Source organism: Gambusia affinis, linkage group LG08, assembly GCF_019740435.1.
Source record: "Gambusia affinis linkage group LG08, SWU_Gaff_1.0, whole genome shotgun sequence".
NCBI lineage: Eukaryota > Metazoa > Chordata > Actinopteri > Cyprinodontiformes > Poeciliidae > Gambusia > Gambusia affinis.
The window spans coordinates 30,267,462-30,339,550 of record NC_057875.1 but is presented as its reverse complement, the minus strand read 5'-3'; the positions used below and the strand labels follow the sequence as shown (position 1 = coordinate 30,339,550).

Here is a 72,089-nt window from a genome sequence, read left to right as displayed (position 1 = left end):
TCAACAGCCATGACATCCTGGACATGAGGCACAAGTTCACCTGCCAGTGCTACCAGGGCTGGACTGGTGTTTACTGTGAGATCCCACAGACTCAGCCACCACCTCTATCCCCTCCTGTCCTAATTACACACCTCTGGGGCAAAAGCCTGGTGGCACATATTATGCTCCTCCTTTCTGTCCACTTCCCCTGTCTGTGCATGATCATGTTCTTGGGGCTCTGTCTGGTCATAAAAGGTCTTATTCTGTAGATGTTACATGCCTGCAGGCTGTTTGTTTCTCTTTCCCCTCCCCCTTTGTCTCTTCACAGGTATTAGGGAAAGCTGGTGTCAATCTCCCTTGATTGATCCTCATCAACCATGGGCCAATCAGCATCCAGGGAGGCCTTATTTAAGCAGCCCAGCTGGGGAGAGCTGGGGTCCAACTGGCTTTGTTACCTGACGCATGTCTTGTTGCTCTTTGTGTGAAGGTTTGTGGTGGGAGTTAGAGGGTGAGGTAAGTTTGGGGTACCCTGTACATTTCATCACGTAGGTGTTTTTTTTCTGTTAGATACACTAGGTAAGTAGGTGGGTGCCGCCCATGTAAAGTTTTGGTGGAAACTTTTGTTAGATCAGATAGGCAGGGTTTTTGTTTTCTTTTGTTTCTTTAGCACAGACTGTAGTTAGGCCCTGTTTTGTTTTATTATTTTCTTTGATTTGGCACCACCTAACCGCCCCTTTCTCCCCCACAGTTTGTGTGAGCCTTCTGGGATTTTTGTTATCAATAAATCCCTCCTTTTTACAACATTCACCTGGACTCTGTCAAATTGTTGTGGCTGTCGTGTTACTCCCCTCCTCACAAAAGGGGGGGGGTGGGGGGGGGGCGTAACGGTAGACATCAAAGATATCATAACTCCATGGTATCTTCAGTGTTCAGTTAAACTAGTTAAACTTGAGAGCAGCCCTCAGCAACTCTGAATACATTAACAGTCCAATGACAATAATTCCAGATTTGATTTCTGAATTGCATGTCTGTTCATATCATTGTACTGCTGCTGATTACAAGGTTTCAATGCATTGATTGGTTTTTGAATATGGACAATTCCAACACTGTGTCCAATGACAAGCTTGTTAGCATCATTCCAGGGAATCTATAGGGATTTCTCTGTGTCTTTGCTCTTTTTACAATTACTCAACAAAAACAATATACATATTACTGACAGAAATTCAAACAATATTTATATAATGACAATAAAAAACAGCTTTCTGTCTGGACTGAAAGCAGTCCAAGCAGTTTTACATTAGCTTGCATTTAAATTACAGATATATGTTGCCACGTCCCTCTTTACCTGTCCTTTCCTAAGAGAAATTAAAGCTGTGATATGTAACTTTTATTAAAAAAAATTTTTTTTGCACATTTTTTTTCCCTGCTATTTATTCATTCAATTGTGAAAGTATGGCATGAGAAATAATCTGTGAAAAATGTATTTCCTCTGCTATCTAGAAACAATCAACCGGAGGCGAGGTTTAACGCTGTCAATCACAATCTCATATGGCTGCTCATTTTCTCTGTCCCTCTCTCTGTGCTATGCTGCTGCTAGGATAGCCTGTTGTGAATGCTCTGTCTAGTTAAGCATAGCTACCAATGATGGCAGATTAATGGTTTTCCTGTAACTATAAGCTTTTTCTCTGCCATTAACACAGCAGTGAGTGAGTTGATTGACAGCATTAAGACACACCTCCTACTTCTGATTGGTTGTTTTGGTCGGAACGTTACAATACTTTAGCTAGCAATAGTAGTTCAGGGAAGAGATTGTTTTCACAGATTATCTGTCTCATAACAAACTGTCCGGTGACAACTTTAACAATTATGGAGAAAACATATTTTTTATTTAAGTTATATACTGCAGCTTGAATGAAATGCAACTACATAGAATTTTTTGAGAAGTCTGGATTGCTTCATGTATATTTTGCATGTTGCTTCTAACTGTTGCTCATGAGGAGACATTTCAGTAAGGTAAAACTCATTCTAAAAAATGGAAGTTGCAAACTGCTGCATGTAAAGTCCACTAGCGGTAAATATTGTGATAGCATCAAAGAAAGGCAGTTGCAAGCCTTTAAAATCTGATGCCTTTTATAGGTCAAACAGACTCTAGAAATTGTAACAATAGGTGGGGCCCAATAAATGTTTTTGTCATGGGGCCCAAGATTGCTGGTGGCACCCCTGACACCAGATAACAAAGTGTAGGTTGTGTGTCAGTTGTACCCTGCTGGGAGCCTGTGTGTTAATGTCCTCTTCTCACTGATGGGAATAAATGGTATATTAGAGAATGCTGTTGTCTTGCTTTCACACCCCACAGCCAAACAGCAGTCATGCAGACAGCCACAGGTGGTCAGTCCAAACTCTGATGTTTGACAGTCAATAAAATGTGACTCTCCTAAGTCACACTATGTGGAATCTTAATGAGACAATGTTTGTGATTTGCCAATAGATTGTATACCAATCCCTCATTTGGGAAAGGGAGTAATTTTGTGCCACTTTATATATGTTGTGAAACCCTGTAAATAAATGAGAAATTGTGCCTTTAGGCACAATTGTGTGATTTCATCTTTCATAAAAGTCACTAACTGTGTGACGGCTAATTTTACTGAGCAAATCAGTAAGTAGTGCAAGTCTTACTGTTTTGTTATTGTAACATGTAAGCTAAGCAACATGTATAAAATAATAATGCTGTAGAAAGAAGTCAAACTGTTTACCTACATACCATGTGATCTGACTTGGACAGTAGGATGCTTTCTAAACAAACAGGAGAAACTCAGACTCTGTGTGTTTTTTAAATAAACTGATGAATTAGTAAATTTTTTGTTTTGGTACCAGTGTTAAATCTAAAACACAGCCACTTAGTTGAGGCCTAATCTCTGGAGCAGGATTTGTGGTTTATGAAGCTAACTTCAGGTTCAATTTGAAATTTCTACTATTACAATGCTGTTTCATGTCATACTTGAATCTGTCACTAATGTAAGTTACATTGTAATATATAGTATGATGCTATGAGAGTGTCACTTCTGAACCAGTCAGAGCCCTGAGCAAATAAAAATAATGAAAAGAATGGCAGTGCGTGAACACACGTCTTCTTGGTTCTTTTTTCCCTCCTCAGTCACATGGTGAGGTCCGTTTACCAAAGACCCTTGGGATCTCACTGATTCTTATGTTCCTAAAACTGAGGCTAATGAGTAAAAATTGTTCTAAAAGTTGAAGATTAGAATCTAACTTTGTATGTTTGTATGTTAGAGGGTATCTTCCTTAAAAGATATCCTAATGACAAAATGAAGGATTGATGATTCAATAACATGATTTGTGATATAAGATGACAAACATCCTGTATTTTTATAGTGCTTTATCTAGTCTAGACTGTAGAGGACACCAAAGCAATTTACACTACAGTCAGTCAGATGGCGACTTGCGTATTAGAAAATGTAGTTTTCTGGTAATCACAGGTCATGCTGCTTTCTCACTCCACGACCAAATGGTCAAGTTTGATAACAAACATGACCATTTTTGTTATGGTCATGTTTGTCGTGGGGTTACACGATGGCAAAAACGTATTCACTAGCATGCAGCCAGCTCTGCAGAGCTCTGCTAATGAGCTGATATTGGAGCCAGGTGTGCTGAAGCAGAGACATCTAAAGGTTACAAGATTCTGTCCCTCAAGGAACACAATTTGAGAACCAAGACAAAAGAAAAATTGTATAACCACTAAATTTGGATGCTACTCCAATTTTCTTTACATTTTTTAATTAAGAAAGTTATGCTGAGTGTCTTCTTCAGGGTTTTACATGTCTTTTCCTTCAATAGTTCTTGAAGCAGCAGCCCACAGGTGAAGAGAAGAGGTTTCTCAAAGGGTTTGTTTGTTTGACTTGGTGCAGTGAGAATGTACGGAGCCCCCAAGTGGACATAAGGAAAAAACTTTCTTTTGCATTACCTCACAAAACTTTTGGTTTCTCTTTTAAGTTTTGTGTTCCCTCGCAATATGCTTAATGCAATATTTGCTGATCTATTATGTATGCAGTCACAAATGTCAATTTAAAATTTCAAATACATACACATTTAAAAAGCCTCGGTGAAATCATGTTTATTATTAACTCTTTGGTGCAAAAAAAACAGATTTATTCACTGCATGTTTGTCTGCTTGTGTAAAGTTGAGTTGGAACTGAACATGAAAACGTCCCTTTAAACCATTCAGACTACAAGCACAAGAGAGACACAATCAAAACTGTAAGATGACTTACCCCATGATAATAACTCAGAATTAGTCCAAATAGTTTGGATGCATGTTTTACTTCTTTCCTGCTTGTGGAAAGTTTTTGTTTATATCATAGGTTTGTGGTGCATTTCTAACCTAAAGAAAAATATATAAAACTTCAGATATTTCACAAGATAGTAACATACATATAAAAACCTTATACAGCCCAAGTGTCAAACTCCAGTCCTGAAGGGCCGCTGTCCTGCAGTCTTCAGATGAGCCACAGGTACAAAACACTGGAATGAAATGGTTTAATGACCTCCTCCTTGTGTAGATCAGTTCTCCAGAGCCTTAATGGTCTAATTATTCTGTTCAGGTGGTGCAGCAGAGGCACATCTAAAAGTTGCAGGGCAGTGGCCCTCCAGGACTGCAGTTTGAGACCCCTGTTATGCAGGATTTCTCCCAGTGTATTGTAAGCCTGGCGGCACAATGCTTACTGGACCCCGGCAGACTAAATGTTGCTTTATTTTATTTTTAGAAAAATTATCAATTTTTTTTGTGCTCTCCTTGTAGTCATGCATCACGCTGGTTTTATATTATTTTGTCATTATTTTTAGTATATTTTTTGGGGTTACACGATGCATCAAACCGTATCAAATGCTTTGTCCTCTTAGTCAGAGTTAATGTGTGCAGTGATCAGAGAAACTCCTCCCACAAATTAGACCAAAGAAAATAATTTCTGTGGCCCTAATCAAAGACTCTGCAGACACGAAATGGAAGAACTACTAAAGCCACATTAGCACCATTAAATTAAAGCTCCTGTTTGTTGGGCATCTCTGCGCAGTGCAGCGGATTTAAATCTCATGCAGAACATTTGTTTTATATATATATATATATATATATATATATATAGTAGGCTTTCCTGTCACCCTACTGTGGTATAAGGGACACTAGAGCCCACAAAAAAGACCCCCTGGTGGGGAAAAATAAATAAATAAAAAATTCCAGGGCTTTCTTAGCAATAACTGGGTACTTTTCCTTTTGTGGACACCAAAATGTTGAGTGTTGATGTTCTGAAGAGCTGCAGTTGAACCTGGCTCTGCTGAATTTCAATGATTTCGTCGAGGTATTAATTATTGACATCCGCTGTCTCAAACGTAAACATCTCACCCATGATGGATATGACTCCTGTAGGGAAATATCCGTTGAGAGACTTTGCAAGCCAATCAATCAATCAATCAAATTTTATTTGTATAGCACATTTCAGCAGCAAGCCATTTCAAAGTGCTTTACATCAAATCAAACACAAAAACACAATGCAACATAGAATCAACAATCAAAACAGAACATTAAGTCAGATTCAGTCATTAAATTTGTAATTGATTATGTTTCAAATAAAATCCTAACCAGGTGGGTTTTTAGTTGAGATTTAAAGGAAGTCAGTGTTTCAGCTGTTTTACAGTTTTCTGGAAGTTTGTTCCAGATTTTTGGTGCATAGATGCTGAATGCTGCTTCTCCTCGTTTGGTTCTGGTTCTGGGGATGCAGAGCAGAACCAGAACCAGAACCTGAGAGTTCTGGAAGGTTGATACAACAGCAGCAGATCTTTAATGTATTGTGGTGCTAAACCATTCAGTGATTTATAAACTAACAACAGTATTTTAAAGTCTATTCTTTGAGCTACAGGGAGCCAGTGGAGAGACTTTAAAACTGGTGTTATGTGCTCTATCTTCCTGGTTTTAGTGAGAACTCCAGCAGCAGCATTCTGGATCAGCTGCAGCTGTTTGATTGATTTGTTGGACAAACCTGTGAAGACGCTGTTGCAATAATCAATCTGATTGAAGATAAAGGCATGGATGAGTTTCTCTAGATCTGGCTGAGACATTAGTCCTTTAATCCTGGAAATGTTCTTCAGGTGATCCTTCTAAAATCTTTCAGAAAATTATGAAAGTGCATCATATTATATTGTTTTTGATGCACATTGTATTGTGATCAGAATATTGTATTGTATCGTCAGATTATTGTATCGCTACACCCCTAAGTGAAACAATATTTAAACCCACAACTAGTCTTAAAATTGACAAATCAAAAAATACAATTAAATGAAAATCAATTATTTGCACTTCAAAATTAAGCCAGAGGCTCCATCAGGGCCCCAGGGCTTCAGGGGCCCCATAAATGTTAACATTTTTAAACAGATAACACATAAATGTACCATTTGTTTATTGGAATTATCAATGCTGCCAAATTTGATTTAATGGTTTCAGCGTACATCAATTAAAAGATTTTAAATTATTCTTAGGTCCATCTACCTGAGCATTCTCAAACTGTAAAAGAAGAGAGAGACAAGTGAGTTTTAGATTTACTTGCAAGGAGAATGGACAGGAGCGTGCTTTAGTTACAGTCTCCTGCCCACTCTAAAACAGGTCCTGTCAGACCCTTTTTATTTCCTAACGGCGGTCCTAGTTACACAGCCGATTTGGTTATCTTGAGTTAATCATATTGCATAGCCACTTCTTCTGTTCTCTTGAGTCGCAGGTGTGTTACACCTACAAGCTGCTGTAATGTAGAGTACACAGTTCAGAATTCTTGTTTACTTCATTCTGTAGAAATGATGCAGGAACTGATGAACCCACAGAACAATGAGGTGTCTTGTGTATCCGTGGTCTCATGTTCAGTTCCTCTGTCTCTGGTTCATAAACTTTGACCCTTAATCATCCATTGTTTATTCTGCCACGTCAGTTATCTCTCTTGCTGCAGATCATCCTGTAAAGCTCCCAATATGACATGCCAAAATGTCTTCCTGCAAGCATCTCTCACAAGGCACACATTCCAGAAGCAAACAGATGTAGAGTATTTATATTTGTAATTAATTTAAATGTATCAATTATTAATAAGTAATTGCTGTGGTAAGAGGAGAAAACTATAAATATATCACTGCACTTGACTTTACTGTATGGCTAGCTTCATGGTTAGCTCACTGCTACTGTCTATTACTCTGCAGTTGTGGAGTCCCAATGTCTGGGATCATGAGCGCCCCCTGCCTGAGGCCAGAGAACTGCCTGCCTCACCTCGAGTCTGTTCTCTGGTTTCTGATCGCTCCTCAGCACACGAAACACGTTAATCACACAGTTGGTGACAAAAAGCACTGCAGATTATTATACATAAGCTAAATTATGAAAAATCAGTTCATATATTAAATTGGAGGAACATGCTCCCATAGAATGGCAGCCAGTGCAGTTAGAGAGAGGTTGATCAATCCCAGGTGAGGCTCAACTCGCTGCTGCCTCACCGGCTTCGCTTCTGAGCATTTGAATGGGAAATTAAGAAAATTCAGCGATTTTGAAGAAAAAAATAATCAGAATTGGTTAAGGTAAATGAAAAATAGGTACTTTATAGTACAAACCACAAGATGAAAAGAGCAATATAAATTATTTTATCATTATATATTATCTTTCCATGATGACTCCCATGACTGCATGTCACTGCTAATAACACTGGCACATTATTTCAGACAATTCCTACTTAGAAATAGATAAGTTTGAAGATATTGCATATTTTGTCTAATCAAACTTTTCTGCCTGCTTGTTTATGATAACGGATTACAAATGGTATGCCGCTATTCAGAAAGGAAAAACTTACACAAAAAACGATAGGGTTTGCATTACTGGCAGATGATGGAGTGAGTTGGTGAGGCAGCAAGCAATAGATCAAGGGTGAGAGGAATAAATGTGATTTTAATGATGAGCAATCCAAAGCAAACAGTCCAAAACGCCAGGCAGCACTGCTGAACGAAAGCCAGGGCTCAACAGAGGTAGCAACTGGATCATAGACGACTGACTGAAGCACACATACAACAGACATCAAAATGAGACAAGGACCCGACGAGGAACAAAGAACACAGGTGAGGTTACATACACTGAGGGTGATCACAGAAACAAGACACACCTAGGAACAATCAAGGGGAGACAGGACAACACGGAGAAATACACAGATCCTGACAGCAGAATGTTAGCTTCAAATACAAAACAAAGTCAGCGTATAAGGCTTTCCGTCTGAAAGTATCATGATCAAATTAATTACATACCACTATGTTTACAAAAACGGGTTTTTAAATAGTGTGAGAGGCAGAGAGAACTTCTGGGTCAGACCACTTGTCAAAAATGAAATCATGAAAATTGAAACGGAGCGCTTGTTATCCGTTTTCTTCCTTTCCATTTTGTGCACTAAGTGGGAAATTGGATAACGAGCTGAGCCGTTTTCCGATTTTGGTCTAATAAACAAAACAATGAGTCTATTTTTTTTTTTTTTTTTACTTCAAACGAAAAAACTCACTGCTTGAAAATACACGGACCCAGAATGTAATCCGTTCAATCATTCTTATTATTAGCCAGACTAATTTATTTTGCCAAATTGTTATTTTTATCTAAATTCTATTGTTGAGGAACACAAACAGGCCTCCTGATACACAGAGAGAAAAAAAAACTCAAACAGGGGCTCTTTGTAACGTGAGAAGATGAAAAAGTTGAAAGAAAAAGTTCTAAAAACTTTTGCATGGCATCATTAATAAAGCTTGTATTCCAGCTTTAAAATATTGTTTTTGTATCACGTCTGTAATTGTTAAAGCTTTGCTTTAAGACCTAATGCAAGAGGCACATAATGGCCTAGAAGTAAATCTTACTGGTGCAGAAGAGAAGCTGATTCAGTTAACTTATTCTGGCATCTTCTCTGACAGGATTATTATCGGATTAGGATGGCTGGCAGCATGGAAAACAGGCTCATATGCAGCTCTCACTCTTTGCTGTTTCTTAGCAAGTTCTCTTCTGTCTGGTTTTCTTAATGCAAGTCTGACAGACAGTGATGGAAAATCAACTGTACAAATTAGCAATAAGATGCTTTAAAACCTCCTTTCACATTTTGCATCTTTTACCCAACCACATATAAAGAATTTGTTGTCTTAGACCACATATCTGATAAGAACTTAAGAAAATAACCTCCTGAGGTTCATTTTTCAGAGAGCACACAAACACCACATAGCTGTAATTTAAAAACCTCAGGCTTCAGTTAGCTTATGTGCTCCAGCTAATAACCATAATCTGCTTTCGCCCAGTGTCAGCAGTCATGTGAAGGTTCAGTTTGTCAGCAAGTTAAGTTGGTGGAGACTAAACATGAGCTTCCTTTGGAAACTGATAGTGTCAAAAACTATTTTAAGTGTACAATACAATAAAACCTGTCGAACTTCAAGAGTTCAGCTTTGCTTCAAAGTAGGATTATACTTGGAGGTTGACACCAGTCAACAACTTAGCTGCATAAGAGGATTCTTACAGCACTATAATTTAGTCATAGCATTTTATGAAAGTGTTGGCATTTGTGAAATAGTTGTACTTAAAGTAAGCTTTAAGTATAAAGTCTATTTATCCTTGATTGTTGGAAAAGAGTTGGCAAATTCTGCATTCACAGAAACTTTTTAACCCAAGTTTATTTGTACAAAACCTTTTTAGCAACATACCAGTTCAAAGGGCTTTGTAAGAAAAAGCAACAGAGAATAAACAAAACTGTCAGGACTCTGGGTTTTTGGGTTGGTTTTGCTTTTCATTTTATTTAGCTTCATGTTTTAATTCATTTTTAGGTTAGCCCTTCATGGTCCTTTTGATATTATTTGAGTTATTTAGTGAAATTAGAATTCTCTTATTGCTTTCCTTATTTTCAGTCCTTTATAGTGTTTCTAGGTTTATTCTTTAGTTACCTTAAGTTCTGTCCTTGTTTGTCTGAGTCCATGTCAAGCTTTCATTAATGACTATAGTTTAATTCTATTTTATCCATCTAGTTATTTCTTATTTCAGCCTCCCTGCAGTGTTTCTAGTAATGTTTATTGTTTTAACTTCATCACCTTAGGTTCAGTATTATTCCATCTCCGAGTCTATATATATATCTATTTAGATAGATCTATATCTATCTAAATAGATATAGATCTCTCTATATATAGATACAGATATCTTCCTTTAGCAATTCTAGTTAGTTTATTTCTTAAGTCTTTCTTTATCAAATGACACATAATGACAACATAAACATTCACGGTCACTCTTTAATGTCTAATGACAACATGACATGGCTTTATGACAGCTCGACATTAACCAAGAAATTGTGAATTGTCATAAATTTACTATAAAAGGTATTACTGATCAAACTTTAAAAAGGATCCCGCTTTATGTTGTTAATATTACATTGATCTGTCCTTTTGAAACATACAGCGAGATGTCTACAAAATACTTATGAACTGTGCATTAAACAATATTTAAGGATGTTTTAAGTAGTGCAGTATGTCATCTCCACCAGTGAGTGGCAACAGTCCATCAACAGGTTTGCAGTGCGTTAGTGAAGAAGAAGTCTTCCATCTATTGGGGCCTACCTGGTCAGCTCGGTGGTTTCATATTTAGTGCCGGTGGCAGTATATCTCTGTTGGCATTTCGAAGAGCTTCCAGCTCTGCTTGTCTCAGCACAGCATTTATTTTTAACTTACAAAGGTCATGATAACCTCGTTGAGCCTCTGTCAGTTTTTCTCATACAAATGACTCAAAGTCTTCTGGAGAGAAATGTTGAGGACACAAATGAAGGTCCTTCGGAAGTTGTGCTCAGCTCGGGCTCTCTCCCACTGTGCTCTTCTGTTTTTTGTATGGGAAATGATCCAGATTCATCTAACTGTTTTTTGTTTATAAAAAAAAAATAATAAAAAAATAAATAAATTACAGTCGATAGTGACACAGTGTAGCATTATCTAAAATTACACCAGTCAAACACAATATAATAAACAACAACTCAAGTAAAGTTAGCCTTCCTGTGTTTACTCTGAAGATTCCATTACAGAACGGTGGAAAAAGCATCATCAATCCAGCAGGTTTAAAATGGTAACCTCCATGGGAGTAAAGTATAACAAATTGTATACATTTTCAAAGTAATTATGAGTTTTGGCGTATCACAAGCAGCAATTTTTAGTTAAGAAAATTACAATATATTTAGGCCAACATGTTCAACTAATCCTGGATCCCTTTAAAACAACAGGAAAGGTCCAGATGACCTCAGAGCTATCTGGTACTAGTTCCTACTTTCTGGTTTAGAGGATGATGTCATCATGATGTTTTTTACAACACATAACCCACCATCTACCGGTTCTTGTTATAACAAAAATGACAACTGCATTATAGATTTTCTTTCATAAACAAGAAACAACACATTTCTAGGCTCCATTTTGCATGAAGTCAGCTCGTACAAACTGACGAATAACTAAACATGCTCTGAATTCAGTTGGAGTCTCCAATTGGCAGTTCATCAGCTCTTTATTCTCTTTTTCCAAACTCCTCACAAGTTTCTTCTGCTGCTGCTGATTACAGACCAAAGTGGCTAAACATTTCTGCCCTTGATACACAAACAGTTAGCGAGGTTTAAACATTTACAACTGATGATTCACATGAATTGCTCTTCACAGGTCACAGTCAAAGCCTGTCATTAAATCTCTTGGAGGAACACGAGTTTGTTCTCTGAAAACGAAAGTAAACAGAGGAGTGATGGACCTAGCATCTGTTGGATCTAATTTTTCATAACTGTGGGTTTGAATTTTGTCCTAGCAAAAAACACTGAAGTGGGACTGACATTTAAAGGCAGAAACACAATGTGTGTAAAGATGGGAGAAACTGCTTTGCTACTTTTCTCCATAGGACGCTGAGCAGAGGAAGGCAAGTTGAAAATATTAAGTTTGAACACATAAGTTTTGACTGTCCCATTATTAATCCACAAGGTTTGTCATGCGATAGAGCTGGGCCATATCATATAATTCAAAATAATACCAGTAGAAAAAACTTTGGCTGGGAAAATAAACTTCATCACTATGTGGTGGATGCTCCTCCCACCACCACATCGTGTTAGTATTTTTCTTTATATTATATTTTAGTTTACGTGTTTAAGTTAGTTATTTCATTTAGATATACATTTTCTAATGGGTGCACACTTTAGTTAATGTCTGTCTGAATGGTTTACTTACATTTGTGTTTCGTTTGAGGTGCTGCTGATTCAAAACAGCTGGAGGAGGAAACTTGGAGCGTACCATTTGTCTTGAAAGACTGAAGGAGGAGACTTGTTTCAAGTAGTTTTAATTAGTTAATCTTGTCACTTAAACATTCACTTATTATTGTTTCTGTTAAGTAAAAGTTAGTTTTGCTTTATTTGTTTCATAGAATGCTTTAGTTAATTTTGTATTTATTTGTTCTTTTGCTATGTCATGCCTCCCTCAAGTGATAGATTTAGGTTACTCCACCCCTATTTAAGCAGCCTTTTGTTCTTTGTTAGGAAGGTCAGTTTTGTTTGTGTTCAGTTAGAGTTCAGTTGACCTCAGTTAAATTGGGCCCAAGATTGTTATTTATTCTTTGATTTATTTTTGCATTGAATTTTTATGTTTTGTTTGCTATTTTGGAAAAATTAAATTGAAATTTTTTCTAATTTGAACTCTTTTTGTCCTCGTTTGAGTCGGGTCCATCACACACTAATTTCAAGGTGTAAATAAGTCACCCGATCATCCATGCAGCGATACTGAAGTTGAAAAGGTGAAAGCAAACATGGCTGAACTACCATAAAAACAAAGAAGAAGGTGGTTAGCTATTACCAGTTATAGTCTGGACTGGATTGAAATTCACAAATTTAGCTGCTATATGTGATAAGAAGAGTACTCACTGTAGCTTCTGGCCACTGCAGCTCCTCTAGCTGCTGTTATTGGTTACACAGAGCTCAGCTCTACGTCTGCTTGTCTCTCGTCTCCACACAGAAAGAATGAACTGATTAGGCCAGTGTTTCCCAATTCCAGTCCTCAGGCCCCCCTGCCTGCATGTTTTAGGTGTTTTCCTTCTGCCACACACCTGGATTGAATCTTTGGGTGATTAACAGGCTCCTGCAGTACTTGGTGGCTGCAGAAGACGTCATGCAATCATTTGAATCAGCTGTTCTGCTATAGAGGCACATCTAAAACATGCAGAGCAGGGGGGCCCTGAGGACCGGAATTGGGAAACAGTGGATTAGACAAGCCAAACTTTCTAAAACACAGATGGCTTCCCAAAAAATACATAACTCAAAGCTTAGCTTCAGGGCCACAGACATATGTGAAACAGGAGAACTTTTCCTGAATGTTTTGTCACCTGGTTGACTGGAGGCACATGGATACAAGCCTAATCAGAAACAGAGCAAACTAGCTAGCAGCAGCACCTGAGGCAAGCTGACACCACACCCACATGAAAAATTCTAACAAATAGCCTGAGTGGTAAGCGCTCCGTTAATGCAGGTTTGTGCCAAAAAAAAATTCTGAGCTGCTTTGGTTTCTAAGATAGTACAAACTATTTTTAGGTCATCCAGAAGTCATAATCTCCCCATCAAACCAAGGTGGGCTACTGTTTTTGTGCTCTGTTTAACATATAAAACATATTGTGTGATTTTGTCTATGTTGAATATTTTTTTTATGTAGAAACTTTATGTAGCAAGTAAAAATACAAACAATATTATAATTGCACTTTGTTATAATTCCAATAATAACAATAACAGAGTTGACTTGTTGCAGGGTAACACTCCCTTGTGGTGCCATGATGGAATTCACTAAGCTGCTGAGCAAAACAAATATTTGTAAGAGCAGAGTAACAACTAGATTTAATGCTCCTGTCGCCAAGGAAACAAACACCTGGACTGAGTCATTTAGAGCTGATAACTCAATGCTTTTTGCAAACTACTTTATGTAATATAAGTAGAATATGTTTTAATGAAGTTTTAAACAGATCCAGGACTAGTTGAACATGTTGGCCTAAACATGTTGCAGTTTCCTATTACCTAAAGAATTGCTGTTTGTAATACACCGAAACTCATAATCATTTCAAAAATGGGCATCTTGTCATGATTTGGTGGTGAGGCAGAGGCAGCAGACCCAGGTAGAGATGAATAAAATGGTTTAGGGAAAATCTAAATCCAAAAGACCAGGCAACACAAAGGAATGCAGGGCAAATGCTCACACTGGTGACAACAGGCAGACTAGACAGACACTATGAATATAGAACACAGGTGGGGTTAAATACACAGAGGGTAATTAAGGAAATGAGACACACCTGGGAACAATCAAGGGGAGACAGGACAACACAGAGACACAGAAACTCAAAATGATGACCTTGGAGTGCTCGCGGACTGGCTGGAGCAGAGGAGAGCAGCAGCAGAGTCAAGGCATCCAGGCAAAAGCAGCTGTTAGCTTGGATTTAAATCAGAACATGGCAATGGTGGATTTAGAAAGGAGTGACTGGAAAAGTATGGATTGTAGCGAAGAGGAAGAGATGGGTGATCAAAATGAAGGGAAAGAGTGGGAAAAGGTGGGGAAGGGTGGTAAGAAACAGCGAGCCGCTGAAAGAAAGAGGAAAAAGCGAAATGAAGAAAGTACAGAAGGTACTGATAGTGAAGACATTGAGGGAAAAACAGAAGAATTAAAAAATCCAACTATGAATATTATAGTAAGATTTGATGAAGATGAAGGGATTAAGAAGATTAACAAAAGCACTTAAAGCGGAGGTGGGAGAAATAAAACATGCTAAAATACTGAGAGATGGAAATCTCCTGATAGGATGTAATTCAGAAGATCAGGTGGAAAAGGCGAACACACCTGGGTGGGTGTGTAAAGTCAAAGTTAGAACAGTTGTTAGAGTGGGTGAAAAAAGAAATAATGAAAGTAAAGGAATTATCACAGGAATGCCTCTAAGTGTAAATATGAAAGATTTAGTTGGGAATTTAAAAGAAAGAAATAGGGAAGTAAAAAACGCAAGAAGGATGACAAAGGATCCAGAGAAAGTTGAGACAGAAACTGTGTTGGTGGAGTTTGAATCAAAAGAAGTGCCAAAGGAGGTTTTCTTTGGTTTGATAAGATTTAGTGTCAGGGAATTTGTGCCTAAACCAGTAAGATGTTTCAACTGGGAATTTGGCCATGTTGCAAAAATGTGTAAAGGAATAAAGGAGATGTACCCGATGTTCTGGAGACCATGAATATGGAAAATGTGGAGTTGGAGTTAAACCAAAGTGTTGTAGTTGTGGAGGAGAGCATGTGAAGTGATGAAACGGCAAACAATTATACAGAAAACAAAAGTTATGCAGAAAGTTACATATGTAGAAGCATGTAAGATGGTTGGAAAAGAAAAACTAAATGGAAAATCTTTGACAGGAGAAAAACAAGTAATCCAAAAGGTTATGGAAATGGTTGGAAGGAAAATAGAAGAGAAAAAAAAGAAAATGGTGACTTTTATTGCATTTATTGCAGGAGTAATAAATGCAACCTCAGATGTGAAATCAAAGACGGAAAGGATTCAGATTATTGTCAAGGCAGCATGCCATAGCTTAGATTTGAAGAATATTCGATGGGAAGATATAAGGGGAGAACTGTGTAGTCAAGCAAACCAAGAAGGATAGTTTTAATCTTCCAATGAAATGCAAGGAGTCTTCTGTCAAATGGTCAAGACTTTAAACAGTTCATTTATGAGCAGGAAGCTAAACCTGAAATAATCTGTATAAAGGAAACTTGGCTGAAGCCTTTTTTAGACTTCAGAGTATCTGGATATATTTCAGTGAGATATGATAGAAAAGAAGGAAATGGGGGTGGATGTCTTTCTCTGATTAAGGAAGTTATTCCATATAAAATAATTTAAAGGAAAGGGGATTTGGATTATGTAGCAATTGATATATGGTTAGAAGAAAAGATAATATTGATTATAAATCTTTATAATCCTTGTAAGAAGCTTGAAATAAGTAAACATTACATTATAACCAGCAACATAAAGATGGGTCAGACACAGAGTCCTGAAGTGGTCGGAGGAAAGTGGATATTTGGAAAAGCAATTTGGAGTAAATTTAATAAATTATGTGTATGTAAGATTTTAAATGTTCAAAATGATTTGAGTATTGAAAATATGAATCAAGAGATCAGTCAGAGTATTTTAGCAGCTGCTGAGGAGTCCATTCCAAAGACATCAGGGAAAAATAGGAGAACGTTAGTTCCATGGTGGAATGATGAATGTAGAACAGCAGTCAGAGAAAGAAATAAAGCATTTAAATTGGTTAAAAGATCTCATAATTTTCAACATTTAATTGAATATAAAAAATCACAGGCAAACGTAAGAAGAATAATAAGAAGTGCAAAAAGAAAATATTGGAGAAATTTCTGCAACAAAATTGGCAGTAATACAAAGATAGGGGAAGTTTGGGGAATGATCAAAAAATGGGCGGGGTAGAAGAGAATGGAGTTATCAGATATTTAATAAAAACAATATAGTAGCAGTAACTGACAGGGAAAAGGCTGATTTATTAGTAAGTGCGTTTGTGGAGATACATAGTGGGAAAAATGTATCACTGAATGAGATACAGGGAAGAGAGAAAACTAAAAGAGAAAATAATGAAATTTTAAAAAGGAAAGAGTGTAATTCTGATGATCTAATGAATTATCCTTTCTCTATTGGAGAACTGAAAAGAGCTTTGGGTAGTACTAGGAATAGTGCTCCAGGTAAAGATGAAGTGTATTATATTATGCTAAGACATGTGAGTGATGATGATTTAAATAAATTACTAATTTTGTATAATAAGATTTGGAAAGAGGGTAGACTGCCTTGTAAATGGAAAGAAGCCATTGTTATATTGTTATTCCGATAAAGAAACCTGGGAAAGATCATAGTAATCCTGGAAACTACAGACCGATTGCTTTAACTTCTAATATTTATAAATTGATGGAAAGGATGGTAAATGAGCGATTAATACAATATTTGGAGTCAAGAAATATAATTTCTCCTTATCAAAGTGGCTTCCATAGAGGGAGCGGAGCTATAGATCCTGTTTTATGTTTAGAAGATGATATTAGAAAAGCTCAGATTAAAAAGGAAGTTGTTGTCGTTGTATTTTTTGATGTGGAAAAAGCATATGATATGTTATGGAGAGAAGGGTTAATGATTAAATTACATCAATAGGTATAGGAGGTAATATGTTTAATTGGTTATGGGATTTTTTATGTGATAGAACTATTCAAGTCAAAATAGGATCTCATGTTTCACAATCATGTAAAATAGAAAATGGAACTCCTCAAGGAAGTGTGGTGAGCCCAACATTATTCTCAATTATGATCAATGATATTTTTAAAGAATTATCAATTAGTTTTGGCAAGTCACTTTTTGCTGATGGTGGAGCTCTAAGGAAAAGGGAAAGAAATGTAGAACATCTTATTTTGAAAATTCAGGAAGTTTCAGGAAGCATGGATAAAGTGGGTAAGTGGGGGATAGAGCGGGGTTTTAAATTTTCAATCGAGAAGACAAAAGTAATGTTCTTTACTAATAAAAAAATTGGGCTTGATAAAAAGTTGTATTGGAAAGGGTTGATTGTTTTTGTTTTTTGGGAGTAATGTTTGATAAGAAATTAACTTGGGGAAATCATATAGAACATATTATGGAGAAAAGTAAAAAAGGTTCTTAACATTATGAGATGTTTAGCAGGATTGACATGGGGTGCAAATTTTGAATCACTTAAAAATGTTTATGTGTCATTAATTCGATCAAGAATAGATTATGGCTAGATTTTAGCCACTGAAAACTAGATTTCAGCGGCTAAAACTAGATTTAAAAAATGAGATGTTATTCAGACTAGAGCATTGAGAATTTGTTTAGGGGCAGTTCAATCAACTCCAGTATGTGCTTTACAAGTAGAATCAGGAGAAATGAAGCCTAGGCGTAAATTCAAGCTGGAAGACTCTTTAGCCCCAGCTGCATCATTCAACCGGCATTTCCTGCTAATCACCGCTGATCACCTGACGCCGATCCAAATCAAGACACGCCCAATCCCCGACCGAGTCCCAGCTGAAAAGGACCTCATTCACGGCGGCTCTCGCTTTCCAGCAGAGCTCAACAACCTGCTATCATGTCCGACTTCGAGTCTGATGCCCCACCGAACTCTCCGGTCGCCTCTTCGGAGGCCCCCGGCCCTTCCACTATGTTTCCGGCTCGCCGCAGCGTTCGCATCGCCTCTCGATCAATCCCTTCATCCCCAACCTCTATCCTTTGTTCGAGAGGCATTTCCCTTACCCCTGGCCTCCGGCCCTACCAGGTGGCTTCGCTCGCGGCTCTCCTGCCTCCCGGAGATTTTTCTCCTTCTCCTACTCCACCCACTTCCCCTCCGCTTCCCCCAACTAGCGGGAAAAGATCCTGCAAGTCATCCGCTCCCCCTGCTAAGCGTCGCAGAGGTCGCCCCCCCTCTTCTCAGCCAGCTCCACGGTCCCCGGAAAACCCCGAGCTTTCAGCTCCCGATCCTTCAACCCACTCTGCGGACCCAACTCCAGAAGCACCGGGGACATCTCCAGGACTCTACCATTCATCCTCCACACCCCCTGATCAGACGCACGTCCTCGCTTCTGCACTCGCTTCCTCCATGGATTCCCTTCAGCGCTCCATATCCTCGCTTTCAGCCCTGCTGCGCAGTGACACTCCGGATGTCTCCTTCCCGCCTACAACTCCCTCCACTTCCGCACTCGCTACTCCTCAGTCAGCCCTTCAGCCACTCTGCAGCGAGGGGGCTTTCACCCTCGCTTCCGCTCGTCCAATGCCCCCTTTCGGTAAGTCTTTCCTTTCTTTTTCTCCCTCCCTCTATTTTAGCTCATAGTCTCTCCACCCCCCCCTTTTTTGTTCCCCCTTTGTCGTCTTCAGGCACGCCATATACACCGCAATGCTCCCACATCTTCTCTAAGATTCTCCGAGGAGAATATGTCTAATCTTTTGCCCTCCCCAGAAGTCGACCAGCGTGTCGGCTCAGCAGAAAACTTCTCCGCCATTCTTAAAAATTCAGATCCCCGCCTCTCGAAGGATCTCTCTATCGGTCAATTTCTAGCCGCTTTTAGCGTGTACCGAGACGTCATCTGTTCACTCTACCCTGACCGCCGGGTGGAATTAGACACCTACTTGGCTTTAATTGCAGACCTCCACATGCGTTACGGCCAGTCTTTATTCTACCAGTACCATAAAGCTTTTGCCACCAAAGCTGCAGCTGTCCTCTCACGTTCCGGCCAGCGTCTTAATTGGTCCGTTTTGGATATGGAAATCCTCATCATGATTACGCAATCCACTTCATGTTTTCAGTGCGGCTCTACCGGCCACCAGAGCGCTTTTTGTCCTTCTCTCCCCTTCAAACCCAGTCCCTCCTCTGCTCCGCCTCCGCACTCCCTCTTGAATATTAGCCCGTTTGATAATGACAAGAGAAAAGCGCAGGTATATAATATGCCAGTTTGTAATAAATTTAATGAAAGTGTGTGCTCTTTCCCAAATTGTGCTTTTCTTCACATATGTAGTTTCTGCAGAGACGGACATCCAAAATCAGTCTGTCCTCGCTGTTCATTTCCCAGCAGAAGCCGGCGAGGTTCCAGGAACTAGTTTCCCATCACCTCTCCACTCCCATTTTTGTTTCCGAACTGGCTACTCTTTTGCTACGTCACCCCGATCGTACATTCGTTAATTTCCTTATCACCGGCCTCTCTCAGGGTTTCATGACAGGCGTCCCCTCATTTCTCGCTTCTCCCCTCGTCATCCCTAACCTCCAATCAGCTCTTCAGGAACCCTCCATAGTTTCTCAGCTGTTAGCGAAAGAGGTCTCCAAAAAGTATGTTATCGGCCCCATCGTGTCCCACCCTTTCCCCCTTTTTCGTGCTAATCCTCTTGGCATCGCAACCCGGAAATATTCCGGTAAAAAACGTCTAATTCTAGACCTCTCCGCGCCGCATTCCAGTCCTCACCCTAGCATCAATAGTCTCATCCCTAAACCTCCTTTTTCACTCTATTACGCCACGGTTGATCACGCCATCTCACTGATTAAATCCGCTGGGCATGGTGCATGGCTGGCCAAAGCCGACGTCACTGATGCTTTTAAGATCTTGCCAGTGCATCCATCCCAGTGGCACCTTTTAGGTGCTAAGTGGGACGCTAAATTTTACTTTTTCGTTCGCCTTACGTTTGGTTGCAGGAGCAGCCCATGTCTCTTTAACATGCTATCCGAGGCCCTTTGTTGGATACTGCTCAACATCGTCAAACTCCCCTCAGTGCTACACCTCCTCGACGACTTCCTTCTTATCGATCCCCCTCTCCAAACATCCCATTCCCTCCAGAAACTCAAGAATCTTTTTAATCGCGTCGGCGTCCCCATTTCCGAGGAGAAAACCGCCGGTCCGACAAAAAAGTTAGAATTTCTCGGTATCTCCCTAGACACCGAGAAGATGCAGGCCTCGCTACCGACTGATAAGCTAGTTCGCATCGGTGAAATTTCCCAGTCCCACCTTTTATCCTCCGTTCTTTCTAAACGCGAGCTTCTCTCTTTGCTCGGCCATCTCAACTTCGCCATGCGGATAATTCCCCAAGGGCGTTCCTTCATTTCCCGGCTCCTGGATTTAGCAAACTCTGTCCCTTCATTGATCGATCAAGTCTCGCTGGACGACGGGTGTCGCTCCGACCTCTCTTTTTGGTCCCGACTGCTCGACAGCTGGAATGGCATTTCGTTTTTCTATGACGATGCAACTCTCCCCGCCGATTCCATCCAATTCTATACTGATGCAGCCCCATCCGCAGGGTTCGGAGGATTTTTCCAGGGCAAATGGTTCGCAGAAATATGGCCCCCTTCTACTCCACGGCACGAGTCGTCAGCCTATTACGAAATTATCCCCATCGCAGTGGCTTGTCGTCTTTGGGGGAGCTTGTGGGAACGCAAGCGCATAGTGGCGTTCTGCGACAATGTCGCCGTGGTGCATGCCATTAATAAAGGTCGCTCCTCCTCCAGTTCCATCATGCCTTTCCTACGCCGCATCACCTGGCAATCCGTTACTAACAGTTTCATCCTATCAGCGCGCCACGTTCCAGGCCACTCTAATACTATCGCCGATGCTCTCTCTCGTCTTCATCTTCAGGTCTTCCGTCACCTCTGCCCGTCAGCCGACCTCCTCCCGACTCCCATTCCCTCCTTCGAAGACCTAGTCCTGAACTTAATTTTCCTTCTCTGCAATCTTTGCTCCGAACCGCTAAAGTGTATATAAAAAGCGGCTTAGCTCCTTCCATGCTCAAATCCTACTCATTCGCATGGAAAAAATGTAATAGGTTTTGTTTATCCCTCAGGATACCCATCTTTCCGGTCCGGATAAACACCGTTGTTGCCTTTTTGACCCACTGTTTCATGAATTCAGGTTGTAAGCACTCTTACATCCGCAGCCTCCTTGCCGGAATTAATTTCTTTAATCAACTCCATCAGCCTACTCCTTCGATTAGTCTTTTTTCCAATCCCGTAATTAAGCTCCTGTTGAAAGGATTCGCTTCCCAGCGTCCAGCATTCCCCGACGACCGCAAACCTATTACTCTCCCTATTTTAAGGGACTTGCTCGTCACGATTAGCTCCAGCTCCTACTCTCCCTACCTCAAGTCTCTCCTCTCAAGCTCCTTCCTTCTGGCTTTTTACGGACTCCTTCGTCTGGGGGAGTTTAATGGTATTTAATGGTTTAATGGTATTGGAAAAGAAATAGGATGTTCATTATTTGCAGATGATGGAGCGGTCTGGAAAAGAGGGAAAAATGTAGATCATATTGTAAAGAAAGTACAAAAAGTTATTATTGAAATAGAAAAATGGGCGTTGCAATGGGGATTTAAGTTTTCAGTTGAAAAAACAAAAGTAATGATATTCACAAAAAAAATAAACAAGGAAATAAAATTAAAATTATATAATCAAGAATTAGAACAAGTAAAGTGTATAAAATTTTTAGGAATATGGTTTGATGAAAAACTAAAATGGAACATACATATTCAAAAAGTGGTTGATAAGTGTAAGAAAATCTTAAATATTTTAAGATGTATGTGCTTTCCTGTAAGGCCACAAATCCCTCCTCCTCTCAGGTGTTATAAATGTCAGAGATATGGACACATCGCAGCAGCATGTAGGGGAAAACAAAGATGTCCAAAGTGTGGAGGAGAGCATAATTATGATGAATGTAAAAATGGGAAGGAAAGTTGTAATTGTGGAGGGCAGCACAGGGTGACCTATTGAGGATGTGAGGTCAGGAGAAAAGCAATGGAAATCGAACAAGTTAAAGTCAAATGTAATATAAGTTTTGCAGAAGCTGCTAAAAGAGTGAAGCCAAAAGATGTGATTGGAAAAGTTCACCCTAATCCAACACCAGAACAAAGACAGAGTGGAACTGAAACTGCTAACAGTTGAAAAGATTCTTTCGTTCATTGCATATGTAATTAATTGTACAGATCAAGTTAAGCAAAAAACAGAAAAAAATCAAAATAATTGGAGAGTTTTTGGGTATAAAGGATACATCTTGGGGGCACACAAATAAGAGACTAGAGGCAGAAGGAAAGGCTGAAGGACAGGAAGACAAAAACTGAGTTCATCTTGGAAGCTTTCATCTTACAATGGAACGCTAGAAGCTTTATTGCAAATGGACAAGAGTTTAAAGGATTTGTTAGAGAATTTAAAGAAGATCTTGATATTATATGAATTCAGGAAACTTGGCTTAAACCAAATCTTGATTTTGTTATAAAAGGATATGAAAGCATTAGAATCAAAAATCAAATCAAATTTTATTAGTATAGCACATTTCAGCAGCAAGGTATTTCAAAGTATTTACATCAAATCAAACACAAAAACACAATGCAACATAGAATCAGCAATAAAAACACAACATCAAGTCAGATTCCGTCAATAAATTTGCAATTGATTACGTTTCAAATACAACTCTAAACAAGTGGGTTTTTAGTTGAGATTTAAAGGAAGTCAGTGTTTCAGCTGTTTTACAATTTTCTGGAAGTTTGTTCCAGATTTTTGGTGCATAGATGAGACAGGGAGGGAGGATCTGGAGGAAGATGTATAATATTCATAAAACAGGGAATTAAATTTAGATTATTGGTTAAAGGAAGAGAGTTAGAATATATTATTGAAATTTGTACAGTAAATAGGCAATTTAAAATAATTAATTTCTATAATCCATGTAAAAGACTTTCAATAGATTTAATGAAGGAACTTGGGGAATATTTAGATGGTAAAGTTATATGGTGTGGGAACTTTAATGGGCAAAGCTCATTATGGAGTCATAATAATGATCAAAATGGGGATATCGTAGAAGAAATAATGGATGTTAAAAATTTGGTATGTCTAAATGATGGAAGTAGAACTAGAATGAATTTTAGAGATAATACAGAGTCAGTAATGGATTTAATATTAGTTTCAAATTCTATAGCAGGTGTTTGTTTATGGCAAGTAATCAATAAAACAACTATAGGAAGTGACCATTATCCTATTATGATTGAAATGAAGTTAAATATAGAGAGGTATTTCATAAAATGAATAAATAAATGGTGTTTTAGGTCTGCAGATTGGGAAACATTTTTGGAACAGTAGTGAAATAAAAATATTAAAAGTGGATATGAGTAGTAGTATTGTTGATTTGAATTTTTCTATATGTAATGCTGTATTAGAAGCAGCTAATCAGGCTACAAGGAAGAAAGGTGGGGGAAGAGAAAGAAGGTTGGTGCCCTGGTGGACATCAGAATGTACTGAGGTTCTCAAGAAACAAAATAAAGCTTTCAAATTCTTAAAAAGAAATCACAACTTTCAGAATCTGAATGAATACAAGAAATTACAAGCAAATGTACGAAGAATTGTTAAAAATGCAAAAAGAAATTATTGGAGGAGTTTTTGTAATTCAGTAGGGAGGGAGACGGATATTTCTAAGGTATGGACAACAATTAAAAGGATGAATGGGATTAAAAGAGTGAGTGGAAATCCAATATTAAATGATGGAGAAATAACAGCAACTACTGACAGAGAAAAGACAAAAATGTTGGTAAATACTTTTGTTAAAATTCATAGTTCTGAAAATATTAGTAAAGAAGGGAAAAAAGGAAGAGAAAAGACAATTTTAGAGAGGAAGAATTTATTACAGCAAATGGAAGATACGAATGATCCATTGAATATGTTGTTTACAATATACTGAGGTAACTTCAGAGATAAAGCAGCGCGGGAGGCAACACCAGGGTGATTGGACCGCTCCCAACTTTAAATGTATTATCTATAAACCTATAAATCTTTTAGAAATAAATCTGCTCCACAAGGGAACAAGACACTTGCAATCTGGCTTTAAGATAAAAATAAATAAATTAAATTAAGCGATTTTTTTTTTGTTTGTTTTTTTTTGTTTGTTTTTTTCCTCCAATTGTAATTGTTTCTAAAAATGAAATCAAGCAACGCTTAGCCAGGCAGGGGTCTAGTAAAGTATGGTGGGCATTGTAAGTTTGAGATGAAAAAAATACAACGTCCAGCCATCCTAGAGCTCTAAATTGTCTTTTTATATATAATTCTTTGGACATCTCTTTACAATCCACAGCCTCACAAACATTTCAGACAATAGGAGGGAGCCAACTCCCCTAATTCCATACACCTGGCTTTTAAAACAGTGCCTGAACTGATTAAGGGGCGGAGACAATTACCTTACCAGGTAGGAAAGAAAAAACCTTGGTGTTAAACAATATCCCGAAACAAATGCACACAAAATTACAACCAACAATTTAACAAAACAAAAACAAGCTGGGCCCAAACAAAAAATAAGACAAACGGTACAAAAAACAACACCACCTGTTAAGGAGGAATAAATCCCTCACACTTCCCTCCCCTTCAGGAGACTCGCTGTTCACAGCGAGACAAAAAGTCTGCAACTGTGCAACTCTTTTCCTGGAATGTAGCCTATCTTAAACCGATAAGGTTGGAGAGACAGGAACCATCGTGTTATGCGACTGTTCGTGTCTTTCATGGCTTCCAACCATTTCAGTGCCCGATGGTCAGTCTCAAGAGTGAACTCTCGCCCCAGAAGATAATATCTGAGAGAGTCAATTGTCCATTTGATAGCCAGACACTCCAATTCCACTGCCGAATATCTGGTCTCGCGGAAACAACTTCCTACTAATGTAGGCAACTGGTTTCTTCTCTTCTCCCTGCAAAAGAACCCCACCAATCCTCCTTGCAGAAGCATCAGTCTGAACAGTGAAGGGTAAAGTGAAGTTTGGTCTCTGGAGCACAGGTTCTTGACACAGTGCCTGCTTCAAATCCTGGAAGGCCTTCTCCTGTGCTTCTCCCACATAATTTTTATTTTTGATGTCCCAGTGAGGTCAGAAAGAGGAGCTGCTCTAGCAGAAAGGTTCCTGATAAATCGACTGTACCAACCTACCAGGCCCAAAAAGGACCTGACTTGTCTTCTGGTTGTTGGTCTCTCTGCTGGTTTGATTGCCTCTACCTTGTCTTTCACTGGCTTCATGACTCCTCCACCCAGGATATGGCCTAAATACTGGAGCTCCTTCTTTGCCAATGAACATTTCTTGGGATGAATAGTCAGGCCGGCTTGCTTAATGGTCTGCAGCACCCGTCTCAGATGAATCAGGTGTTCTTGTCATGAGTTGCTGTAAATGACAACGTCAAGGTAAGCTGCAGTAAATGACTCCATACCTGACAGTACCTTATTCATCAGTCTTTGAAATGTGGTGGGTGCGCCATGGAGTCCAAAAGGCATCTTTGTAAATTGCTATAATCCCTGCGGGGTCCTGAAGGCAGTCAGAGGCTTAGCAGCATCTGCTAGAGGAACCTGCCAGTATCTCTTGCAAAGATCTAAAGTACTTATATATTTAGCCTGGCCAACACATTCAATGAGATCATCCAACCTTGGTAATGGGTAGGCATCAAAGTATGATTGAGCATTTACCTTTCTAATGCATGTCAATGCAAAAACGGATGCTCCCATCCTTCTTGATAACCAAAACCACCGGGTTGCTCCATTCACTGGTGGATGGTTCAATCACACCACGCTTCAACATGACCTCGATTTCCTCCTTTAACACAGGAGACATCTTCTCTGGGATACGATACATTCGTTGCCGGATAGGGACACTGGTCTTCAGACGAATATCATGTTCCACCAAGTCTGTTGAACCTGGTTGTTCTTTGAAGAGATCTGAAGGAATAATGGTCTTCAACTCGTGTTGCTGGGTGAGGGTAAGATGAGAGAGGTCAAGAGAAATAACAGAGTCTTTTACAGTCGGCAACTGACCCTCATCATCATCTTCCTCTTCCACAGCACACACAAAGCACTGCTGACTAAGGGGCGGAGCCCGGGATTTCCACTCCTTAAGCAGATTGATGTGAAAGGTTTGCTTTGTGTTTCTTCTCTCAGGCATTTCAATCTCATAGGTGGTAGCACTTAGCTTCTTTACAACAGTGTATGGTCCCTGCCATTTTGCTAAAAGTTTATTGTCAGATGTTGGAAGTAATAAGAGAACCTTCTGACTTGGTTTGAAGGATCTGCATCTGGCCGTTTTATCATACCAGGTCTGTTGCTGCTGTTGAACCTTCTCCAGGTGCCTTCTGACGAGGTTGGTTGTCTCTTCCATCTTCTATCTCATATTTAGAATGTAGCTGATGACATTGTTTGATTGATCCTTCTTGCCTACCCAGGACTCTTGAAGAACATCCAGAGGAACCCTCAGCTGCCTGCCATAAAGACGTTCAAATGGCGAAAAGCCAATGGACGCCTGCGGGACTTCACGATAAGCAAACAGAAGATAGGGTAACCACTTATCCCAATCCTTGCCATTGACAGAGATAAACTTCTTCAGCATACTCTTTAATGTCCTGTTGTACCTCTCCACCAGCCCATCAGTCTGTGGGTGGTAGGGGGTGGTCCGAATACACTTTATGCCCAACAATCTGTAGACCTGCTTAAGATTGTTTGACAGAAAGTTAGTACCTTGGTCAGTAAGTACCTCTGATGGAATCCCCACCCTAGAGAACAACTGGAGTAAAGCATGTGCTATCTGTTTAGCTGTTATGTCTCTAAGGGGAAAACCCTCTGGATAGCGAGTGCTATAATCGCATACTACCAGGATAAACCGATTTCCTGCCTGGGTCCGTTCAAGTGGTCCCACAATATCCATACCTATTCTGCTGAAAGGAACATCAATAATAGGTAATGACTGCAGTGGATATTTTGGGACATTTTTTCCTCCTGACAGCTCACACACTGCACATGATTGGCAGTACTCTTTTATTTGATTAAAGAGACCTGGCCAATAAAACCTGGCATAAATCCTGTCATAGGTCTTTTTAAAACCGAAATGTCCTGCCCAGGGAGCACCATGACCCTAATTTAGCACTTGTTCCCTTAGACTTTGTGGAACCACCAGCTTCTCAGATCTTGTTTTTCCCCCCATGAAGGTAAAGCAACCCATCTCTAAGGATATAATCCCCCCCACAAGGATGTTTACCAATTTCTCCCTCAGTGATAGGAATTGCTTGATCAAAAAGAACCTTCAGTGACTCATCAGACTGTTGTAACCTCTTGAAGTCAATTTGTGAACCCACAATGTCCCTATCAAGATCTGGCAATCCCAATGATGTTTGCCTAACCGTGCCTGCCATTTTATGAAGCCTTCTTTGTTGTTTGCTTTTCCTCACTTTAACCACACTCTCAAAAGGGATATTAAAATTAAAGTAGGGCAGTTCTCGCAGAGGATTTACCTCATCAGCAGTCTCAGAGTTTATGTGCTGGCCTGTCTCCACAACCTCAGGTAAAAGCTTAGAATCCTCATCCCCAGTTAACTGTTTAGCTCGTGTTTGTGATCTGGTTACAACATACACTGGCTTACAGGCCTGAATCAGTTCTGGTAAAACTGGAATATCCTGACCCAAAATAACTTTATAGGCAAGACCTTCCACTACACCAACACTTAAAAGATAAGTTTGGTTTGCCACCTCTAAATAGACTGCAGCAGTGGGGTAAGTTTTATGATCACCATGCACACAGGAAATATCAAGACCTGGGCCCCCTAAATAGCATTGATTTTTCAGCATAGAAGGGTGGACTAAGGTCTGTACACTTCCCGTATCTAACAGAGCAATGGCTGGCTTTCCATTTACTCTAACCTCCATGACTTGTTTCTTACCCTGAAATTGGTCTTCTGGAAACACTGGCCTTGGTACAGTGCAAAAATATGCTGATTTGGCTTTTCTCAATGGGCACTCTGGTTTTATATGACCCTCTTGACCACAGAAATAGCAGACAATAGGTTTTGTTTCTGACTTAGGCTTAGATGAGAATATTTCCCCCCTTTGCCTCTCTGCAACTGCCATCTGACCTGGACCACCACCCAAACCAATATAAATAAATAAATGTTCTTAAAATTTATCAGAATTAAATAACCTACACTACTATTATGGTATTTTTTTACATCATCATAAAAGAAATATTTCCCAAACAAGGTCTATTTTTCTAACTAATCTTGGATCCCTTTAATAAGCTGTGGGACAAAAATGAAACAGAGTTGCCTTTAAGATTCAGTGAAGGGACATACACATTCAGCCCTTAAAGTTTCACAAAGGAAACTAATGGTGTTATGTCAGGATAACTCCAGCATGGCTTCTGTCCAGGCACCTCAGAGTTAGTCTGCTGACTCCAGCCAACCTTCAGATCCAGATCCCACATCAACAGAACAACTCTGTAGAACTCCTCTGGGTCATTAAGTTCAGAGTTAATGTAGGTTGTTGGGTGGAGATGGCATCGGAAACAATAACATGACGGCTCTAGAAATCTGGGAACCCTTCAGTGAGAATGGACGGATGATTTGTTGGTTTATACAAACCTCAATGACACTGAAAAAAGGTCAGGTCACTCAACACATTACTGTCTTTGCCTCTTCAAACATGCTAATGGAAACACAGATCCCATGGTGCACCAGGATTAGCTCATGCTTTAATTCGAATCAAGGAACAAAATTTTCCATTTATTTTGAGTTGGATTTGGAGAAAAAAGCAGTGTTAGAAAGAGAGATTAGATATTGTTTAAAGATGAACATTTCGGACGTATTTCTTTAGCATTTAAAGAAGTGTGTGTGTGTGTTGTGTGTGTGTGTGTGTAGTGGTTGGATAGGTAAGGTAGTCACAATTCAAATTTGACTGAAACTGAACTATGAAACCCAGCCTGGCTTTCATAGTTCACAGATTATTGTTTTTGATGCATCTTAACGTATGTTAATTGAAAAGTTACAGCCAAAACTCCATATATACATACTCTTTCTAAAAAGAAAGCATAACATCACAATAAATTAAACTGTTTCTGATTTAGATTAGTTTGCAGTGATTTTTTTTCTAGAACAATGAGGCAAAGATTTTCTTTCTAATAAAATTCCCTTTTAAATGCTATGACGTAATATTTTTGGTATGTTTCTACAAGCTTACAATATGTCAAGAAAATCCGAGATCATCCCTCTTCCCCATGCTGGAGATTTTAGTTTAACAGTAACAATAAATAAAGTTATCTTTAAAATTAATCACTCAAGTGAAATCTAGACCCAACATTAGACTTAAAAGTCAATAAAATGAATTTGGTCGTGTGTGTCGTTTCTGTCTCCTGCAAACTTTGCTTTAATTTTACTTTTTTCTATTTAATCATAAGAAATCATAGTCAAGACAGAGAGAGTCATGAAACAGGAAAAGCAGGTTTCCTGGAAAAAGAGGAAGTAAGTTTCCAGCCTGCAGATTTATAAAAATAGTTCAGACTATTACTTATCTCAAAGCATGAAAGTTTTAAAGAAAGAAATCTAAACATTGTGAGTAATTGGATAAGATTCAAAGTAAAATACTTATATTAATATTTGTTTACTTGTAATAATACTTACACTTACACTTACATTAGTGGGAACTCTTACAAGTAAAACAAGTAACTGTAACTTTGATATTAAATAATAAGAATCATGGATTATTCTTGGTTTCTTTACAGAAAACATTTGTAATAACTCACATTAAGCTTATAATAAGAGTAACTGATAAATTATGGTTATTATAACATTATAAATGAATGATAAATCAGAGAAGTGAAAGAAGTTATAAATGTGATTTTTACTCTGAACTTGAAATGGTGTAAAAGGTGTAACTGCAATTAAAGATCACTGATGTGTTGGAGGTGGATAGTAGGTGAAAGGTTAAGGGGAAAAGGGGAACTAACAGGAGAGCAGAGATGGTCAACGCCTTATTTGGAAACAGGTTGTTAAGCAACCTGAGACATTAACACAGACATCAGGACACAATGTCTCTAAGACAGTGATGGATATGAGATCATCTGTCCAAGCAGGTAGCCAATGAAATAAGCACAGCAACAGTGTTAGCCAATCCAAATGAATCAAAAGGGTGGATGAACCCTATAAAAGGTGGGTGCAAAAGAGGAAACTTTGGTTGGATCCTCCAGGCAGCTTCGAGTCAAGATCGAGATGGACAAAGAACTCTGCAGCTGAAGAAGAGCCGGGGCCACAGAGCCGAAGACTGTCCTGTTCATGGGGACCAACCCGTCAGCCCCGAAACATGTGGCTTCAAATTGCACTTCTCTCATCAGCTGGGTTCAGACCCCAAAGACGAAGATGAAGACCAAGGTAAAGGCAAAGACAAAGACAAAGAAGAAGAACTGATGCCTTCCTTCCTGCCAGCACCCAAGTCCTGTGTGACCTCACCATCCATGAGGAGAAGAAAGCTCATCAGGCCTACAGAGATCCCTGCCTTCGTCGACCAACATCCTCCTACTGCTGCAACACCTCCTTCATCATCAGGCCAGGTCTGGGGTTTGAAAAGCCAAACTGTCCGTCTCTCTCAAAGGTTCCCTTTTTAGTTTGCAGTGTCAGCATTAGGGAAAGATAGATTAGATGATTGATTTTTCTTATTTGATTATTTCTGCTACTGAATTAAGCTGTACTGACCCTTGCAAAATTGCCTTACTAATAAAATATTTAGCATAAAGAAAATTTAAAAGATGTTGTGGACATTCAATTAATGAGTCACCTTAAAGTTCTTTGATGGTTGTAAAATAGCTATGATGTTCGATTCTGGAGAGGAAGAGGTGGAAAATGTTTATTGGTTCCTGATAGCCCAAATTTAAAACATCATCCTTGGGACTCGCCCGAGTCACTAAAACCTACCTGGTTCAGTAACAAGAGCAAATTGTAATAAAAGAGAACGAGCGACCGTTAACAGGTGAGCTCTGTGAAACTAGTTGGCTGCAGGCTGATCAGTCTGGCTAATTCACAGGGGGAAGAAGGGTGGGACACCTGGATGGAGGTCGTCAGAAACCAGGTGAATCGTTTCTCGATGCCAGCTTAAACAGACTTTACTTCAGTTCTGGACAGGGTAAATCTCAGCAGATTTAGGAAACTCGATTAACCCGTTAGATGGAGAGCTGGTACCACATCTCCCCTCTCAGAAGAGGAAGTAGAGAGTGAGAGAGTAGAGAGAGAAGGAGGGGGGGGGGGATGTGGCGCAATAACAAATAGATATCTAATATTCCCCTTGACAGAACTGGTGTAATAATATTGTAACAACCTATTTACACAGAAACCATTTCCAAAAACACTTTCCATTACAAATCCAAAAAAATGCATTTACACTACAGTGAGATGAAGTCAAGTCAAATCATGTTTGTGTGTCACATTTCAGCAACAAGGGTGTTCCAATAATAAAAATATAACAATAAACAAAGAAAGCAAAACAGAATCATTACATTGGCAAAAGTGGCTAAATGAAAAGAAGTAATAAAAAGTTGTGATCGAGACTAGAATTACTCATTGTTCCCTGTTATTTTTAATTAAAGCCAACTCTAAATGGGTGTTTTTAGCCTTGATTCAAAAGAACTCTGTGTTTCAGCTGTTTACACTCTATATCCCCAGGTCCAGGAAACGGCCTCCCAAAGGGAAACTAAGAGTAAAACAAATCTAAGAGTAACAAAGAATAACTAGACAGAAGGAAGAAATAAATATACAAACAGTAAGAAGAACTGAACAAAGATGAAACAGAAAAAAATCTGATCTAATTAAAGAAAGAGACTAAGGAACACCAAACTAGAATCTAGAATCAATAATTCAAATCCCCAAAACAGCTGGAAACAACCCAGGACCTGACAGACAGATGTAAACAATGGATGATTTACATCAAAGTAAATTCAACATTATTAAAGACCAAAAGCCAATTGAGAATTGTTAGCCAGGCTTGAAAATGTTTGCTTAGGCGTTAGGCGGGAGGAATACGGTGCACAAAAGATTGGGTTTCATTGTGCAACAAAATGCAAGACACTGTTGACTATTGCCATCCAAGAGCTATTCATCACAATTTTCAGATAAAAAATTGCTTATTTTTAATCAAAATCATACATATGGTATCTTAAACATTGAATATATACAGATATGGAACAGGCTCTTTTTTCCCTGGGCAACTTAATACATTATTACAAAGAAGGCCACAGTCTGTTCTGTCTGAGCCAAGGCATTTTCATGCCACTGTACATATGTTCAGTGTTAACTCTCAGCCAGATCTGCTGAGGTTTTCATGAAGGGGGGCAGGAGGGTACTCTAGAAAGGCTTTCATTTGTGGGGGAAGTGAAAACCAAACCTATACCCTGTAGAAAAGAAACCCTCTCCTTTGGTCTCCTTTTCCTCTCCACTTACTTTTTGTTGACTGAGATAATGTGATGTGGGCTTGATGAATTAGTTCTGGATTTTTTTCACCTGACTTTGTTTTAACATGAATAACAATGTAAGTCAAAGTGCAACAGGAGCTGTCTACTACAGTGTTGTGCTGTCCCTCTCCTCTGGCAACATATGTTACACAGTGAATGAAGCAAGCAACTGCAACATGCTCATATCTGGATGGATGGATGGATGGATGGATGGATGGATGGATGGATGGATGGATGGATGGATGGATGGATGGATGGATGGATGGATGGATGGATGGATGGATGGATGGATGGATGGATGGATGGATGGATGGATGGATGGATGGATGGATGGATGGATGGATGGATGGATGGATGGATGGATGGATGGATGGATGGATGGATGGATGGATGGATGGATGGATGGATGGATGGATGGATGGATGGATGGATGGATGGATGGATGGATGGATGGATGGATGGATGGATGGATGGATGGATGGATGGATGGATGGATGGATGGATGGATGGATGGATGGATGGATGGATGGATGGATGGATGGATGGATGGATGGATGGATGGATGGATGGATGGATGGATGGATGGATGGATGGATGGATGGATGGATGGATGGATGGATGGATGGATGGATGGATGGATGGATGGATGGATGGATGGATGGATGGATGGATGGATGGATGGATGGATGGATGGATGGATGGATGGATGGATGGATGGATGGATGGATGGATGGATGGATGGATGGATGGATGGATGGATGGATGGATGGATGGATGGATGGATGGATGGATGGATGGATGGATGGATGGATGGATGGATTGATGGATGGATGGATGGATGGATGGATGGATGGATGGATGGATGGATGGATGGATGGATGGATGGATGGATGGATGGATGGATGGATGGATGGATGGATGGATGGATGGATGGATGGATGGATGGATGGATGGATGGATGGATGGATGGATGGATGGATGGATGGATGGATGGATGGATGGATGGATGGATGGATGGATGGATGGATGGATGGATGGATGGATGGATGGATGGATGGATGGATGGATGGATGGATGGATGGATGGATGGATGGATGGATGGATGGATGGATGGATGGATGGATGGATGGATGGATGGATGGATGGATGGATGGATGGATGGATGGATGGATGGATGGATGGATGGATGGATGGATGGATGGATGGATGGATGGATGGATGGTGTCACGGTGTGCGATGGTGGAGGTGAGGCAGACACTGAGAAACCCAGGTTGGAGTGCAAATGATGATTTTAATGACAACACGGACTACCGGGGACAGGACACCAAGTGCGACGAGAATCCGACAGAGACACAGATGACACTAAATAGACATGAAGTAATCAGGGGACGAGACACCTGGGAACTAATCAAAGGGAGACAGGACAACACGGAGGCTCAGAAGCGCAGAAAACTCGAAATAAACAGAAAAAACACACACCTGACAGATAGATAATTACACATTTGCTACACATGTTGTTGTTCCACAGTCTAATACATTTAATGTGTGTATGTTGGCTTTCTGATAGGCCCTGATGGCCATAAATGTGCAGTGAAAATGTGCAAAGTGGGGCAGAAAATACTGTTGTACATTGGCATGGGGCAGTGCTGCTGAGCCTGTTAGGCAAAAAAAAGCAGCAGGTGCTCTTCTATGGTGAGCCATTTCAGTCCAAATTATATCAATCAATCTGTCAAGTATTCTTTAACTTCATGGCTTCCAACACTTGAAAAAGGAGGACTTGATGAGACTTAAGAATTTCACTCACAATTTTACTTACACCAGTGAACAATGAAGAGGTGAAAAACCTACAAAACATACAAAAATTTCAAACATACATTTTAGAGATATTTAGTTCAAATTTAATAATTTGTCTTAGTTATCATTCCATCATTATCTTTAGACATGGATTTCTGAGGAGAAATACTCATCCTGTCAATCTTAGCTTGGTAAGGAAATAAACCTGATAATAACAGAGAAAGATAGAAATGAAAAAGGATAAAAACAGTACACAGAGGATGAATAGAGAACATTGTCAAGTTTTTCTTCCTTAAGAATGTTCCGTGGAATATGTAGACATATTCAAAATGTTTAAGTATTTCTTTAATAACTACTAAATCTATTTTGTTTGTATTAATGGTCTTTACATTGATTACAGTAATCAACTGCGCTACAGAAAGATTGCAATTTTAAAAAGAAAGCAACAGTGCACCGATTACAATTTTCTGGCTGATTATTTTTAAAAACCCTGACTTGCTAAATTTGTTTTTGTGAGTGTGCAAAATATAGTGAGAAAAGTCAGCCATCGTTGTCCAGGATTATTTTATTATATTATATTAATTAAGTAATATAGTCCTCGACAGGACTATATTAACTGTTGGGAACAGGGATTTTTGGTCTTTTTTGTGGGTTTTTCTGTTTTTCCCTGTTCGCCTGCTGCTTCACCCTTCATCCACCAGATGGCTTCAGAGGCTGCTGTCCTGGAGGGGCATGCCCACGGTTCAGCTCGCCTGTGTTTCATCATCTCATTATTCTTGGAGCTCAAGATGAGCAGACTGCCAGCACTTTGTCGCCTGCGTGTTTGCCAGTAATGGTACTCTGAGCCCCCCTGAGTTAACTCTCTGTGTAGTGATGGGTAAATGAGGTCTCGTGTATCGTTTCGACCCATAGCAAAACTGTTTTGATACTATGTCAATACTGCGTCATTGAATACTGACACCCGCTGGACATTAAAAATCCCTACAGGCAACGTAGTTGACAGACTGATTTAATGACCTAGTCTACACAATAAGATTTAAGTCATTGTTGATCCCGGGAGGGGTGCTATTATTTTTAGTGGGATTCTAAGTTAACATGGTGACAAAAAAGTAAAAAACGGCCCCGAGAACACTAAGGACCTCACCAGCTGCTCCATTGTTGTGTACGTGGCCAAATTCTAAAAATACCCTATTTTTGAGGTCTTCCTGTGTCGTCATACATTCACTTAGAAATGCCATTTAAATTTAATTTTGTAGATACGTCCCTCTTCGCTTCTAAAGTGAAGACAGCACATTGATACCATTTACAGTTTGTCCATAAATTGTCTCTAAGCGACCCAAAGTTTTTTTATTTTTTGGGAAACTAGAGTGGAGGCACCACGCCTTACAGCAGGGGTGTCAAGCTCCAGTCCTCAAGGGCCGCTGTCCTGCAGTTTTTAGATGTGCCACAGGTACAAAACACTGGAATGAAATGGCTTAATTACCTCCTCCTTGTGTAGACCAGTTCTCCAAAGCCTTGCTAATGACCTAATTATTCTATTCAGGTGTGGTGCAGCGGAGGCACATCTAAAAGTTGCAGGACAGCGGCCCTCGAGGACTGCAGTTTGACACCCCTGCCTTACAGTGAAGAAACTGAGTGCCATTTCCAACCCAAATCATTTTTTAAATCGGCCTCACGGCCACAAATGAAGCTTGGTCATGACATTGATATGCATGTCTACTCCGGTAAAATGTTTTCTCAATTTCTCTAGGATTTATGGTTTTCTGTCAATGTGATGCGACAGGATTTTCTGCCTCTAACAGAGACTTCTCTGCCTGCATGACTCACTCCCAGCTGGCAGATGAGTCATGACAGTTAATTACCATAGCAACAGCTCAAGGCTGCTTAGGACTACAAATACGCATCACTGTAGTTCTAAGGTGGAGAATCAGTGGAAACAGAGGAGGAGCTGCAATTTAGAACTACTTGTGTGCAGGTGGTGCAATAATATTATTCTGCATTATCTTTTTTTCTGAGCATTTTCTTAGCATTAGCCTTTTAGCTTAAATAAGCTATTACCTATATTTCTGACTTATTAGCCATGTTTAGTATGCTGAATGGAGTAAGTAAAGTACAGACAACACGCTAGTGATGCCCGACATGCTACTGACAGCATTCATGCTAACATTAACATTTTGGCTATTTTTAGCTGATACACTTACTTTATCATTCTGAATGGTGCATGTTGTTGAAGGAAGAAATTTACTATGTTAGCTTAATTTGGAAAAAGCTTGGCTCTCTATTTCTTCCTATTTCCCAGGTCCTTCCAGCGAGGAGTGTGTGCCAATCAGGAGCAACATGCGTGATGACGTCACAGAGTTACAGCGTTTAATTCCACACAGGAAGCGTATGAATTAACAAGAAAACTGCAGAGTTACAGAGACATACATTCGTTACCTGAGACAAAAATTAAAAGACAAAGGGACAATGACAGAGAAAGAAAAGGCAAAGACATGTCTTTGGAGAAGGCTGATGCCAAAATGGCAGAAATATACCAGCAATCTGAATTATTATCACTGTGTTCGATCTCTTATAGTGGAGGTGTTTCCTAACTTTTAATGTATTCAATTGAGGTGTAGCTCTGTATGACCAATCAGACGCTACCTTGGACGCCAATAAAACTTAGAACTTCCCCTAATTTCACGCCAAAGATCAAAGGCCATTTGCTCTCTGGAAGAACAATGGAGCAAGCAGCTGCATCCTGGTCTCCTGGGCTCTAAGGCCATTTGGGCAAATAAAAGCATACAACAAGACTTCACAGATACCTGTGAAATTCGGAGTGCCTCCCGGCCAAATCAAGTAATTTAGTTTAAGGAAAGATTATCTTCAGAAACCTAGTTTTGCATTGAGCCTCTCCAAAGATTTGAATCTTTGGCTTATCACATACATCCTGAACAATTTTCAAATACATTCAGCATTCACCATTCTAAACTTAGATAATGCACTTTAATTATAAACTTGCTATTAATACTTAGAAAAATGTTAATGATCTCAACATTCTATGTTGCATTTTAGTTTAAACCATACCAGATGTGATTAAAAAAAAACTTTGATGTTCTGTGAACCCAACCGAGTTCTGTTTCACAGGCAATACTAATTTTATGGCCTCCTGACCTCTGATAACACAGCAGGAGGAACTTCACAGAGAGATCACAGATTTGACCTACTTCTAAATATTTACCGATAGAGTAGTTTTAGTTTCAAATCCTTTACACAAGCCTGTTTAAAATTAAGAAATTTGTTCAAAATCAGACTGTTCATTATAACCTTTACATCTGGGGGTCAGATTAGCTGTATTAAGCACTCCAAAATAATAATTTTCCGTAACAATGTCCATGTTAGTGAAGATGCTTGTGACTTTCCTTGTGACTTGTTAGCATTAGTTTGTAGTTAATGCTAACAAACTGCCTAAGCTTAAAAACTTAGGCAGTTTGTTAGCATGTTAGCTTACATAAGCTATTACCTATTTTCTTACTTATTAGCCATGTTTAGTATACTGAATTGAGTAAGTTAATCATGGACAACATCCTAGTGATGGCCCTCATCTCATGCTACTGATAGCATTTAGGCTTACGTTAGCATTTTGGCTTACGTTAGCATTTAGCTAAAATGTTAAATGCAATTTAGCTAAATGCTAAAATTAGTATTTTGGCTAATATTAGCCAAAATGCATCTTGGCTAATGCTAACATTTAGCCAAAACTTTAGCATTTTGGCTAATTTTAGCTCATGAGGAGAATCACAGGATTCTCCTCATGCCGTCAATCGTGCTGCAGCTTTCTATGGCGTCGACGCTAACTTTCAGCGTCGGAACGCCGGGTCCAGACCGACGGGCACACTTTGGCAGGGCCCATTTAAATTTCTTCAGAAATTTTCTAGTTTATTGTATGTTATATACTGTATTAAGTCATATCTTCAGTTAAATTTAAAATATATGTTGATATTCTTTGATACAGTCAATAAATAATGTGAACATGTACCAAGTGATGAAAATGAAAGTGAACGTGTTTGGAATGAGGATGTTTGTGGACTTGTTTTTTTTTTTCTTTTTTCACAGTTTCATTGAAAAAAATATGTTTTTCCAACATTTTAAATTTAGTCTGTTCCATTTTTTTTAACACAACTTCTCCTGCTGTAGAAAAAAATAAAGTAAACAGAATTATATGAAATAATTTATTAAAAGCAACTAAGTAATTTGTAGAATGGCTGTGTACCTGAGTTTATCCTGGGTGTATCTGGGACTTCATTCTGATGCCCTATAATGCCTCAGCAGTGAGGAGGTGGATTCATTTAAAGAAAAGAGATTTTAGTGACACTGTATATTGTTCATATCAATTTAATTTTTTTCTTTTATATTTATTTTGTATGTAGATCTTTATGAATGTGTTTTGCTGGAAATGTATTTTTTATTTATTTATAGTGGGGTTGTCTTTATTTTCTTTTTTTCTGTCTAAAGATTTTTATTTATGGAGTGTAATTTAAGAATAAAATTATCCATCCATCCATTTTCTGTACACCCTTTTTCCCTAATGGGGTCGGGAGGAATACAATTATGAAATGTATAATTTAAAAGGAGAAATGTATGCAATACTTAACCTGCAGAACATAATATGAAAGTAAACTAAGAGTCAATTTCAGCTGAATTTGGATTCAGATATATCGAGTAGAAACTGAAAAGAACTGGATAAAACAACAACAAAGTGATAACCAATACCTTATTTTATGATGTAAAATCAAAATGGTCCCAAACTACGAAATCTTTCATTTGTCTTGAGGCTCCATAGTTGACGCTGTACCGTAAAGTATCAAGAATTATTTTGGCAAATGCATCCCGTTGACAGATTCGCTTCCTTATAAACACAGTTTGGTGCATCAGTGTCATTTCAAAACAGTTCCTGTATCGGTAATGTGACTTGCTGAAAGCAATACGCGCACCGACACGGGATTTGGTCTCTGGGCTTGACACATGCGCCGACCCATCTGTGTTGCCGGACCCATCACTATCTCTGTGTTTGTTTCGAGAAGTGACTCTGAGTAATCTCTCTTGTTGCCTTCCTCTCTCAGGTGTTTCCTCATGACCACGTGGATCCTCCTTGTGAAGGCCTTGTTCTGGCTTTCTGGATTCTCTCCCCTCGTGACGCCACGGATCGATACCCACTGGTTGCCCGAGTCCCACCATCACCTCCTCAGTTTGATCACAAGCAGTTCCTGAATTCTCTGGCTTGCAGTCGTGTCTCCCTCCACGCCTGAACTTACCTGTCCGCCCTTAACCGCAGCCTCCACATCTTCACTGGAACCCGCTCAACTGAGCCTCCTCCTGGAACCTGGATCTCCTCTAAGACACACACAAAGTGACCAAAGCCCTGAACCTGCAGTCTCACCTCTCCCTGACGGAGATTATCATCGCTACAAGTAAGACCGGTCTCATTTTGCTGTCCCTTAGTGCGCAGACGACTCCGTGAGTCTGTCCCAGGGATCATACTCACTCAACCCATCTTGTCATATTGTCTAAATAAACATCATTTGACTGATTTCTGTTCTCAGTTAAATGATGAGAACAGAGGTTGTTCTACATGTGGGTGAAGAAACTGGATCCCATCATGACACTAATCAAGTCCTCGTTAATATAAATATTAATGAGGACGTTGCTGCTGTGCAATATGATGTCTAGGTCTGTCGCAAAAAAGGTGAGGCAAGAGGAAAACATCACCAAACATGGACCTAGTGGATTTTGCTTGCCTTCAACAGGCTGTCAAAGAATTTCTTGAAGATTTATTGAGTCATCAGCTTTGTTCAATGAAGATTATGTTGAGTTTAAGCTGTTTTAAACACAATCCATTTTAGTGTGATATTGTACTTATGAGGTTTACAGCTGAGGTATTGCCTCACCTGCCTACCCTGACCACACAGTGATGTGTCTACATCACTTTGGAGGCACATCAGTGGATTGATCTCATTCAATCAGTGGAAATGTGCAAATAATTTAGATTACACTTAGGCACACTGTTAAGGAAGACCTGCATTTATAATGCTATTTTAAAATAATGTTTGTAAACCATAAGTGTCAAGAATTGCAGTGAGTGGCGGCAAGCGCTGAGAAACCAGGTAGAGATGAAAAATGATGATGATGTAATGATGAAAGAAGCGGTACAACAAACCAAAAACAGTCCAAACACCTGTCAGCACAGCAGAGCGGACAACAAGGCTCAGCACTGGTAGCCCAGGGTATACGCAGGACAAAACGACATCTCAGACATCTCAGACAAGGACCCGACAAAGACACAGACACACAGGTGACACTCAATACACAGGAGGTAATCAGGGAACGAGACACACCTGGGAACTAATCAAGGGGAGACAGGAGAACACGGAGACACTGAAGAACTCAGAATAAACACAAAAAACACAGATCACGACAATCTTTCTGTACCTCTCCAGTTTCATCTTGAGTCCAAAGGAGTAAATAAAAACACATGTTAAAGTTATGATGGTAAAATAACAAAGCATGTTTTGATGAGTATTTATGCATCATGAAAAGCATTACCAGTCAAAAGAGATGAAATCCATGTGTATATTTAACAGACAGAGAAGTGGATTTCTCTTGTGGTTGTACATATGTGTGGTAAACCGCTGGAATCCGAGCTGGGGCAACGTTCACATGTCCTATCATTTAATTAGCACAGCAACAACACAGCCAGTATAGAGATTAAGAAAATACATGCAGATGAAAAACATAGCTTTTTGTTCTTAACTGTATTTTCCTTGAATTGTGTTCTTGTGATATGTTTTAGGACCTCTTGGAATTAGCTTTTTTGTCTACTCTAGTTTTCTCAGGGTTTTTAAGTTGATGTGGTTAGAGATGTCTGCGACTCAGAAGTCATCAGCAATCTGCTGAGTCAGTAGTCTGCTGTCTTCAGATTCTATATACTCCACCAGCTATACTTTTAGAGCTGCAGGCTACTAGGTTGTCTGAGCAAGGAGACAGACTGTCACAATAATGTGCAACATTTTCACAAAGTATTCCAAATCTAAATGGGTTTCATTAAACTGTTCAATATAGAGCCAAATAGAACAAATATGGAGCATCTAAACATTCAGCATTTAAACAGCACACTTCCCTTATGTCTTTAGTTTAGTGCATGAAAATTCAAGACCTTGACCAGAAGGTCGTTGGAGACTAAATTCATGAACATAAGTTGGAGGTTTTGAAACAAAGGGAATTTGTTGTTGACTTCTAAAATGTTTTCAAGTTTGACTTAAATCATGTGGTGATATGGGAGTGAACGATGTGTGGGTGTGGAGTCTAGTAATGGAATTTGGGATCAGTTGTAGGTTGGAAAAAGACAATGGGCCTAAACAGAAGTGAAGTGGCTCTAATGGCTTTAGCCAGATATACAACAGTAGAAAGAAAATGTACAGAATTTGGTGAGTGACAGTAACTGAACTGAGCAGCAAACTGAACATGTTAATCACATTTAGACTGAAGGTATTGAATGACACCTATTTCTAAATCATCAAAATAGAAAGAAACTTAATGAAAATGGACAATGCTATCAAGAGCTTAAAGTATAGATCAAGTCAGAGTATCTGTAAATTGGTTGAAAACCTTACCAGTCAGAAACGGCACATCGTTTGGAGACTTTAACAAGGCCTGCATGTGCAGAGACAGTTTAGCAAATGTCTGCTTTGGAGATTGAGTGAAATGAATGAGCTGAGACTTTTCTAGCAAAGGATCAGACTTCCTAAGAGCTCAGTAAGCTCAGATGGAATTAAAACCTCTCTCTCTCTCTCTCTCTCTCTCTTTCTGTGTGTGTTTCTCTCTTGTCTTTGTGACTCTGCCTCTCTTTCATTCCCTCCCTCCCTCTCTTCTCTCTGGCTGTGTTGTGGTGCTGACGCTCTCCCCTCCCTCTCTTTCCCTTCCTTGGTATATAAGTGTGGATGACTGGTTGGTGTTTAAAAGTGACTGAAAGACAAATTCAGGCCTCTTGGACGTTAGTTTCAGAAGGACTGCCATGACCTCAGCTGTGACCCCTAAAGATGATACTCCAGCTTGGGCAGGTGAGCGTTTAACCTTGTGATGCCACTTTTTATCCAGTAAGCTGCTGAAACCAGCTCTCCCATAGGACTGTTGTTTGGCACCAGGACGGCAATGAAGTATATTTTTAAATCCTGCGCGAGGCGGCACCTCTTAGTGTCACAGCATGGCTTGAGTGTTTTGGGTGATGAAGGAAGGAGGAGGAGAAAGAGGACGCTCTGTCATGCAAAGAATGTTAGCTCACCCTGAACAGAAACCCACAGAACGGAACAAAGTTTTGCCATTTAGAGTTCAGAAAAGCAAAACCCATTTTATCTGTCGCTATTAGTTTTTATTCAGATGGCAAAAGCTGTAACATCTAAAGACTCACTTAGGTAGCTTTTGAGCTTTTTAACAGATGCTCTGACTCATAACCACTTACATTAAATAGTCTTAAAATCCTGCAGCGTGGGGGGGCAATTTTGTTTAGGCAGACAGATTAAAGCTAGTTACAGCGTTCTATTAAAGTTATTTTCTATTCAGAAGATGGTGTTGGTTTCCAGGCTGTTGTCAGCACACAGATTAAAGTGACTCAGGTCAAAGATCAAATGCTGCAGTCAAGAGTCTTGATTAGTTTACAGGATCTGAGGCTTGTGTATTAAGCTCACTGCTAAAATGAGACTGGAACAGCAGGATTTCAGACACTAATATCAACCACAAACAGTTCTCCAGCAGTCAAATGCTAACAATTTATAAAAAAAACTCTCAACAGCTTCTGTACAACATTGAGGTTTGTTCGTTTCTGTGTAGCCTTGTTTTTGCCACACACCATTTCAGTCAGGTTGAGGTCTGGATTTTGACTGAGCCATTGAAACCTTGATTCTTTCATCTGTCAGTCGCTCTGTTTCAGTATTTGGGTCTGTGCCCTGTTGATGACCCAGTTGGAGTCATCCTTCAGCTGTCAGAGTAATGGTCTTCCACTGATGTACAGAGGAGCTCAGAGCTAAGTCAACAACAGTATAAAGTCCAACAGTCACCCCCAACCATTGTACCCGACTGTGGGTAAGAGAGCTCTGTGTTGATCGGCTGTTTGTGAGGCTTTGGACAAACACGCTAGTTCTGTCACATTTACAGAGATGTCAGTTATGAAACAACTTAAATCAAAATTAAAAGATGCAACTGTCTGAATTCAAGTTGTGTTGCCATATTCCTTTCAGAAGGAAGAGGTTTCGTCTTGGTTAGTCTTCAGCTTACTGCTATAATCCTTCCAGATTTGGGAAAGTGGCCATGACCATTTCATTTTCTTTTCCCCTGGCTAACCCTTTCCTTCTTGGTTTTATGTTAGACAGGAGAAGATTTCTGCTTTTATAGAGGTTTTATTCCATGCATTCAATGTGCAACACCTGGATGTTACTTGTGAAGCACTGAGGAGGTACATAGTTGATTTTGACCATTGTTACTGTCAAACTGTCTTTTACACTCTCGTACAATTAAAAATATTTTTGCATATAACTGACTTGTAGATTAAACTTTGGCACAGTCCTTGAAAAACTAAACTAGGAAACTACAGCAGAAATCTGCTCAAAGTTATTTTGGTCTGGTCTGTTTAGCATTAACTAAAATGGGTATCAAAACAATTACATTAATGCATTTCAATTCAATTCAATTTCACTTTATTTTGGTAAATTGTCAACATTAAGCACAGGAAACAAAAAATAATAATAAAAAAACTTTAATTGACCAAAATAGGAATAGGCTCACGGTTATACTTGCCTACCCTGTTTGTACACTTAGCAGCCTACCATCATAAATCATCATTTAGTTTTTCCTTCATGTAATTATAACTTATTGTAATCAAACCATGTTTTCAATTCAGCAAACTCTTTTTCTACTGTTTTTTATTATTTCATTCATATATTTTCCAGAAAAAAAGAAATTTGTATCGTCAGCAAACATTATAAACTTTAAAATACTGGATACTGCAAAAATATTGTTCAAAGAAGTATAAATAATTTAGTTCCTAGGACTGAGTTTTGTGGAAGAGCCCATTTTACCGTTTCAGTTTTTGACTTGTGTTGTTAATTTGTACATATTGTAATCTATCACTCAAGTAACTCTTTAACCACTGATATGTGATACAGTTCATATTTCCCTGATAAATGTAATTTCTTGCTAACTGTGTGTTTTTATGGTTAATTATTTCCTCAGTTCATCAGAAACACTCAACAGGAGTTCAGTCATAGTTTAGTGTAGTAAATGCAGGTAAGATTTGGTGGAGAGAAGAGCCACTGGAAATCCAAACGCACGGCATCATTTCAGAATTCAGAGGAAAATCTTCAGCATGATCATAATACATTTAACGTGGTATCATCCCCAAATTTTCAGCTGATGTTGTTACCTTCTATATAATCTGAACCCACTGTTATCATCTAAAATGTACATGTGGACAGGTGGGCATGTGTTGTGCTGCTGTTTATATTGAGGTTAGTGTTTGTGTTTGTACCGTGAGTAGTAGAAAAACTTTGGTCACACATTTTCTTATATATTGGCATGTAGCTATAGCTGATGATGAAAGTCATAGGTAAAATATAAATCAATAAAATTCATTGAATTAAGGTGCTTAAATCACTTCTGTCTCCACATGTGGGTAAAACCCAGCAGCTAGTCATTCTTTCTGATAATGCTGCTACCTAGAGCAGAGACTTGTTTCATGAATGGCACCAATAGGACAAGTTCCTCAATTGAGGCCTTCAGCATCTCCCCACTGTTGTTATTTTTTATATTATAATAAATATTACATTTAGCAGTGCTATGTAAGGCCACATTTTTTACATACTTGTTTACACCATCCTGTTCAGTGAGAGAACATACAAACCACCAATAAAACCTGCTTCATGGTGGAACTGATGATTTCAGGTTTTTTATTCAGAGTCATGCCTCCCCCTCTCCCTCAGCTAAATGTCATACTGGGTGGTGAGCCAAATTGCTCATATAATAAAGGAGCACGATGTTCAGTGTGCGCTCTGAGTTCTACTATAGGCAAATGAAATAAATCATCTAGCAGTGTTTTCACTCACTACGCCTCTTTGTTCCTGCAGCTTCAGGGTCCATGAGACTCAATGATCGGCGTTCCCTCTGTAGGATGGAAGGAGTCCAGGCTTGGTCGTCCCTGTATTCCCCTGGTTCTTTTCTTCCTGTGAGAGCAACATAAAACATGACCACATTCATTCACTGGAACAAATTTCTGAAATTCTTCCTTCTTTGCTCTGGTTAAACTGGGCCAGTCAACTTTGAATGTGACTGAAGGAAAATTCTGTTCCATGGTCATGTATCTGAAAATGTGTGGCTCCAGGGACCGCCAAGGATTAATCAGTCCAACAGGCTCTCAACCTTTAATCTCATCCTGTTCTCTAAACCGGACTGTGGTTAACTAGTTGGGGCTATTAAATAACAGAGATGTCAATGGACTTACATAGTTCCACAGCAGTTACAGTATCTACAGTAACATTATTAGGCACCTTTATTTTAATCCTAAGAAAATCTGATCCACAACACAGAAGAAGAGTAGAGCTGCAACATGTTCTACAAGAGGGAGCAAATCCTCCCAAGCAACATATATTTATATTATGTCAACAATTTCTACAAAATTGAGTTATGTTCACTATAATTCAAAATTATTATTAAGATGCCACCGAGTGACTTATGTGTAACAAACATAACCAAACCAGACATTTCCAACCTAATCTGATTAGATCTGATCTGTCATTGAACACGAGGTGGAGAAGATGATGAACGAGGTCAGACTCAGAGTGAATGAGAAAATTATTTTAATGATGTCCAAAAACCAGTTCACAGAGCCAGGCACAGTAGGATGAGATGAAAGTCATGAAGAATGACTAAAGGATGCAGCAAGGAACAGTCAACACAAATAATACACAGGATCAGGAGACAAGAGACAGCTGGAAACAATCAATAGCGTGACACGACTACACAGGGACTAAATTAACCAGAATACTTACACAGAAACCTCAATCCTCACAGTACGTCTTAATCAAATGCAGCACAGCCAAAATGTGTGTGCCAGACTGCACAGGTCACTGTGCATCTGAAATGATAGCTTATGCTTACTATTGTGGCATAAGCTATCATGGATTTTCTTTAAGGTTATAAAACCAAAATAGAGAATGTTAAGGTTTGCAATAAATAAGAGAAACCAACAACACTGCTCTCCAGGAAAATGGAATTATAACGAGGACACAGGTAAATTCTGCTGGAATATGGAGACAGGATTTGGAAAATACTACAAAATTTATTAGGCTTCAATATGTAAAGACACCTTTTAAATGAACAATATCTTGAAACTGAATGGTTAAAACAATGAATGCGTTTTAACAAAATTTTGATTGAAATAAAATGCTTAATTTTCAAGGGAGTTTGAGGCTTACCGGTGGGGGAAGTAGTGAGCGAAGGGGCAACATCCAGTGAAGAAAAAGGGATCACACTGGACATGACAATGACAAGGCAAACAAAGAAAAAGGTGCTCCAACAAAATAAACACACAAGACAAGACCCTGCCACCACAGAAACCTCGGACCCTGAAAGAAAAACAAAACAATATGAATAAAACAGCGATACAACAACAATACAATATTGCACTTAATCCCATTAGGTAGTGCCATCAATGCCCCAGAGGACATGGGAAAGTTCCGGTTGGGCTTTTAAAACATGTTCTTTTTATAGGCAAAACCGCAGCGAGTATCAAACCAGGTGTAATTCTAATCAAGGGTTCATCAGGAGGCTGTGACTTGGTAAGATAGATGAACAGATCAGCAATTTGACCTGTGCAGTGCAGCTTCCTGCCAGCAATCAAACTAAGGACAAATCGGCTCAGGTATTGAAGGTGCAACAAAAGAGAGGCCAGCAAAGATGTAACAACAGATGGAGAAGGAGGCAGATGTCACAACACAAGCAGCCTCATGACAAGTGGAGACTTATTAATATGTAGCAGCCAAAATCGGTGTACCATTTATGCTGATATACTATACCCCAGGGGTGGGCACTCCTGGACCTGGACGGCCGGTCTCCTGCAACTTTTACATGTTTCTCTACTTCAACACACCTGAGTAAATTAATGAGGTCATTAGCAGGACTCTGGAGAACCTGACTGCACTGAGGAGGAGATTCAGCTGTTGGATTCAGGTGTGTTGGACCAGGGAGACTCTAAGAGCTGCAGGACATTAACCCTCCAGGACCAGGACTACCCACCCCTGGTATAGACCATCCTATATCTTCAACTTCTGAAAGCCCATCCTTACAACTAGTCATCTTGATCCACTCACAATCCAGATTATGCCAAAATCCATCTTTAAATTCTGCTTGTTACTTGAAATTAACGTTTAGGCTTTCTTAATTAAACAATCCACGTTCTCTAATCAGCTACAGCTGCACTGCAGTCGCTCTGATCGCTGCGAGTCCCACTGACCTGGGCACCAAATCACCCAGCTAGGTCAAATTCAGTTTTCTGGGTTTTTTGTTAATTTAGTCCCCATGTCTGTGTGTCTTGCCCTTGATTGTTTCCAGCCATCCCTCATTTCCCCTGATCATCCTCTGTGTATTTAACCCCACCTGTGTCACCTGCTCCCTGTCAGATCCTAGTCGTGTGTAAAGTTCTGTCTTAGCTGTCGTGTCCTTTTGAACTTCATCATTCATCATTAAAATTTAGATGTGAAGAAGAAACAGCATTCAGCTTCTATGCTCCACAAATCTAGAACAAACTTCAAATAAACTGCAAAACAGTCAAAACACTGAGTTCGTTTAAACCAAGATGTAAAAACCCACCTGTTTAGAGTTGCTATGGAAACATTATAAATGAAACATTCAACATTCTGATATGTAACGACGGCACCTAACAAAATGCAATGTCTCAGTTATTGACTGTGTGTTCTTCATCTTTGTATTTTTGTGTTTAATAATGGAAAGCACTCTGAACTGCCTTGTTGCTGAAATGTGCTATACAAATAGACCTGATTGGCAGTTTTTTTTCATGGACTCAACTTAAATACGTAGATGAACTAATCAAGCTTTTTTTTTTTTTTTTTTTTTTTTTTAACCACAGCTCCATCTCCACACATCTCTCTCTGTTGGTTTGATTTCTCCCATCCAGTATCTGTCCACAGATCTGGAAGCCAATTGTCACTTTTTAAAGTTTATTAGACATTTAAAGAGAAACATAGAATCAAAAGTTACATTATAGGGTGTGCTGTGGTGGCGTAGGGGACAGCGCGACCCACATTTGGAGGCCTTGAGTCCTTGACGCGGCCGTCGTGGGTTCGATTCCTGGACCCGGCGACATTTGCCGCATGTCTTCCCCCCTTTCCTGTCAGCCTACTGTCATATAAGGGACACTAGAGCCCACAAAAAGATCCCCTGGAGGAAAAAAAAAGTTACATTATAATGTGAAAAAAACACAAAAAGTCCTCTTGCGTCAATGTCAAGTATCAGACTGCTAAAATAACAATCTATCTAGTCTGCAACACATTTTGTGGAAATTCACACAAACATTTTGTAAGAACTTCCTCTAAGAGGTTAGATTTAGTGACGGGGCAACAATTCAGCTGGAGGCCAAAACAGGGATGACAAAATTTGGAAGTCAATGTGCCTGGATTATTTTTGCATGCTCATCTATTTTAAGGCAATTTAGATTTTGACTCTACGCGCTAAAAATAAATGTTGTGCTGAAACTAAATGTTCAACATAGGTGGTATCTGGATGAGAGTATCACTGAATTTGGATGATGTAAGTACAACAAACCTTCTTATGACATGTTGAGGAAGTGCCATGTTCTTCTTCAAAAAAGATTGTAGACTTCAACAAGGTATTTTTATCTGGTTAAATAAAGGTTATGAGTATTTCACAAGGATTTTGTTTTCATGATATACTTCTTGGGAAATGGAGCAGAATCCTAATCCATCAGATTGCACAATCCTCCTCAAATGTATGAGTAGCCCAGGTCCTTCATATTCTACTACTTCTAAGGTTTAAGACGGTTAGGGATAACATATCACAGATTTCACATTTCACTGTTTTAAATTCAGCAAAACATTATGTATCCTGAAACTGAAGCTAGCTCACCATATATGCAGGAAAGCTAAAGCAGGATGTAAGGTTCTGTATTGATAAAAGACTCTGAGTTTGAGCTGAAATCACTTCCATCTGCAGCCTGGCAGAGAGCTGAGGACACATGATTTAACTAGAGGAATTTGCTGTTATTCACTTTGGAGGTTTTCTATTTCAGCCAAAGCTTAGATGCAGAATAAAGAACATTAACAAGGAACAGATCTCAAACCCACGGTTCCTTGGTCCTAAAACCACTTTAGGCTGTTCAACATCAACCTTAGACACTGTGAATTTCTACTGAGATATTTTGAGTTGTTTGTTTAGACAAAGACTCTAAATCAACATCAGGATATCTAAGAGTCGGAATAAGAGGACAACTTTTCAAATATCAACAAAACTACAGTTTGCATCCTTGTGTAGCGTTCCAGTAATCTGAGCCTTCGTGTGTTTAATACTTTGTATCGCAACAGAGCAGAAGTTGAAGATTAATGATGCTCAGTCCATGTTTACAGTCTGGTTTTGTCTCCAGATGAATGAGTTCTGTGGGCACCTTGGAGCCGCGGTCAGCTCTGCTATCGATTAGGAAAGGAGTTTGTTGACGTCTGTGGTTCCTGTGGACTGGAACAGATCCACTCATTCAATGTACACAAGAAACTGTGGTTGTAGGCGTCTGTGTTGGAAAACTGTGGTGGTGTTGAACCACAGCAGCCACTTGAGACACTTTCAGGTGTCACAAGTTCAGCAGGTCCAACTGCAGCTAATAGTGGATATGGTTTACTTTGCATGAACTCTTTCTGAGACAGAAGGCAGCCATTCAAACCTGAATGTACAACAGCTCAGCAAACTATCATGCTTACTCCTGAAAAACACTAAGAATCCTTTTGACCACGCCTGTCAAAAAACACAAAAATTTCAAGGGAAATTTTGTGCCTGTCAAAATTTCCCCTGACATTATGACAGGAACACATTAAAAAGGACAATAAAATTATTTGGAGCAAATGCATTAAAGGCAGAGGGGGCAGAGGCACCAGCCTTCTGTTAGGAAATCAAGCTGACCTCCTGATGGAGGATGTGAGGGGCTCAAGCCAAAGTAACACACACACACCTACCCCCCCTCTCCCCCCCACCACCACACACACACACACACACACACACACACGCACACACACGCGCACGCACACACACACACACACACACACACACACACACACACACACACACACATACACACACACACATGCTATCTGTTACAAAAATGAGCCTCAAACCTAACTAATCTTATCCACCTTATTTGGGATCATTTATTAATAGTTCTTCATTCTGACCTGAGGGGTGGAGCTTGTAAACATATTTGTAAATATTTGGCTTTAGTTTGTCCTCTACATTGTAGAGTCTACAATGTTGTTACTATCCTGTATACCAGGGGTGGGCAGTCCTGGTCCTGGAGGGCCGGTGTCCTGCAACTCTTAGATGCCTCCCTGGTCCAACACACCTGAATCTCCTCCTCAGTGCAGTCAGGTTCTCCAGAGTCCTGCTAATGACCTCATGATTTGACTCTGGTGTGTTGAAGTAGAGAAACATCTAAAAGTTGCAGGACACCGGCCCTCCAGGACCAGGACTGCCCACCCCTGCCTTACAGAAAGATCTGAAAGATTGATCCAACAAGAGCAGTTATTTAATGTAATGTGGTGCTGAGCTGTTCAGTCATTTTAAAGTCTATTCTCTGAGCGACATGGAGCCGGTGGAGGGACTTTAGAAAGTTTGGCCAACAAGGTATCCCACAATGTAGCAACTAATTAAGCCACTTTTTTTATTTGTCTCAAAAAATACTCTGAGGATGTTTAAGATCTAAAGGTAAACTCCAAAACTTCATCTGTGCAGTCAGTTCTTAAAGAATGAGTGTATGTTTTCAGAGCAGTATCTTATTAGATTTTTTCATGTACATTTGCACACATGAAACTGCACTGATTGAATTTTATGTCCATTTTCATAACAACCTGCTCTGAGTCAGGGAGTAGTTTGGCAAATAATTTAGTTTGTCTTACTGAAGGAAGTGAGCAGAATACCACTGCTTTATATATTTTCTGTCAAAAGTCTGAGCAGAGAAACAAACAGAAAGCAGGAATTGTTTCAATAAAATAGTTTTTCTTTTATAGAAGTGGTTAAAAAAATTAATCTTTGGGTGTTTAAGTAATTACAACATACGCATATTTATTAAGTAAACTTAGGACGTACATCTTGCATTTTGAAAATGTCTGTTTCCACGTCCAGATGAAGGATTGATCAAAACTCTGGCTGCTCTGTTGTTGCAGATTCTATCTTTGTCATGTTCCGTGTTTTTCTGTGTATTTATTTCAAGTTTCTGTCTCTGAGTCTCCATGTTGTCCTGTTTCCCAGGTGTGTCTCGTTTCCTTGATTACCCTCTGTGTATTTAACCCCACCAGTGTCCTTTGTTCCTCAGTCTGTGGTCTAAGTCCATTCGTGGGCCTTCTTTGCTACCTGTGTTGAGCCCTGGATTCCGCTCAGCAGAGCTGCCTTGGGTTTTGGACCCTTTGGATTATTTTGTGTTGTTTTTGAGCATTAAAATCATCCTTGTTTACTGCAACTTGGTTCCACCACGTCTACCTCACCAGTACACCCGCACTTCATGACAATCTCTGCTTTAAACAGAACCACCAGGTTCTCCCTGACCTCCTGCTGGGTTCCCTGGTCTCCATGGTTACGGTTATTCTCTAAACAAATGTCTGAGACCAGAACCAGAACAACTTCTTTTGTACTCATGTTAAATTACAAACAGCTAGACTCAATACCTGAACAGTGTGCACACCATGCTTTTCAGATTTTTATTTGTGAAGGATCTGAAAACCAAGTATTCCTGTCCTCACACTCCATACGTTAGTAGTCATATAAAATAGCAATCAATTGCATTGATATTTTATGTGACTGTAGTTTTAATACTTATAAAGTGACTATAAATGAGATGATTGCAGTCTGCTTCCTGGTGCGATGTTTGTTATAAAATGTTACACATGTTCATGAGCGGCAGAACATGTGCCCAAAAACACAGAGACCGTATTTTTGGGTCAAACTTGTGAAAGATTGGCTCAAAAAGCTGTGATTCAAACCAAAGGCCTTAGTACAGCAAGGCAGCAGTTATTACAACTGTACCACAGAGGATGTCCTGATTTGTGGTTTTAAAGTGGACCCAAATGTAGCAGGCAGATGAGTTGAGTAGATTTTGGTATTTAATGAACAAACAAACTTACAAAAACACAGAGCCAAAGAAAAACATGAATCCAAGGTAAAAGAATGGCAAGAATTCTATGACAGAGAGAGAGAGAGAAAGAGAGAGAGAGGAGGGAGTGGGTTAAGGAGAGCACACAGCAAGACTAATTAGTTTAACCTCAGGTTACCACTGAGGTAAAACACTCAATAACTGGCAGCGAGCTCTTCATACAGTCCTGCTGATAGCAGTCAACTGGAAACACAAGGTTAAAAAAAACAGAGATTAGCTACTGTAAAGAAAAATAATTATTTTTAGTGCTTAATACAGCTAATCTTACCCCAAGTGTAAAAGGTATATTGAACAGTCTGATTTTGAACAAATTTCTTAACAGTTAATCTTGTGTCATGTGTAAAAGGTATCTTGAACATTCTATGTTGTATAAATTTCTTAGTTTTAAACAGATTTTGTGTGAAGAATTTACAATTAAATTATCCAACAGGGTAAAAATCAAAGCTCAGGAACTAGATGCATATTAAAGGAGATCTTTAAGGATTGTTATCAGGGCTCAGGAAGCCACGAAATTAGCATCTAGTGCAGGGTAGAAGCCGGTTGGGTTCACAGAACATCAAAGGTCTTTTAGAACCACATCTGGCATGGTTTAAACTAAAATACAACATAGAATGTTGAGATCATTAACATTTTTCTAAGTATTAATAGCAAGTTTTTAATTAAAGTGTATTATCTAAGTTTAGAATGGTGAATGCTGAATGTATTTGAAAATTATACTGTCTATGATAATATCTGAATCAAATGGAAAGGGTTTCAATGAAAATGTGTTACTTAGTATTAGAAAATTGTTTGAATGTTATGTTTTATAGGTTAGAAAAGGAATTGTACCTCATTTTGTGCTGTTGATTTAATGTGATAAGGCAAGGATTTAAATCTTTGGAGAATGCTGAATGCAGCAGACCAGGATTAAACTTTGTGAAGGTAATCTTTCCTTAAACTAAATTACTTGATTTGGCTTTGTTCTGAGAATGCCTGTAAGGACAAGATAACGGGAGGCACTCCGAATTTCACAGGTATCTGTGAAGTCTTATTTTATGGTTTTATTTGTCCAGGTGCCCTAGAGCCCAGGAAAATCAGGAAGCAGCTGCTTGCTCTTTTGTCTCACAGGAGACCAAAAGGGCCTTTGATCTCAGCTTGAAATTAGGGGAATTTCTAAGTTTTATTGGCGTCCAAGGTAGCGTCTGATTGGTCATACAGAGCTACGCCTTAATTGAATACATTAAAAAGTTAGGAAACACCTCCACTATAAAAGTTTGTGCACAGTAATAATAAATCAGAAAGCTGCCCTGTTTTGCTTTTTTGCATCAGCCTTCTCCAAAGACGCGTCTTTGTCCCTCTTTTCCTCTGTCTTTTAATTCTTTTGTCTCAGGGAACGAATGTATGTCTCTGTAGCTCTGCAGTTTTCTTGTTAACTCATACGTTGCTTGCTGTGAGATTAAACTTTGTAATTCTGTGACGTCATCACGCATCGTTGTTCCTGCCGCCACACGCCGCCCGCCGGAAGAGCCCGGTATCCGGGACCATAAGGAAGAGAGCTAAGCTTTTTTCCAAATTAAGCTAACTTAGTAATTTCTTCCTCAACACTACACAAATACTCCAGATTCCAGACAAAGTCTACCAAATACTGAATTAGATGGGAACTTTTGACTTTTTCTTATTATTCTGTAATGTAATAAACTGGAATAATTTTGGTAACTGACCTAAAACAGAAAACATGTGGTCTGATTTAATGTCAAACAGTGGAAATTCTACCCTAACCCTCACTTATATTCATTTATAAATTCATTTGCTTATTCATAACTTAACCCTACTCTTACCCATATACAGTGTATGTAAATATCTGGTGTCAAGTTCTACTTGTTCTATAACAAGTATGTTTGAAAACCCTGTTTTAACTCCCCATATTTCTCAACTTTCTTCCTTCTCCTTCAGGATGATTGACAGGTGACACATTTGATCCCAAGAATGTATGTGGTGGCAGTGGGCGGGACATCCTCCTCCCTCCTAGCAGTACCCATCTCTGTCACCTGCTCTTGGCTGTTATTGCTCTTCAATTCTGCCTTTGGTCAAAAACCTGCAAAGCTTCCCTTGATTAGTCGGAAGCCCTTTCTCGCTGCCTGGAACGCTCCCTTAGATATGTGTACCATCAAATACAATATTACAACCAACCTTGAGCATCTTTTTCACATACAAGGAAGCCCACGTGCTACTTGGACAGGGCAAAATGTAACGATTTTTTATGCGAACCGGCTTGGCCTCTACCCTTACTACACGCCACAAGGCAAAGCCATTCATGGAGGTCTGCCTCAAAACTGCAGCCTGGACATGCATCTGCTCAAAGCTTATCAGCACATTGTTCACTTCATTCCTGCAGAGGATTTCCGTGGCCTGGCTGTCATTGATTGGGAGTTCTGGCGACCTCAGTGGGACCGTAACTGGCACAAAAAGAACATTTACAAGCAAAAGTCGAAGGAGCTGACCAAGAAGGCGTATGTTAATGTGACTGCAGCTCAGGTAGAGGTGCTGGCCCGGAGGCGATTTGAGAAAAGTGCTAAAACATTCATGCAAAGGACAATACAGTTGGGAACACGGCTACGGCCCAATGCCCTCTGGGGTTTCTACCTCTACCCAGACTGTCATAACTACAACTTGCACGACCAGAACTACTCGGGCCTGTGTCCCCTGCCGGAGATGATGAGGAACGACGAGCTGTTGTGGCTGTGGAACAGCAGTACGGCGTTGTTTCCCTCTGTGGCAATCAGAAAGAGTCACACCAACAGCATCAGTAACTGGCACTTTGCCCACAACAGAATCCAAGAGTCGCTCCGGATTGCCTCACTTACCTCAAAGGAGTATGACCTTCCCACCTACGTCTACCTCAGACTAGGGTACCGAGATGATGCACTGGCTTTTCTCACCACAGTAAGTCAGAGTCCATGAACAATTTCTCTTGTGTAAATATATATAACGTTCATCTGTCCAAATTATGCCGTAAATGCAACTCGCTTTGCCTCTTTAGACTTTCTGTTATACTGTAAGGACAGAGGAGTTACTCTTGAAGCAGCAATGCCTATTTAAGCGACAAGGACAAATTCAATTCAGTTCATTCAAATAGCACCATTTAACAACCAAGGTCTCAACACGTTTTAAATCCTGTCATAAAGACTTTTTGTGTAATCAGGCTGCTGGGTGTTGCAGATTTCTGCCCAGATCCTTCTTGAAAATGAGATCTCGACCTTAATGGGGTTTTACTTGGTTGAATAAAATAAATGGAAAAAAGACAGATTCAAAGTTAGTTAAATATATTTCAGTTTGATGCTAGTTGTCAGACAATACAATCAGGTTCAGTTTATTGTTCTGAATGGAAGGAAATTTTCAATGTAAGGAAACCCAACAGATTGCATTGAGTCACTGACTTGCAGCATTCCCTTCTCCACAACAATCAGATTTCTTTTACCATTTACTGGACTCTCTGATGTAAGGTCAAGTCATGGCTGGGTGTTTGGACTGCCCATCTTTTTTCAGACAGGAGATGACAAACCATGAAACAATCTGCTGCTAGAATCCATAGTAAATATCAAAGCAGTGCAGTCATCTTGGCTACCTACTTTCATAGTCTGCAAAGAATTCAAAACTTTATGTTTTTAGAGTTTTTGTTCACTGAAATTGAAGACAGAAACTTTGAAAATTAAATTCACTTCTGCCATCTGCTGGACAATCCACAGAAAAGCAAATGCAAGAAAAAGATCTTCGGTTAGAAACTCTTTATCATTCCAGAGGGAAACGTTAAAATGACAAAAGCTCAATTCTTTGTCTTATAATGATGGACAACAAATGAATGATAGCTGTACCTACTTTTGTTTTCTGTATTTTCTACAGAAAGACTTGATTCATACTATTGGGGAGAGTGCTGCTCTGGGAGCTGCAGGATTCATCATCTGGGGAGATCTTAACTTGACCTCATCCAGGGTAGGTCGACTTTCAACACCAATTTCCTTTTTCATATAGTGAATTGCTTTGACATGAGGGTGTGCATTTTATTACTTATCAGCTGTCCACATTGCTTCTGGCCTCAATGGGAGGCTGAAAGAGGTTTTCTATATCATCTTGCTTTTTGTTTTTACTCCCAACATTCTAAATGGTTTTTGATCTTTCTCTAACATTATCACTGCGAATACTTTGAAAAAACTAAATCATTGTTTTTAAACCTTACTTCACTTGCAAGATTTTTCAGAATAATGACAGGGGATAACGATGCCAGTTTTAGAAAGGAGATTCCAGGACAACTTCCCTGGAATCTGAAATGACTCGAATCTTCAGCAAATACTATATTATGATGTTTAAACAGTTTTGGTGTTTCATCAGACAGTTACGGTGTGAAAGATGTTGCCTCTTTCCCACCGTGAAAGAGGCAACAATGATCTGAAACATTGTGCTACAAGAATTATAACTGATGTAAACTAAATATATTTGTAGGAATGTTTGACAAAATGTCACCCTATGAGTACTGACTTGTCTCTACAGCACAACTGCACTTTGGTGAAGTCCTTCTTGACTCGTCGCCTTGGTCGGTACATCACCAATGTGACCCGGGCTGCTGAAGTCTGCAGTGAATTCCTGTGCCAAGGGAACGGCCGGTGTGTCCGCCAAGACCCCCTTGCCCACCACTACCTCCATCTGAGTTCAGAGAATTACCAAATTCACCCCTCAGGGAACGGGACCTTTACTGTCAGCGGGTGGCCGTCACAGAATGACCTGCAGCAGCTCACTGACAGATTTCGCTGCCACTGCTATGAAGGCCATGAAGGACACAGATGTGACAGTTTAAACAAAGTTAAGGAGGATGATGAGCTGAGGAAGGAAGAGAAGAGCGAGCAAGAACGAAAGAGGACTGAGTGGGAGGATGAGCAGGGTGAGCTGTGGGAGAGCAGGGAGAGCTCTGCCCTGCCACCTGGTTGCTCTCATTACCAGATACTATTATTGCTACATTTGAACTTACTGCTCATACAGATGGTTGTATAGTTCTATGAAGATTTCACCCCAAATACAGCTATGGATAGATCATTTTATACATGATTTCTATTTTGCTTTATGCAAAGACAGGTAAGCATGATTTTATTAGCACAAATATATACAACAAAAGGACTTTGTCTCATCTCACAAAAGTCCAGAACAGCTTCATCAATTCTGATTACAGGTATCAAACTCAACAAATATGGCCTACAGTCACAAGAGACATTGTTAAAGTGTGAACGATTGTAAATCCGCCAAGGGAGACGAGTCAAGGCTGCAGCGTAGGTGTTAGAGAGAAGCTACCTGAGGCCATCTTCTCTGCTTTTGTTTTTCCTGTTCAGCCTTTTCACTCATCTCTCAGACCAGCTGTCTTCCTTCTGCTTGACTTGTTGATTAACTGCTACATTTGCTCCTCAGTGTCAGGATATCATATTGTTTAGCTGCTGTTCAATTTCTATAATTTAGAGCTTAGACTGGCTGTATTGGACTGTATATACTGTACCACACCACTGAGCCTGAGGATGTTTTATCCTTGGGACAATATTCCATTTCTTTTTACTATATTTCATTTCTTTTTTTACCCTCAGTGGATTGAGTTAAATGTTGTCAGCTGGATGCCTTAACATCAGTCCAGTAAAAGTATTGTAATGAATATAATAATTATGTGTCTTTCTGCTATCTCTTTATCTGCTCTCATGCACACTGCTGCATGCTTACATAGACATAACATATAACCAGTGATGAGATAATTACTTTGAAAAAGTAACTAATCGCATTACTAATTGCTCCTTGAAAAAGCAACTTAGTTTGTTAAATAATAAATCAGACTAAGAGTTTAAACTTTTAATTCTTAGAGACCAAAAAGTTGAAACGTGAAGGTGTGATTAAAAGTAGAACCAGTCAGATTAGAAGGAACACAGCTGTATTTGTTCTCAGTATAACTTGGACATCAGATAAATCCTAATTAAACATATTGAGAAGTTACAAACAACAGATTGTTAATGCACTTCAACTCTGTAAGAAAATCAGACACATTTTTTAATAGACATATTTTATCAGCACATTGAGCTCATGTGATTCCTGCTCCAGAAAAGTGAAGGTCACTGGTGAAGGTAAAACACCGACTGGCGGTCAGAGTAAAGGCTAGATTTCTCCAAACCTCTAGATGTAGTTGTGAGGAAGGTAACTCTGTGTTGCTAGAGATACAGACTAACTGTGACATGCTGTGGTATGGTTGCTGGACAGAGCTTCAACTTTGTCTGTTTTATGTCTCCCTCATAGCAGTAATAGAAGTCAGCAGGTGATGATATTTCAATCTGGAGAGACTCAGACAGAGAAAATGAACAGCGATTAAAAAGGTTTATTGACAGACATGAATTTAAAGTTCTTTGGCGCTCGGGCCCCGGCTGTGGTCATCAAGCTGTGAATTGCAATAAGCTCGGATGAGCATTCCTGATGTAGGATAGGAATGTCATCCCCCCGGGACCCGACCCTGGTGGTGGAGGTCGGAGAAGGATGCGAGCTTGAGGATCTGGGCGAGGGAAGGTGGAGAAGGGGTGGAGGAGGGTTGAGCGCGGTTGGGATGCGGAAGACGCCATGGATGGAGGTCCTTTTTCAGCTGGGCCTTGGAAGGCAATTGGACGTGACGTGGCTTGGTCCAGCGTTGATAGGACAGCGGTGATGGGCGGGATGCTCCGATAGGACGAGCCAGGTGGGGCTAAAGAGTCTTCCAGTTTGAATTTGCGCCCAGGCTTCATTACATCTAATCTGTCAGGTGTTCTCACTCAGACACACAGCTGTTCTACATGTACTGGCTCATACAGACGACCTCGTATTTCCTAAGAAAAAGCCTCATCATCCATGGTGTGGTAATCACTTCCTTCTTCTGCCTCCTGGTTTTGAAATATCAGATACATGAGTTTCAGTAGATCAGATGGACTGATGCAATCAGCAGAAAGAAGAACTTTCAACACAGTGGCGGCTGAGAAAGCAGCAACCGTGCTACTTTCTCAGCAGCACAGTTGCTGCAACGTCATACAACGTTGACATTAGTATGACGTCCTAAATCACTTGATCAAATGTTTACCCAGACTTTAATGAAAATGTTACATTTCAATACCAAAATCTGGTCAGATAAGGGCCCTCAGCTAATTTTCTCTTTAGACCTTTGAGTGTCTTGCTTTCTAGCAAACTTAGTTCATTTCGATTTCTGCATTCTGCAGGTAACTATTTCATAGAACCCTATATCCAAAAATCGAAACAATGTGTTTAACTATGCAAACACTCCTGCGTGGAGAATATTTGTGCAGTATTTGTATGATGGATTTGGAATCTGACACACAGATTCCAGGGTTACATGCAAATGCTACATGTAACCCTGAACAAAATGAGAAAGGTGCTAAAAATAAGGCAATTAAAATACTTGTTGGATTTTTTTCCAATCTAAAAACCTTTCATTCATTTCATGTTACAGAAAACATACTAAAGATCTGATTATATATCAGACCTTTAGTACTGATGTTTAATTAAGACCAAATCAAGTTAAACAGAAACATGTTTGTTCCAGCATATATACAAGCAACTTACACGGACTCCAAAAGTCTACATCACCTTCATAAAAACTGTACAAGGTTTTATTGTGATGTAAATGATGAAAAACAATTAAGTCAAAACCATTTCCCAAATCATTTTTGACACTTGCAAAACAGTGAACAAATAGTAAAACACCTTGGATTACCTGGTGAAGGAAGTGCTCTACGAGGAGTGTGGAGCTTTCTCCCGCAACACTGACAACATTGGATGCATCCCTTCCCTACAGAGGGAGATACGGACAAAGGGCCACATCCCAGTCCAAAGGGCCACGTCCCAGTCCAAAGGGCCACATCCCAGTCCAAAGGGTCACATCCCAGTCCAAAGGGCCACATCCCAGTCCAAAGGGCCACATCCCAGTCCAAAGGGCCACATCCCAGTCCAAAGGGTCACATCCCAGTCCAAAGGGCCACGTCCCAGTCCAAAGGGCCACATCCCAGTCCAAAGGGTCACAAAGGGTGGCTGTCCATCCAGGGCCCTTGGAATTGTCCATATTCAAAAACCAATTAATGCATTGAAACCTTGTAATCAGCAGCAGTGCAACGATATGAACAGACATGCAATTCAAAAATCAAATCTGGAATTATTGTCATTGGACACAGTGTTGCTCACCTTTTTCATTAGGACAGGGAGGAGGGTTGTGCTATTGAGGATTAGCTGCTGCTGACTGGCTGCTTCGCTAAGTCTGACTGTTAAGTGGGGTAAAAGGTACAGGGACGAGTTAAATATATGAATATGCTGGTATTTTTTTCCTTAATTCATTAAATGCTAGTGAAATGACTGCAAACAGTAGTCTGTAGCTAAGCTAACTATGCTAAATGGTTGATAATCTCACAGTTTTTCTCAGCTCTTGGAGAAAATCTGGGCTACAAATTTACGCTCGTGTTTATATGTATTTTTTTTATTATTAATTTATTTATTTTTGAAAACCTAACCCTATTTAGCCGCATAGTAACTGCCACAGTCGTTCTTGTCTACTACTGATTTCTGCTGAAGACCGTCACTTCAATTCCACTAAGAGGGAACAAACCAGTTCATGCAGCTTCAGGGATTGAACAGTGCAAATATGGACGAGTGCTTTTTGGTCTGGGAATGGTGGTTAGGGCTGTTGTAAGCAAGTATTTTAGTAATCGTGTATTCTTTCTATTATTCTTATGTTAAACATTAAACATTGGTAAATCTTAGATAACAGCAGTGTTACTCTCACATATCAATGTCAGTCCATTTTTTCATATTTGAGAATACCTAACAATAACTTTTCTGTAGTTTAGAAAACTAACTTGTAGCAATAATAGTTCACTTTCCAAGTTAAACTGAAGAAAAGTTATACAAAAAATCTGAAATTGTATTCAATTTAAAAATAAAGAGGCATAGAAATACATATATCAACTATATCTGTACATCCAGCTTTTAATTTATGCATTCATCTTCAGTTTAATAGATGAACTCTCACCTTTGTGTTCATGTTAGCGACGGGATTTGACACCTTCGTTCATCACACACAGAAACTCACCTACCAGCTATGTACATACACCGATATGCAGATCAGTAGGCAATTTGGGGTTTAGTGCCTTGCCCAGAGGCACATCGACATGTGGCAGGAGGAAGCTGGAATCAAACCTACAACCTTCCGATTGCAAGACGACTACTCTACCATTGAGCGACAGTGGGCGACTGTGGCTCAATGGCTTAATAAAGACCTGGAAGTGAAGCCTCCCGGTAGATCCGCGGAAAGAGGAGGATGTTGATTCCCAGGTTCAGGTGGTGTCAGACGTCCAAAGGAGGAGAAGGTGAAGCAACAACGTTTGATTAATTGAGGAACGTTTCGACTAGATTCAATTGTTTAACCCACAGTTTTAGCGCGACGCTCAGGAACAGCTGCAGATGTCAGTTAACAGGTGACCCATCAGTTCAGGAAACGTCAAAAAAGCTCATAAACCGGCGGCCCGCCAGAACCGCACACGGTAAAAAGCTCCACTGGCTTCCAAACCGCCCTTAGGACTACCGGAGGTTCAAACACTGCTCATTCATTTTTAGCTTACAGAAAAAACGTCAAGCCGCCAAATAAACAAAAGCAAACTGACCAATAAGATTTGAGCTTTGGCGTGCCCTTTGACCCCCATAGACTCAGGCGTAAAAGATGTTTTGACACATAAGATCTCTTTTTCTCTCCACAATTTTAATTGTAAAGAGGGTTTGATAATAAAAAATTCTGAAATTATTTTTTTCTTTTTTATTTCAAATAAAATCTTAAGGTAGGCGGAGTGCGTGGAGCCATATTGTCATGTCCCGTGTTTTTCTGTGTTTATCTCGAGTTTCCTGTGTGTCAGTCTCCGTGTTCTCCTCTCTCCCCTTGATTAGTTCCCAAGTGTGTCTCGTTCCCCAATTACCTCCTGTGTATTTAGTGTCACCTGTGTGTCTGTGCCTTTGTCTAGATGTCGTTTGCCCCAGTCATTGTTTCGTCTGCTGTCCATTTGTAAACCCTGTTGCTACCAGTGCTGAGCCTTTGCCTTGCGCTCTGCTGCCAGGATTTTGGACTTTGGATTGTGTTCTTCCCTCATTAAAACCATTATTTCTCGCTTCAACCTGGGTCTACAGCAGGGGTCTCAAACTCCAGTCCTCGAGGGCCGCAGTCCTGCAACTTTTACATGTGCCTCTTCTGCACCACACCTGAATAAAATAATTAAGGCTCTGGAGAACTGATCTACACAAAGTGGAGGTAATTAAGCCATTTCATTCCAGTGTTTTGTACCTGCCTTGGTTTTTGGACCTTTTGGATTATTTTGTGTTTAGTTTTTTGTTCATTAAAGTCACCATTTCATTTTGTACCTGTGTCTACAGCATCTGCCACACCCTGCACCTCATGACAGATTTACATTTATGTGCTATAAGCTATAACATCTGATTACTTTTACCAGGGAACAGAAGAAGAGGAGCATAGCTAATCCGATGGAGAACGATGAGGAGGACTGTCAGCAACGTGATCAACCGCAACAACTCCTCCAGTGTCTTTTTTTATACCCACTCCACACATTATTGTACATACTGTAGTTTGCATAGCATCAAGGTGCTAATACAGTCTTTAGGCACCAAGTGAAAATAACATATATATAATGTATAGATATTAATCTATACATTATACATGCATATAATGATATACATGTATCATTGACACTTTACATTGTACATTTTGACATTACTGTTACCAGGGATGAAAGTAGTTTTAAATTTGTCCAGTACTATGATGACAATTATCAATGACTCATTGTGGGAACCAAGACAAATAATAAAATATTTTACTGTACATTAGACAACCTGTATGGATAATGCAGAAATAGAGGCACTTTACAATGTCATAAAAAGATAAATTGGTTCTTGTATAGAAGTAATTAGTTACATTTAGATTTATTAATGTAATTATAATTTGTCTAATTTGTCCTTTAAGTTGTTTACCAAACCTGAACTTTTATTTTTACTCAAATTTGTTTTGAACAAAGTTACTCAGTTACATTTGAAATCATAATCTTCAGACATCATCCATCCATGTCCCTAATGGGGTCAGGAGGGTTGCTGGTTCCTCTCACGCTACATCCCGGGCAAGAGGCGGGGTCACCCTGGACAGGTCACCAGTCTGTCGCAGGGCAACACAGAGACATACAGGACACACACACACTCACACCCAATTAACCTGACAGTCATGTTTTTGGACTGTGGGAGGAAGCCGGAGAACCCGGAGAGAACCCACCATGCACAGGGAGAACATGCAAACTCCATGCAGAAAGGGATTCCTGGGAATCGAACCCAGGACCTTCAAGGCAACAGCTCTACCAACTGCATCACTGTGCAGCCCCAACTCAAGACATCAGTTTAAGTGTAAATAAGAGAAAGGCAGCAGCTTTATCATACAATGTAAACTTGAATAATATTTAACCACAAATGGTAGTGTCAATTTTATAATTCTAATTTTTATTGACTAAGACTGAAAACAGAAAATCAGGTGCTTATTTAAAATTAATAGATAGGAGGGACAAACTCAGCTGACATAGAACATTGGATATTAATATCCCATTAAAATTACACATATTTTGTGTTGCTTTTTTATGTATATATTTACTCATTTAAATAACATTTTGAGGTTCATTTCCTTTGTGATGAGCAGAACTTAAAGTAAAAAAAAAAAATTGAGGTACTTGTTATTTTTAATGTTTGTAAATTTACTTGTATTTTAGTGCAAACTTTTAAATCAAAAATAACTATGGCATCACTGTCTTTTCTTTGGCATAAAATAGCTATTGCTCTCTGCAGGGATTAGCCAAGGTATCATAATATTCAAAAATTGACCATTGAAGACGTTCAAAGTCTGCCGGGTTCATGTTGTAAGTCGTTTCTTCTTTTTTGTCTTTTTGCAAACCTCACAGTTGTGATTGGCTCATTCTGTAATGAAATGGATGATTTTGGTGGTGAGGATGAACGCAGCTGGACCCAGGTCATGCAGAATATGAAGGTTTTAATGAAGAACACAGAGTACAGAAATCCAGGCAGCCCAGGTGAACAATAAGGCTAGGAGATCAGAGACTGGTAGCAACTGGACAGTGAGACTCGACTAATGACAAATGACAGCAAAGACCAGAGACAAACAACAGAGTCCTAGTTGTCTGTGTTTCCCTGTTGGGAAGCACAGACAAAGGTGGGATTAAATACACGAGGGGTAATCAGGGAACACGGGAACACAGTTGGGATCAATCAAGAGCTAATAAACCATAACGCAACACAGGAACCTAAATTCTCATATGATTATTGTTTTCTTCTTATGTGGTGTTTGGTGCCACCCTCTAAGGTTGCTACTTTCCCTGCCAGCTCACACTGCAAAATGGACACAAAAGTTAGGCTGAACAAGGAGAGCAGTGATCAGAAAACATCCTTCCTGGGATTTATTGCTGCAACTTTCTAATGGCATAATTGGCGCAACCCCCCCACCGATGCCGGATATTCCTATCTTCCGATTAGTTCTTCTTGATTAGTTCCCAGGTGTGTCTCGTTCCCTGATTACACTCTGTGTATTTAGTGTCACCCATGTGTCTGTGTCTTTGTCGGGTCCTCGTCTGATGTTTGCTCGTGCCGTCATTGTGTCCATTCGTTATCCTGTTTGCTACCAGCGTTAAGCCATTTGTTTCCGCTCAGCTGTTCTGCCAGGATTTTTGGACTTTGAACTTGTTTCTTCATTATTAAAGTCTTCATTTATTCACTGCAACCTGGTTCCATTGCGTTTGCCTCACCTCCTCAACACGCACCTCATGACACCTGAAGGAAGACTCTAGCTCACCTGTACTTCTGTTTTAGAGTTTATTTTTATACAAAATAATAATAACATACTTTTAATGTACACAGGTTTTTGTTGAAGTTTTCCCATTTACCTGTGTTGTTGCAGTTTTTTGTAAATAGCCACCTCATCACACTCTACTGAGCCAGGTTCTTCTCAAACAGCACAACCTCCATCAGATAGACCCAGAAGAAAAAACCACTTCCGCTCAAACATGACTCAACAAACCATCAAATGTAGAAGACTTAAGAAATGCTGGGCAGATCTTGACTGTTAATTCAAGAGAGCAGCAGGTAAGAATTTGTGACTTCTGAAGAGAAATACACATTTATTCTATAGAAAGTATTTCATTTTTACTTAATTACTTAACATGTTTTGCATATTGGTCTGTTTTTTCACCTCTTTAGTAAGCGAGAAAAGTTTAGGTAGGGTTAACCTTTGAAGTAACCTGAATAATATTTGTTTGGACTGATGACAAAGGAACAAAAACAAATAAGACATTTTAATAATGTTTCTTTAGCCTGTAATATCTCAGGTTTCTTCAGCTTCAACATTCCATATTGAGATCCAAATGTAATTTTCTCAAATAACAAGGTGATGTCGTCAGCACTGCATTTTAACTTGTTTAAACTAATACTCTAACCTCTGATGAGGCATGATGTTTGAATTGATTAAAAGTATTGTCATGTTTTCCTGAAACATTTGACAAAGAACAAATGTTACAGAAAGTCTCAGCTGTTCAGTTTATCAAAACAAAAGTACTTCTTTGACTTTTATTTTGTTATGTAAACCTAGAATGTTATTTTTGCAACGTATTACATATTACCTTACACATACTACTATGTACTGTAATCTATTGCTCATACTAAGGCTAATATTACCTTTTTGAAGGCTCCTGTAGAAATTCATGTAACAATGAACAATCAGACAATAATTCTGTTTAAGTTGGACCATTGTCTATGGGGGGATTTTTCTGCCATAATCAAAGAGCACACATGTTCAGTCTGAAAGCAAGATTTCTGTTCTCAAAACGTTTAATACTATTGCTTATATTTTTATTTTGAGAGCAGAACTTTATGTCTTTCTTCTCAAATCTTGTAATACTTGTACTCAAAACTTCTCCTTGTGATCAGACTCAGTCTCTGTTCGCTTACAAAACATTGAACTGCCTTTTTGGCACAGTCGTCTAGCAACCTCTCAGCCAATAGAATGTGTGCCTCTGTGGCTGCTGTCGATTGTAGCAGAAGCCTCAGCAGTATCAGATATTTTTGTTCATATTGATGGATTATTGATGTGAGATCTCGGGGGATAACGTTTCACAAGTTAGATGGACATATTAGCGTTTATATTTGTGAATAGAATATTACTATACTGTGACGTATATACAATGTATATATTTCACACCAGAATGTATGCTCTTATTGTGAAGGGGAGAAGGTACAATACTGTATTTATGTCCATCGTCAAAATGCCAGCTAATATTAGCTATAGTTCTTGGTGTAATACCAGGGTTCAGCTCCTGCTATGAATGCTAACCAAGATTTTGTAAATCTAATGACACTAAACACATAATGAAATGAAATGAAATGAAATTTATTCGAACATGATACAAATATAAAAATAAAATAGTGCACAGTAACAAGAAGTGCATAAGAAAGAAGAGAAAATACAGATTTTTAGTTTCAGTTAACATATCATGCTCAAAATGAGGTAGGAAGAAGTGAGAACTTATAAACTCCTACCCCTAAACACTTGAGACTTTAGAGTCCTACTGTCATTAAAAAAAATCAAAATCAAAGTGGCAGTCAGAAGTAACAGTTACTAATATTTACCTATCCATTTTCCCATTTTATACTGGTTTTTCTTTCTAAACCCTTACACCAAGTTGTTATCTTCAATACACACCTTATTGCTTTCTGTCCCCATGTGTGTATCTATTGAAAATTACCTCTTTGTACTTTCTTTTGAATTGTGTTAAACTATTGCTTTGTTTTAAATCTTCATGTAACTTATTCCATAACTTTACACCTTTAATTGAAATACAGAAGCTTTTTCTTGTTGTTCTAAAATTGCGGATCTTGAAGTTTGATCCTGGAAAAGAGAAGAGAAACAGGCCTGTAGTTAGTGAAGAGGTGTTTGTTGCCAGTTTTATACATTGGTTTGACCTTCGCTATTTTCATTTTGTTGGGAAATGATCCTGTTTGAAATGATAAACTGCAAATATAAGTTAGTGGTTTAGAGATTCCTTTAATTACTATTTTAATAGTTTTCATGTCCAGATCATCACAGTCAGTGGAAGTCTTATTTTTACAGTTATTCACAATGTGTATGATTTCTTCTTCTAGTACAGGCTTGAGATATAAGGAGCTGGGATTATTCTCAATTAGATATTGCTGAGTTGCAGTTTTTGTAGTCGGTATTTTTTCTGCTAATTGAGGTCCTATATTAACAAAAAATCTATTGAATTTATTGACGACACTTTTCAAATCAGTAATATTCTGTTCATTATCTATAAAATAGTCTGGATATTTGTTATTGTTAGCTTTTCTAATAACTCTATTTAAAATATTCCATGTTTCCTTAATGTTGTTTTTATTCCTATCCAGTAATTTATGATAATAGTCCTTTTTACATGTTTTTATAATATTAGTTAACTTATTTTTATATTTCTTATATTTGTTTTCTGATTCAGACGTTCTATGTTTTAGAAATTCTCTATAAAGTTTGTTTTTCTTTTTACATGCCTTTTGTATTCCTTTTGTGATCCACTGTTCATTTTTTTGATTGCTTTTCCTGTTATATTGTTTGATTGGGCAGTGCTTGTTATATAATATTTTAAATATTTTTAGAAATTCTTCATATGCTAAATTCACATCATTCATTTTATATATTAATCTCCAATCATAGGCCAACAACTCAGCTTCTAGAGCTTTTAGTGTCTCTTCAGACGTAACCCGTCTGTAATGCGTCTCTATTTTTTGATCGTCTGTTTTGCACTTACAGTCGTAGACTATGAACACTGGTAAGTGATCGGTTATGTCATTCATTAATATTCCACTAGTTAAATTATTTTCCAGCACATTTGTAAAAATATTATCAATTAAGGTAGCGCAGTGCGATGTAATGCGACTGGGCCTGGTGATTTTAGGATACAGGCTTAAACTGAACATGGTGTTAATAAATTCTTCAGTCATTCTATGTTTATTTGGATTGAGAAGGTCAATATTGAAATCCCCACAGAAAAATGTTATTTTTTGATTAATTGTTATAAATTTTTCTTCTATCCAGTTGTTGAATACTTCAATGTTTGATCCAGGGGCTCTATAAATGCAACTCACTAAGACATTTTTCCTTTTTTCCACGAGTATTTCTATAGTCACACATTCAAACATGTTGTCCATCACAGTTGACATTGTTTCGATCAACTTATAATTAATCTTCTTGTCAACATATAAAGCTACTCCCCCTCCATTTTTGTTTTCTCTGTTCTTACAAACCATTTCATAACCATTGATTTCAAAGTCTATGCCCTTATCACTATTGAGCCAAGTTTCTGATAAGGCAATAACATTGAATGTCTGTGAAAGTTGTTGGAGGTATTGTTTGATGCTGTCAAAATTTGCATAAAGGCTTCTGCTATTAAAGTGAATTATTGACAGCTTTTGTTCCATTTTAATGCTGTTGTTGAACTGATCATCGCTGTAATAGTGACAACTATCATTGCTGACATTATAGAAGTTGTTATCAGGATCAATGTCAGTTTCAATATCTTGCTGATGATAGTTTCTGTGTTGGAATACGGGTAACTCTATATCCTCATAGGCCGTGATCTGTTGCATGTTTCTCTTTCAGAAGTGAACGTCAGCTATGTCTGGCTGTCTGTCATACATTGTTGGATAATTTAGGGTACTAGTACGTGGATGGGTGATCAACTTATCATAACGTAGGTAAGCAATGTCCCCTCTTTGACGTGCTGCTTTTAAGTCCGGCATTAGTTCCGCCCTCCTTTTCCTTACTGCATCCGTGAAGTCTTCGTTAATGAAAATCTTAGATCCCTTAAGTGCCTTGGTGCTCTGCAGAATAGTTGATCTGTCCTTGTATCGTAAAAATTTGACAACAATAGGCCTGGGTCTGTCTCCTCTATGTTTACCGGTGCGGTGAGCTCTCTCAATATCAACCTTATGTTGAAAGTTTAGCTTTTCATTTAAAATAGTTTTCACTTTCTCCTCAGTCTCAGCCCAAGTCTCATTTGGTGATTCAGTAATTCCATCAAAAACCAGATTATTTCTCCTTGATTGCCCCTCAAGGTACTCCATTTTATCCGTGATAGTCATCATACCCTCACATACTTTAAATATGTCTGACTGCACCGTGTCATTTCGGTCCTTGTGCTTAGCACTTTCTACTTTAATGTCGTCAATGTCTTTCTGTGTAAATTGCAGGCTGGTTTTAATGTCCTGTAGTTCTCGTGTCATTGCGTCCATTCTGGTGTTAGTAGTGTCCACAATGATTTTAACAAAACCCTTAAAATTGTCCTGTTGTTGTTGGAGTAACTCCGTATACATTTGCTTTTGCTGGCTCAGCAACTCTTTGACTTGCGTGAGTGATACATAGTCCTCATCTTGTCTCCCATAATAAAAAGTTTTCAACACTCCCTAACATCATAGGCATAACTTCTTGAAGAACTGCTGTGGACATGTCCCCACCAAGTTTGGACAGAAGAGGACAGTCCCCACCAATATTTCTTGCACAGTTTTTTTTTTTATGCGCCTGCATTTGTGTGCAGACAATAAGTCGGCAGCAGCTGCGTGCTGTAAAGTCTAACAGCCAGTTAATGCTTTTTAAAGATCCTTTGTAAAACATAAATGGCAAGTCTTCAGTGATCTATATTAGTGGACTGGACATCACTTGACTTACTGTGCGCTGCAGTGCGCCACATGCGCTATTGCTTCGTATTTTGTGGGCTTGTAAATATTTGTCGTTACCAGTTAAATCTAACGCCGCACAGCAAAATTTGCAGCCTGCACTTCACTCCGGATCGGCTTCTTCAGCCTAAAGAAGAAGGTAAATAAAGGAGCCGTCCTGTGTTATAGCCATGGAATCACTTCTGTATTCAGCCTGAAAGTGCGAGTTTATGGGAACGAGAGAGCAGACCAGAGCCAGACAGCCGAGCAACTGATCCAACGGTGCTGCTGTTAACACCGTCCTATTGAGCTCTTCACAAGAAGCATGCAAAAGTCATTAAAAAAAATAACACAAAGATCTTAAGGAATACATTGTAACAGGCAGAAATGACTGTCTGTGGTGCACTTTGACAAAATGAGTCCTGCGTTCCTCTATCCGGCCAGCAAGCATGAAGTGGATGAGACTCGTTGTCCAAGATGCAGACCATCTTGGACAGGATTCTTCTTTCTGACACCGCTGTCAGAGAGTCCAGCTCCACTGGGAGGAGAGAGTTGTTGGACAGCAGCAGTGGCATCAATGGGGGTGTGAACAGGAGGTTCAGGGGCCAGTGGGTCAAATCTGTTGAAAAACACACTGAGTTCACTGGCTCTGTCACCGTAGCCCTCAACCGCTCCACAACCTGCTGACCTGAACCTGGTGATAGTCCTCATCCCTCTCCAGACCTCAGAGCTCCTCCTGCGGCTCCACAACTCCGATGGCTGCACAGTTTTGTGACACTTATCTTAGTATTAATAATTATAATAATTATAATGCCGCTTAGCTGCACAACTTTACCAACACATTCATTTATGGCTGTTTTCACGTTTATTGTGCTGTTCATATTAGTCTTGATGTTTGCTGGAGTTTTCTGGAGCTCAACATGAAGCTCAACGTCATTTGGAGCAAATATAATAACTTGACCTTAACAAAAACACAGCAGGACGGATCATCCAGGAAATGATGGACGGTGAGAGCCTGACCTAAACGACCTGGATGTCGTTTATGACACCTGGGGGTTTATGTCTGCTTATTTTCAAGCCCAAATAAACAACATCACGTTCAAAAACAAGCCCAAAAAACTGCAACTTGGGACTCATTTAATTTGCAAGCGACTTTAGAAAAAAAAAACTAAAGCTGCTTATTATAATCAGACTTGAC

At 39.3% G+C, this 72,089-nt stretch overlaps 3 protein-coding genes across 4 annotated transcripts in view; all 3 read left to right on the top strand.

Annotated features, from left to right (window-relative positions):
• Positions 1–255, top strand: part of hyal6 (hyaluronoglucosaminidase 6) — an 11,609-nt gene extending 11,354 nt beyond the window's left edge. Inside the window, exon 4 of the mRNA XM_044125763.1 lies at positions 1–255. This exon is cut by the window's left edge and continues 226 nt beyond it. Within this exon, the coding sequence (XP_043981698.1) occupies positions 1–248 (248 nt within the window). The 3' untranslated portion in view covers positions 249–255.
• Positions 256–42,582: 42,327 nt separating this feature from the next.
• LOC122836090 (hyaluronidase-4) lies at positions 42,583–58,953 on the top strand. 2 transcript variants are annotated; one of them, XM_044125760.1, is made up of 4 exons: positions 42,583–42,698; positions 54,998–55,987; positions 56,945–57,034; positions 57,590–58,953. In XM_044125760.1, exons 2-4 carry the CDS (start codon positions 55,031–55,033, stop codon positions 58,085–58,087), a joined length of 1,545 nt encoding a protein of 514 aa, XP_043981695.1. In that variant the 5' UTR covers positions 42,583–42,698; positions 54,998–55,030; the 3' UTR covers positions 58,088–58,953. The 2 variants fall into 2 exon arrangements, with proteins under 2 accessions (XP_043981695.1, XP_043981697.1); XM_044125762.1 differs by lacking the exon at positions 42,583–42,698 and adding an exon at positions 51,439–51,543.
• A 7,169-nt stretch (positions 58,954–66,122) lies between these two features.
• The window catches only part of spam1 (sperm adhesion molecule 1), a 12,143-nt gene continuing 6,176 nt past the window's right edge, over positions 66,123–72,089 (top strand). Inside the window, exon 1 of the mRNA XM_044125759.1 lies at positions 66,123–66,280. The gene's annotated coding sequence lies outside the window, so the exon portion shown is untranslated. The remainder of the gene's footprint in view (positions 66,281–72,089) is intronic.

Excerpts from the sequence above, each read along its gene's own strand:
- LOC122836090 (XM_044125760.1), top strand. The coding sequence starts at position 55,031 with ATGTATGTGGTGGCAGTGGGCGGGACATCCTCCTCCCTCCTAGCAGTA. Across the intron at positions 55,988-56,944 it reads CACTGGCTTTTCTCACCACA|AAAGACTTGATTCATACTAT; the intron begins GTAAGTCAGAGT and ends TATTTTCTACAG. Across the intron at positions 57,035-57,589 it reads TTAACTTGACCTCATCCAGG|CACAACTGCACTTTGGTGAA; the intron begins GTAGGTCGACTT and ends TTGTCTCTACAG.